A 60,948-nucleotide genomic window follows, 5' to 3' on the forward strand; every position below is an offset into this window, starting at 1 on the left:
GGCTGAAGATCTCTGGAGCTACCCGAGCCGCTGCTAAAGCCAAACTCTGAGGCCAGAGCTGACCCCTCCCAAGGGGCAGGCGTAGGGCTCGGAGGTGGGTGGAAGCCAAGCCACCCAGAAGGGAGCTGCTCCTGCCGGCTCCGATTGCCCTGCAGTGTGCTCTCTCTGAGGGCTGTACCCAAGACTGTCCAGCGACAAAAGCTCGATCTCAGCTCCATCTTCATCTTCTCAAGGGCACCTTGCAGCCATCCAGCTATCAGTGGGAAACTGAGGCAAAGAGAAATGACCACTTGGGACCAGGGTCCTGGCTCCTTAGACTGGGTCACTGCACCCTTCTTGCAGCCTGGGCGGTCCCAGAGCAGGTGAGCGGAACTCTGGCCACCTCCCCCTTCAGCGGGGCCAAGCCTGAACCCTCTCCCCCAGAGGATGTGTGTGTGCGCTGGGAGGAGGGGGAGCGGCTGGGCTCCCCGGGTCATGGCGCGGGGTGCGAGGAGTGGGGTGGGGATGCCCCGGGCTCGGGGAGGGACCGCAGCTCTGTCAGCCGCGGCAGAGCTGCCGGTGAGCTCGGCGCGAGTAGAGCCAGAGCCCCCAGTTCTTTGCTCGCCCGCTTGCTAGCTTTCTCGATCACTCCCTCCCTTCCTCCCTCCCTTCCTCCCGGCGGCCGCGGCGGCGCTGGGGAAGCGGCGAAGAGGAGTGGCCCTGCCCTGTAAGAATGCGGCTCTGCCGAGGGGGCAGAACCCGACGCAGTCTCCCCACGGTTTGAACAGCCCGAGCCCAGGCTACCCAGCCGCGCCGGTGGCGGACTCCGCACCAGAGCAGCTGGAGGTAATCGGGACCGGGAGAGCAGGGAGGGCAGGGACTCGCACACGGGGACGAGAGGGGCACAGTGGCAGTCAGACAGACAGACACGCATCCGCCCACGGGGGCACAGAGATGCGGAGAGAGCCAGAGATAAAGACACAGCAAATAAAAGAGTGGCCCCAGATTTGGAGGGCAATGAACGAGAGCAAAGGGGTGGGGACTGAGACTGGGGACCTGGCGGGGACCAGAGGGGCGGTGCTAGGAGGAGGGGAACATGCAGTTAGGAAAGGTGGCAGATGAGGAAGAGGTCTCAGCTTGCGCCACGGTCCCTTTCAGGAGGGAACCAAGGTCCCCTCCCTGACTTTGCCGCACCTGGAGCCTCCCCCCCCCCCCCCGCTCCCTACTGGGGCTGAAGGGGGCAGAGTGGGATGGGAAGCCCATTTCTCCACCCTTTTCAGAGAAGCTGCTGGCCTTAGACGGCACCTGGAGGCGACACTCCCCCACCCCCGCCCTGCCAGCTGGGGGTGGTGGGGAACCCCCTCCCAATCCTGCCCAGCAGCCCAGGGAGAGGGTGAAGCTGTGTTGGGCAGGGGAAGCCAGTCTTGGGGCCCTTGAAAAGGGAGTGGTGGGCAAGGTAGTGGAGAGCTGTTTGTGAGTCTATACATCTGTTTGCACGTGAGTGTGTCTGTGTGCCAGGCATTGTGTCTGGCTAGATCGGCTCCAGAGCACTAGCATAAGTCCCAGCTTCTAGGCGGGGACTCTTCCTCCAGGGCCCAGGTACTCTGTGAATCAAGGCGTGATCTTTATTGTTTTGTTTGAGGGGGGTGAGAACAGTCGGTGGGGTGGCACTGGTGAGTTAGGAGCCCGAAGTTGGGCATCCTTTGGTTGCCTAGGCGAGCCACCCTATTCCGGAGCCATCCTTAAGTCTCCCTGTCCCGCAGGCCCTGATCGATCTGCCCACCGGGGCCTTCGGGCCCGGGATTCGACATGCGGGAGGAGCCGCGGCCGCGGCCTCCGCCCTCGGGCCTCGCGGGTCTCCTGTTCCTGGTTTTGTGCAGTCGGTGAGCAGTTCCCCTGTCACCCAGCCCACGAGAGAAAGCCCTGGGCTAGAGGCGGGGCGGGAGGAGTCAGAGGGGGCGCGAGGCCTGGACCACAGACCCTCAAATGCCTTCTCGGTTCCCAGGGCCCTAAGCAATGAGATTCTGGGTCTGAAGCTGCCCGGCGAGCCGCCGCTGACCGCCAACACCGTATGCTTGACGCTGTCGGGCCTGAGCAAGCGGCAGTTAGGCCTGTGCCTGCGCAGCCCCGACGTGACGGCGTCCGCGCTTCAGGGCCTGCACATCGCGGTCCACGAGTGTCAGCACCAGCTGCGTGACCAGCGCTGGAACTGCTCGGCGCTCGAGGGCGGCGGCCGCCTGCCGCACCACAGCGCCATCCTCAAGCGCGGTGAGCCTGGCGGGGCGGGTCTGCGCCGCCGCCGGGGCTGGGGGGCGGGGGGCAGGCCGAGGCGAGCGGAGGCGGGAAGGGACGAGTTCACGACTCCGGGAGGGGCCTCTCCGGGAATTCCCCCTGGAGCCGCGCGCGGAGTAGGGTCTGGCCACCCGTCTGGGGCCCCGTGCTTCTGACTTCCACCTGCGCACTGCCGGCAAGGCAGCTGGGTCCCTGCTCCCCTACCCTGGGCGCCCCCCTTTCCTACCTCCGCCCAGCTGATGTGGGCTGCACCTGTGAGCAGGAGATGCCCCCAGCCCTGGAAACTTCAAATGCCCCCCTTCTTCCCCTCCCCCAGTTTTCTGTCCCTCCCTCTCCATGGGACAAGCCCAAGCTGGTGTCCCCAGAGCCTCAGCGGGGGTGGGGTGACGCCCCCAACCGTTTAAGGGTTAAACCTACTCCCCTAATTACTGGGGTTCCCAGGAGCAGAAGGTGGGAACAAAGACCTTGATGGCTTTGAAGCCGGGGAGCATCCCCCTTCTCTGTGCTGTGAGGGCCCCAGGTGGCTCTCACCTGAGCAGGTGAGGAGCGGCTGGAGGGGCGGAGAACAGGTCACTGCGGGGCCTGGTCTGGGGGCCCTGGTCTGAGAGGCAGCCCTGTCTCTTGCCAGGCCATGCCCGAGTTTACTCCCTAGAGGAGTAAACATCCGTCTCAGGCTCAGCCCAAGGGTGGGGGCAATACTTTGGGGACCACAGGGTTAATAGGCAGCTGCCATCTTCAGGGGAATTCCCAAGACTTGTGCAAACAGCTTCTCCCCTGGAGGGCTGGGGTTGGAGGATCAGGAGGCTGGGCCAGGAGCCCTGCGTCCTGGGGTGGGAGAGACCTGGCCCCTAGAGAGGTACTGTCTCTCATCCGCTCAGGGCTCCAGAGAGCCCCTGCCTAGAAGGAAGTGAGGGACCCCCTCCATTTCCACAGGGCCTGGTGTAGGCGAAGGCTTTGATGCCTAAATGAGAAGCATGTCTATCTAAGCCTGGGAAAGGCTTGTCATTCTGAGCCTCTGTGACCCCCAAAACATAACAAAGAAGCCAACATTTTAAGAGGGCCTTAGGGAGAATCACCCACACCTCTCTCCCTCTCCCAGTGTTTTATAGAGTAATAGCAGGTTAGGATAAACATAAAGACCAGTCTTAATGGGCAAATATAAAACTAGAAGCTGGAAAGAGGAAGGACAGCTCCACAGCTCCCGTACTTTGGGGATGTTGGGAGTGGTGGAGGGTAGGTTGGTTAAAAGACTGGTTAAAATAACCTTGAATTACACACACACACACACACACACACACACACACACACCCCCAAAGGACTCTGCTTCCACCCCACCTGCAGCGCTGGGGAATTTCTAAGGCTTTCAGATGTAGAACTAAGTGAACACATCTTCAAAGACCTCAGGGACTCTCTCTTAGTCATCTCTCAACCCCAGGGGTCTTTCCCTTTAGGCTAGCTCTTTCATCCATACCTGAAAATCCCAGACTTACAGAGCAAGAATGGGCCTCAGGGATGATCTCAAACCATCCTCTCCCATTAAAGATGAGGAAACTGAGGCTCTGTGCTTTCGGTTCCCTTACTTCCCGTGTGACTTGCTCCCAAATTACTCAGCTGATAAATGGCAGGATGAGGAGTCAGGAGTTTCTGGAATTGGAGTGTGGCTGTTTATTTCCTTTGGCCTCCTTACTCTCAGCTGCCTGTCAGACTTACCCCTACCATCATAACCTTTTCATCCCCAGGTTTCCGAGAGAGCGCTTTTTCCTTCTCCATGCTGGCTGCTGGGGTCATGCATGCGGTAGCCACGGCCTGCAGCCTGGGCAAGCTGGTGAGCTGCAGCTGCGGCTGGAAGGGCAGTGGCGAGCAGGATCGGCTGAGGGCCAAACTGCTGCAGCTGCAGGCACTGTCCCGGGGCAAGAGTTTTCCCCACTCCCTGCCCAGCCCGGGCCCTAGCTCAGGCCCCAGCCCTGGCCCCCAGGACACATGGGAATGGGGTGGCTGTAACCATGACATGGACTTTGGAGAGAAGTTCTCTCGGGATTTCTTGGATTCCAGGGAAGCTCCCCGGGACATCCAGGCACGAATGCGAATCCACAACAACAGGGTGGGGCGTCAGGTATGTGTGTGCAACTTGCCCTCCGTCTCCCTAGCTTTCGAGGCCTGGCTAGATCTTGGGAGGCACAGCATAGTAAGAGGATGTGGTGGCTGATTGTCACTCACCAGCTGGGTGGCCTGGAGCAGAGCAAGTCACTTAACCTCAGTTTTGCATCGGTAAAAAGAGTCTAATGATGCCTACCTTACAGTGTCATTAAGAGTGAGCTAGCAAATAGAGCACCCAGAATAGTGCCTAGTCCTTGGCAGGTGCTCATTACATGGTAGCTATTATTGTAGCTGTCTTCCCTACAGAATTTAGGGGTGCTAGACTCCCTGGTTTAGCAGTGCTCACTCTGGAAAGAGCATTGGACTGGGAGTCAGGACAACTGGAGCTGAGTCCTGTTGCCAGCTAGTTATTGAAGATGGGCAAATTACACTCTGCTTCGGCTTCAGTTCTGCAACCATAAAATGAGGGAGTTGGGCTATTAGCCAGCCTCGAAGTGCCCTTTCTCTTCTGATATTTCCTTGTCATTCTTGCCTCTATTTGTCCCTCTGTGCCCTCTGTTCCCTCCCCTCTCCTGTGCCTCTGTGCTCTGTCCATTTGCTGCCCTCCCCTTTCACCTCTTCCCTGCTGATGCTCTAGGTGGTAATTGAAAACCTGAAGCGGAAATGCAAGTGCCATGGCACATCAGGCAGCTGCCAGTTCAAGACGTGCTGGAGGTCAGCCCCAGAGTTCCGGGTGGTAGGGGCGGCCTTGAGGGAGCGGCTGGGCCGGGCCATCTTCATTGATACTCACAACCGCAACTCTGGAGCCTTCCAACCCCGCCTTCGTCCCCGTCGCCTCTCAGGAGAACTGGTCTACTTTGAGAAGTCTCCTGACTTCTGTGAGCGAGACCCCACCATGGGCTCCCCAGGCACGCGGGGCCGGGCCTGCAACAAGACCAGCCGCCTGCTGGATGGCTGTGGCAGCCTGTGCTGTGGCCGCGGCCACAACGTGCTCCGGCAGACACGAGTTGAGCGCTGTCATTGCCGCTTCCACTGGTGCTGCTACGTGCTATGTGATGAGTGCAAGGTCACAGAATGGGTCAACGTATGTAAGTGAGGGTCAGCCTCACTGAGGGGCTGGGGAAGGGGAGGGGCACCTTTGCAGCCTTTTGCTCTGATTTCTGTCCAGGGTCAATCTTGGCCCCTGGAAGCTCAAAGTATCTACCTAGAAACAGCTTCGGGGATGGTAGGGGTCAGGTGGAGTCTGTGATGTGTGGCCTTCTCCCCCACAGTAGGAGGGCCTTGAGGGGGGGGCTGTCACCCTCTTCTGCTCCTTGAACATCTGAATGGACTAAGATGAAATGAACTGTATGGCCCCCCTCTACCCAACCTGGGGTCCCTTTTACTCTCATTCACACTCCTTTTGGCTGGGGAGTCCCTATAGTTTGACCACTCTTTTCTTTTGAGGGACAGCCCTAGGTATTGTGTGGAGCCATAAGACCTATATCCAGAAGGAGACCACTCACTCCTATTTGCTGTTCCCAGGCTCCTTTACTGCAGCCTGGGCCCCCTCTTAGCGAGTAATGGGAGATGGTTGTAGAGAGGTTTTTCTTAGGGAAGGGACGGAGCACAGGGCACTCAAAAACCCTGAAAGTTGTCTGTCTAGGCCCTTAGGGAAGCTGTCCCCCCAATTCAGATGTTAAAGGGAACCCTCCAAAGGAAGAATTTTACCTAAGATTCTCTGAACCTCTTTTTCTTTCTTCAGCGGGGGGTGGGGTGGGGGTGGGAATGGATAATTTATTGTACCGAGACTTGTTCTTGGTTCTTGTTTGTAACAAAAATAAATTAAGTTACTGGACCGGTGAATACAGATGGTGATATTTCTACCCACACTTGGGATCCCAGTCCTGGATTCTTTGCCGGGTGATTTCTCCTACCCTCCCACACTCAATGACTTTTTGTATATCATGCCTGGTTCCACAAAGGATTTCAGATGGTCTTCAGGTGACCTGGCGACTTTTAGTGTGGTGTGAGGGACTAGAGATGTAAACATAAGCCCTATTTACATTCTCTGTGCCTCAACTCCAAATTTTGCCTTGGTCACTGCCCTAAAACAGGGGTTGGCTTTTCTTTTCCCCCCTGTAAAGGGCTTGATGGTAGATACATTAGGCTTTCGAACTTTGTCGAAACTACTCAACTCTGCCATAATTACTCAAAAGCAGCCATAGACCATACATAAACAAATGGGCATGGCTAGGTCCAATAAAACTTAATTCACAGAAATGGTCTGCGGGACCAGATTTGGTCCTCTGGCTGTGGTTTGTTTTGACACCTACCCTACACACCATGAGGTCACCTCCTTTCTGGGGTTTTTAAGTCCTGCAGATGTCCCAACATTGAACCTGGACCCAAAAGGGCAGGTTCTTTTCTCTCTGGCTCCAAATCAGAGAACTTGGAGATAGATGCAAGACTAATGGGAAACATATATAAAGGATTCCTACGCTCAAAATTGGAGTTTTTTACTTTGGAAACCAGAAAAACCAGCATGCTCTCCCACTGAATTATTTGCCTATGTAGTTTGTCTTTCCTTATTCAGAGCTCCTCTGCATTTAATCTTAATAAAACAATGCCTTTATCTTTTAGGAGATAACCATAACTAGAGAAAACAGAATTTCTTTTATTTCATTTCCGATTTCTTTCTATTCCTAGCCCAGTATCATTGAAAATAAACAATTAGGGCTTCCCTGGTGGCGCAGTGGCCGACAATCCGCCTGCCAATGCAGGGGACACGGGTTCAATCCCTGGCCTGGGAAGATCCCACATGCTGCGGAGTAACTAAGCCCGTGCACCACAGCTACTGAGTCTGTGCTATAGAGCCCGCGAGCCACAACTACTGAGCCTGCGTGCCACAACTACTGAAGCCTGCACACCTAGAGCCTGTGCTCCGCTCCGCAACAAGAGAAGCCACCACAATGAGAAGCCCGCACATCACAACGAAGAGTAACCCCCGCTCACCGCAACTAGAGAAAGCCCGTGCACAGCAATGAAGACCCAACGCAGCCAAAAATTTTTTTAAAATACAATAAATAAATTTATTTAAAAAAAGAAAAGAAACAATTATTTTCAATTCGGAAAGGGAATCTGCACCACAAATTTAGAACTTTACAAATAACTGAATATTTATGGAGTTGCAGGATGCTGACTCTATCAGGTCATCTCCTTGGCTAGGGGATGTAGAAATAGTCCTTTTCACTCCTCTAGGCAATAGCTATATCTGCTACCCAAATTATCCTCAAAATCAGGTGAAATGACGGTAGCATCAGGGTAGCAAGAACCGCAAGGGGTGTTGGTTTAGGGCAGTAGTTTATGGCAAAACTTTATGTCCTGAATTTCTGCTTGTGCACTGAGAATTCTTGATTTGGAAATTTGATAGAGGTAGGCTTTAGGCACTGACTGAGCCTAACGTATATATGGGATAGTTGGGGAGAGAGGGATGCAGCTAGAATACACAAAGGATATGAGAGAGAATAATGATAAGGAAAATCCAGAATGGGAATTTCTCACACTCAGGAAGAGGGAGGAGAATGTCCAATGAAATCACAGCAGGAATATTTCAGTTTTTCCCCTATTTCCTTCCTCTATGCTCTCTTTGGCTCCCTTTCTCCTTCTAGCGTTCTCTCTTCTTTCGTCAGACACACTCTGTGGCAAACTTAAGCCCCAAACCACAACCTTGAAAAATTCCAAATGGATTTTGTCAGCAAGGCCAACACCCCCCTCCCCACCCCTGCTCCCGGCACACGCTCTGGGCTCAGGCCCAGGCCTGGGGTCAGTGACGGGAGTGGGAGTGTGCAACCCACAGAGCGGGTGGCTAAAATTTCAGCTTTAGTTAGCGCCAATGGCAGCCAGAGGGAGGGAGAAAGACTGATGAACTGTAAGTCAGGCCTCTTGGCCTCCTTCAGCTCTGGACAGAGTTCTTCTTCCCTTAGCTTTTCAAGTGGCTGGGGAGCTGGGGAGTGGCACTGGCTGGCTTATTGCCAGCTGAGCAGCACCCCTCCTGTCTGTGTTCCTCTTCACTCCATGGGAAGTGCCCAGTAATGCTGCAACAGACACTTTCCTCTCCAGACTCCAGATGGTGAAGGATAGAAGGGCTGGGAGATTCTCCAGTTCCATTCAACAGTTCTGACTCAAATATCATGGTACTTGCTGCTAACCATACTAGACTGTCACCATTTCCATCCTTCTGTCACACCTAGACCCAACCTTGAGAGGATCTGAAGACTTCGGCAGGAACATTGACAGGTGTCACCTCCTGTCAGAGTCCCACAAGGCATGTTGGTATGGTTGAGGCACTAGCAAGGGCAGTTGCAAAGCATAATTTTGGTGATCAGTGTGTGGGCATAACCTGGCGGGGTGTGCCTAGAAAATTCTAGGAAAAGAAATGAAAAGAGTAATCATGTGGAGGTATCACAGGGCCCACTCTAGGAGTCTGTAATAACACTAGAGGAGTCTTCTGCCATTTAAAACAGAGAGCTTAGGAGGGCAAAGGCCCTTAATGGCAATAGCCCAGGATGGATACAACTCTCTTTGTTATAAACATGATCCTTGTTATCCATCTCACCCTTCACCATCTTTTCTTTTCTTTTCTTGGAGTATAGTTGACTTACACTGTTGTGTTAGTTTCAAGTGTACAGCAAAGTGATTCAGTTATATGTATACATATATTCATTCTTTTTCATATTCTTTTCTCATATCACAGAATATTGAGTAGAGTTCCCTGTGCTATACATTAGGTCCTTGTTGGTTACCTATCTTACATATAGTAGTGTGGGGACTTCCCTGGTGGTGCAGTTGTTAAGAATCTGCCTGCCAAGGCAGGGGACACAGGTTCGATCCCTGGTCCAGGAAGATCCCACATGCCGCAGAGCAGCTAAGCCTGTGTGCCACAACTACTGAGCCTGTGCTCGAGAGCCTGCGAGCCACAACTAGGGAGCCCATGTACCACAACTACTGAAGCCCGTGCACCTAGAGCTTGTGCTCTGCAACAAGAGAAGCCACCACAATGAGAAGCATGCTCACCGCAACGAAGAGTAGCCGCCGCTCGCCACAACTAGAGACAGCCCGCTTGCAGCAACGAAGACCCAACGCAGCCAAAAATAAATAAATTTATTTAAAAAAATATATAGCAGTGTCTGTATGTTAATCCCAAGCTCCTGATTTATCCCTCCTTCCCCTCCGCCCCAGACATTTCCCCTTTGGTAACCATAAGTTTGTTTTCAATCATCCTTCACCATCCTTTTTCTGTTTTTAATAATATCTTAATTTTATTGGAGTATAGTTGATTTACAATGTTGTATCAGTTTCAGGTGTACAGCAAAGTGATTCAGTTATACATATACATATATGCATTCTTTTTTGGATTCTTTTCTCATGTAGGTTATCACTCATCCTTCACCATCTTAAATTAAGGGCCTCTTGACTTCACATTCCAGGGTTGTGTTATTCTTCAGGTTAAAATAAGAGAGAAAACAAACTGGGGGGACTTCCCTGGCAGTCCAGTGGTTAAGACTTTGTCTTCGTGTGGGTTCCATCCCTGGTTGGGGAGCTAAGATCCCACATGCCTCCAGCCAAAAAACCAAAACATAAAACAATGTCGTAACAAAGCAATATTGTAACAGAGTCAATACAAGACAATATTGTAACAAAGTCAAGAAAGCAATATTGTAACAAAGTCAATAAAGACTTTAAAACAAAAAAAACCCCAAACCGGAATAAGAGGAAGGGACTGGTGAATTCATACACCAGTGATTGATGGGGATAAGGGGTAGACAGAGTGTAGCTATCTACCAGTCTAGCTCTTCTTGGAAGGAGACAAAAAACAAGGTAAAAACAAAAACAAAAACAAATTTAAAAAGCAACAATTTTGGCTCAAGCTTTAGGGAAGAGCCATGTGTTCCCTTGTACAGATGGTCCCAACTTACAATGGTTTGACTTACGATTTTTTTACTTTATGATGGTGCAAAAGTGATATGCCTCGAGTAGAAACTGTAAATTAATTTTGAATTTTGATCTTTTCCCAGGCTATTTGGTATGATGTTCTGTTGTGATGCTAGGCAGTGGCAGTGAGTTGTAGCTCCCAGTCAGCCATGCCATCACAAGGGTAAACAACTGATACACTTACAACCATTCTGTGCCCATACAAGCATTCTGTTGTCCACTTTAAGTATAGTATAGTATTCAGTAGATTACATAAGATATTCAACACTTTATTATAAAATAGGCTTTGTGTTAAGATTATTTTGCCCAACTGTAGGCTAATGTAAGTGTTCTGAACATGTTTAAGGCAGGCTAGGCTAAGCTATTATGTTCGGTAGGTTAGGTGCAAATGCATTTTTGACTTAAGATGTTTTAACTTACGATGGGTTTATTGGGATGTAACCCCACTGTAAGCTGAGGAGGATCTGTACTGCTGTAAATGAGGAGAAAGGGCACTTCAAGAACCTTTTTCCATTCTTAGCATTACTAGCGCCCTTCTTGTATCACAGCTGTGACTGTTCCAAGGCAGCTTTGCATGTCTAGACCAGCTGCAGAAATGAGTGTGAGGAAAGTGGAGGTTGGCAGGAATAGAGAAACACGGGTGCAAAATCCCTCACTTTCTTTGTAATCCTAAAATTCATACTCATCTAGGTATACTTCCTCAAACCATACCTCTGAATACTGGTCTTCAACCGTTTGTCTTTCAAGTTCCAACTTCCTAACTGGCCCAGTGTCCAGCTGTTTCCTTCAGTCTCTTAAATGCATCACTCTCCCTCTTCCCTATGGAAAAGATCTCTTGATTCTCACCCCCGAGCAACCTAGTCTTAGTAGTGAGTAGAAACACTGGTGCAGTGAGGGCTCTCAGGGGGGTGCACGTAGCCCTGATTAAGAAATGAAGCTGAGGATTTCCCTGGTGGTGCAATGGTTAAGAATCCGCCTGCCAATGCAGGGGACACGGGTTCAAGCCCTGGCGCGGGAAGATCCCACATGCCGCGGAGCAACTAAGCCCGTGCGCTACAACTACTGAGCCTGCGCTCTAGGGCCCGCGAGCCACAACTACTGAAGCCCGCGCGCCTAGAGCCCGTGCTCCACAACAAGAGAAGCCACCGCAATGAGAAGACTGTGCACCGCAACGACGAACAGTAGCTCCCGTTTGCCGCAACTAGAGAAAGCCCGCGCACAGCAACGAAGACCCAACGCAGCCAAAAATAAATAAATAAATGTATATAGGAAAAAAAGGTTTAAAAAAATGAAGATGAGAGCTAAGGGGTGAGGTCCAAAGCAAGGGCTGTTCACTCATACTCTGCTCCTTCCTGACTTTGCCCAAGGAGTCCCAGTCTCCAGTGTGCCCACTTTGCGGCCCAGTCCTTAAATAACAGACATGGCTCTGAGGCTTGGGATTCTCACCTCTGTCCCCACTGTCTCACCCCCATTTCCTAGCTCCCGCCTCCGCCGCCCGCAGTTTCCAGCCCCGACTTCGGCCCCCGCCAGGTCGTCCACTCAGGCGCCCGCTGCTTCTGCTGCAGCAGCTGCCATGGTGATGGATCTCGCGAGAACTGCCGCTCGCCGCCACGCAGTTCTCGCGAGATCGGGGAGGTGGGAAGTATCCTGGTCTGGGGGTGAGGGTACGCCGCACAGCTCCTGTAGCCGTCGCGGTTTCCGGTGCTAGGTGGAGGGAAGGAAGGAGGGAGCCGGGAGCGGGGCCAGGGGAGCAGCCGCGCTGAAATCGGCGGAGGGAGTCGGAGAGAGTGGAGCGAGAGCCGAGCGGAACCTGCGGGGGCGGAGGCGGCGGCCGCAGCGGCGGAGCTGGGAGCAGGAACAGGTGAGGGGCTGGGGAGGAGGGAAGGCGGGTCCCGGTAGAGGAGAGACTCGGGTGGGAGCTGAGAAGATAGACCCCCACCCCCACCCCAGCTCGCTCGCTCGCCCGCCCGGCACTGCTTGGCATGAGCCGGTGTGGTCCTTCCCACCAGAGAGCTCGGAGAGGGGGCGTCGGGCCAGCCACACGCCTGCCCCCGCATTTGAAGGACACGGAGCTGGGGTGGGGGTGGAGGGCGCACATGGATTTGTCCTCCGCCTCGCACAAGGGGGCGACCCGGGCTGCAGTTAGGTTCCCCTCGCCTGCAGGAGGTGGGCTTTTGAAGGGTTGGGGTTGAGGGGGAGGAAAGCAGTCTAAGGTGAGGTGACGCGGGGGCGGTGATGGCTGTTTTGTATCCTTTTCCTATTAAAGGGCTAGGGAATGTCGCTTTTTCCTACCCCTCATCCCCCTCCACCTTAGTAATAGACCAGAGAGAAGCCTTGCTATAGTGACACCCCCTCCCCACATCGTGGCGCAGGGGTGCTTAGGGGGTTTAGGGATTAACCGGGAACACAGGCTAGTGGGGCACCTCAGGGGCACTATTCTGGTGGAGGCTGAGCTTTCGGGTCTTGGGGACCGCACGTCGGGAAGAGGGCAGCAGGTGGGGAGCAAGAGGAGAGGAGGCAGGAGGGGGAGGGGGATCTGATCTTGCTTGGAGAAGAGAGGTGGTGCCTTCCTCCCCCAGGCGAAGCGGGGGCGGTCTCACAGGAGGAGGGAGCATCTTGTCACTGGCTCTGAGTTTCTGTCTTCCAATCCGCTTTCTTTCTTTAGGAAGTACCAGGATTCCCGGAACAGAAAATGGTTATACCAACGTCTGCGGGAAGGGGGCGGGGGTGTGTGGAATTCCCTGTTGAAAACGGGCCACTTGATTAGCAAAGTGGTAGCTCCTCTTTTGGGGGAGTTGCCTTCTTTCTGGGTTGTATTACTGCTGGTCTCTCTCTGGCCAGGCCAGGAGGAGTGTGGTATGTGGTCAGGAGTGAGAAGAGATAGTGAGGTCATTGGGTGAGGGAGAAATGTAACTTAAAACCTGTCTCTGCCGCGGTTGGATTGGGTCACCCCTGGTCTATGGCATGAAAGTTTTATTTGGTAGGAGATCTGCTGCAGGAGTCTGATTGCTTGGGTCAGTGCAACAGGGCAGAATCTAGTCTCTGCATACTTCCTTTCGTGTCCCTAATCAGGTGTTGACAGTCTTTGCTGCCATTTTGTCTTGAGCTTGTTGGGGGGTCTCCACTTGCTGTTAGTGGAATGGGTCAGTGAATTGGTCATTGTACCTTAGACCCGAGTTTGAATAACACGTCTAGAAAAGCTCATTCTAAGAAAGAAGCTGATCCACCTTTTCACAGAATGGATCATCGACCGTGGATTCAGCTGGGAAGGGTCCTCCTGTATCCCATATACACATGCCTCCTGCCTCCCAGCATAGAGTTATTACCTTGCGTAGTCAAATTTTTTTATGTGTATGTCTTGCTTTTCCAAAGAGAAGAAGCTTTTTGAGTTAAGGAATTGGATCTCATCTTGTATCTCCCACACTATCTGTGCACACAGTAGGCACTCATGATGAATACAGGATGTGAATGAACAGAACTCAGGTTTTCTGACCACAGTTTAAGGAAAGAGGAGGAGAGGGCTTGGCTGTCAGGGAGAGTGCCTGAAGATAGCTGAGTGAGGGTGTAAAGGTCCTTAGCCTTTGTAATTAAGAAGTCTTGGTCTCTCCACCTTCCTAAGAGGCAAAAAACAGTCATGGATAATGAAAGTAAGACCCCAAAAGAAAAATACTAGAACACAGAGTCATTATTTATCAGAAATCCCAGATCTCCTGCTTCCCCATTGTGGGCAAAGGGGTCTCTCCATTAGACCTAAGTCCTTCAGAGTGTTGTCTGCAGATTGGGATCCTGGTAATTACAGAGAAGGGAGCCGGTGTATGTATGTGGTGCCTGGCATAGAATTGGTGCCAGTGAATGGTAGCTGCTATGATTAAACTGAATGCAAGTGTAAAGGAGAGCAGACAGCAGGCTAGAAAGAGTGGAAGTGAAGTCTTAAGTGCACAGAGGGTCATAAAGTGTGTTTACCTCTGCTGGTCTCTTCCACTGGAGTCATAATAGAGAAAATGGACTCAGAGGACAGTGGGTGGGATTTGTTGGTCAGAAGGAGGAAGTTCTTTAAAACCAGGTTTGTTAAAGTTGAATCAATAACTGAGGGAAATTGTGGAATCTGCTTCCTCATATACCTTTAGAAATGGATGTCAAGGGCTTCCCTGGTGGCGCAGTGGTTGAGAGTCCGCCTGCCGATGCAGGGGACACGGGTTTGTTCCCCGGTCCTGGAAGATCCCACATGCCGCGGAGTGGCTGGGCCCGTGAGCCATGGCCGCTGAGCCTGCGCGTCCGGAGCCTGTGCTCCGCAACGAGAGAGGCCACGGCGGTGGGAGGCCCGCGTACTGCAAAAAAAAAAAAAAAAAGAAAAAGAAATGGATGTCAAGAGGCTTGAGACTCAAAACATGTCACTGTATTTGGCTCTCCTCACCATTTTTTTTTAAATTGAGGTATGGTTGATTTACAGTATTGTTTTAGTTTCAGGTGTACGCATAGTTCCCTTCACCATTTTTTTTTTTTTTTTTGCGGTACGCGGGCCTCTCACTGTTGTGGCCTCTCCCGGCCTCTCCCGTTGCGGAGCACAAGCTCCGGACGCGCAGGCTCAGTGGCCGTGGCTCACGGGCCCAGCCGCTCCGCCGCATGTGGGATCCTCCCGGACCAGGGCACGAACCCGTGTCCCCTGCATCGGCAGGCAGACTCTCAACCACCGCACCACCAGGGAAGCCCCCCTTCACCATTTTTGTTGCAAGTGAATTTAGAGGCAAAATGGTATGGTAATTAAGAGTGTGGACCTTGGAATCAGACAAAATTGAGTTCAAATCCTGCCTCTGCTAATTACTAGTTGTGTGATTTTGGTGAAATTATTTGTCCTCTTTTAGCTTCATTTTTCTCATCTGTAAAGAGTATGATAATGATATACCTATTCATAGTGTTGGCATGAGAATTAAATGAGATAATACATGTAAAGCACTTAGTATTATACAAAGTACACGTAGTAAGCCTCAAGTAAATGTTAGCTGCTGTTAATAATCACCATCATCATAGAAATAATAACATGAGCACTCAGGGCTGCCTTAAAGAGGAGGTTTACAAAAGAACAACTTGCCGCCTGAAGCGCCTGTGTAGAGGGATGATTGTTACCGTGACTTTTTGTGCTGGTCGTAGGCTTACGAGCAGTGAAATCTTTTTTTCAGCATCAGCCTCACAGAGGCAGCTCCTGTTGCCTGAGTGGGAGGTGAAGCTGGAGCAAGGCAGGGGCCCTGAGCTATCAACTTGGATGTAGGGTGAGGATATGGGGGCTCACAAATAGTGTTCAGTGTGACTCTGAGGTAATGGTTGACTCTTCCATAAAAGAGCACCCTGATTGTCCTAGGTTGGGCATTTAGTTTGCTGGCTCCCATTATTTTAGATTTCAGTTAGTATTTCAGCATCCTCCATTTCCTGGGCCACTCTTTTCACTTAGTCATATCTCCTTTAAATGTCTGCCTTTGTTTCAGAATGTACTGTATTAAGATCCAGAGTTGCGATATCTGTAATTCTGTGTACTGTACCTTTTCCAACATCTATTGCAAATATAGGTAGAATGCTAATAAAACTGTTTGATAATGAAAGGACATGGGGAGCATTTGGAGAAAGTTCTACAAATGTTTGAAGGCTTTGTATTGTAGTCTAGGAAAGAACTGACTGAGGTAGGGAGTCTATGAAGGTGTTAGAGATTTGTCATGGACTTCTGCAAGGGATCTGCTGCACCATATGGACCAGAAGGGAAATGGCTCAAGATTTCAGGGATCCACCATTAGCACTATATTCCTGAAGAAAGGTGAAATGCCTGGGTGTGGCAGATCTTAGTTCCCCGACAACCAGGGATTGAACCCAGGCCCTCGGCAGTGAAAGCGCGGAGTCCTAACCACTGGACCTCCAGGGAATTCCCGTAACCTGTCCTTTATGAGCTTAAACACAAGAGTGTCAAGCATAAATGTTTAAATTTCAACATGATTTAGGATGCAGAAGAACATTTGCTCTCTTTTGGAGTGGTTTTGTCCCCTATCCTCCACTTAAAAAAAAAAAAACAATTGAACTTTACCTTCTATAAAATCTTATTTGAAGTCTGATACGTAAAATGCACAACAGTGCTGCTGCTGTGGTAGTGGTGGAGAGTGGCAGAACATAATTAGAGCCTCTCATAGAGTTCTCCCTTTCCCCCAGGCAGGCTCTGAATCCCATCCAGGGAACCCTAGGGCTCTGAGAACGTGGAAGCCACTTCTCCAGTTTGTCAGATACAGGAAAAGGATTGGAGATCACCTAAAGAGTACTGTCTTCCTCAACCTCACAGACGTTTGCCATCATCAGTAGAACCGTGTTCAGCAACAAGCATATCAGTCACTAGCTACAGATCAGTCATGGAGCTGGGTGCTGGGAACATGAAACATGAATAAGGCATGGTCCCTGCTGGCAAGGGACTGAGAGTCTAGTGAAATACTTCCCAAACTTTTTCCCACCATGGCATACAGAGAAAATGGTAATAGTGAAACAGGCATAGCTGCTTGCAACCTGAGATGACTGGCCCATGGGCTCTAGCCACCCTAAGCCCTGCCTAGCTGTCCAGTATTGATGGGACCAGTATCTCCAGCTGACCTGTATTGCATTAAAGGCACATTATTTGGGAAGTTCCAGCTCTGGGAAGCAAAACACACAAAGGTGAATAAAACATTCTGTGGTAAGTCCTAGAGTAGAAGTGTGTTTGAGGTGCTAGGGGATCACAGATGGCTCTTATCGCTCAAGGCAGGTGATTCTCTGTCTTCTGTATCCTTAGGCTGCTCTGTGATGGGTGGCTTTGTCCAAATCATGGCCTCCTGTTTCATCTGTTCACTGGCAATTCCATCTTTTTTTTTATTTTTTAATTTAATTTAATTTATTTTTTTATACAGCAGGTTCTTATTAGTCATCCATTTTATACCCATCAGTGTATACATGTCAATCCCAATCTTCCAATTCATCACATCACCACCACCCCTGCCCCCCCCCCCGCCACTTTCCCCCCTTGGTGTCCATACATTTGTTCTCTACATCTGTGTCTCAGTTTCTGCCCTGCAAACTGGTTTATCTGTACCATTTTTCTAGGTTCCACATATATGCGTTAACATACGATATTTGTTTTTCTCTTTCTGACTTACTTCACTCTGTATGACAGTCTCTAGATCCATCCACGTCTCAACAAATGACCCAATTTCAGTCCTTTTTATGGCTGAGTAATATTCCATTGTATATATGTACCACATCTTCTTTATCCATTCGTCTGTCGATGGGCATTTAGGTTGCTTCCATGACCTGGCTATTGTAAATAGGGCTGCAGTGAACATTGGGGTGCATGTGTCTTTTTAAATTATGGTTTTCTGTGGGTATATGCCCAGTAGTGGGCTTGCTGGGTCATATGGTAATTCCAGTTTTAGTTTTTTTTGTTGTTGTTGTTTTCCAGTTTTAGTTTTTTAAGGAACCTCCATACTGTTCTTCATAGTGGCTGTATCAATTTACATTCCCACCAACAGTGCAAGAGGGTTCCCTTTTCTCCACACCCACTCCAGCATTTGTTGTTCGTAGATTTTCTGATGACGCCCATTCTAACTGGTGTGAGGTGATACCTCATTGTAGTTTTGATTTGCATTTCTCTAATAATTAGTGATGTTGAGTAGCTTTTCATATGCCTCTTGGTCATCTGTATGTCTTCTTTGGAGAAATGTCTATTTAGGTCTTCTGCCCATTTTTTTTTTTTTTTTTTTTTTTTTTTTTGGTATGCGGGCCTCTCACTTTTGTGGCCTCTCCCGCTGTGGAGCACAGGCTCCGGACGCACAGGCTCAGTGGCCGTGGCTCACGGGCCTAGCCTCTCCGCAGCATGTGGGATCTTCCTGGACCGGGGCACGAACCCGTGTCCCCTGCATCTGCAGGCGGACTCTCAACCACTGCGCCACCAGGGAAGCCCTTCTGCCCATTTTTGGATTGGGTTATTTGTTTTTTTAATATTGAGCTGCATGAGCTGTTTATATATTTGGGAGATTAATCCTTTGTTGATTGGTTTGCAAATATTTTCTCCCATTCTGAGGGTTGTCTTTTCATCTTGTTTATGGTTTCCTTTGCTGTGCAAAAGCTTTGAAGTTTCATTAGGTCCCATTTGTTTATTTTTGTTTTTTATTTCCATTACTCTAGGAGGTGGATCAAAAAAGATCTTGCTGTGATTTATGTCAAAGAATGTTTTTCCTATCTTTTTCTCTAAGAGTTTTATAGTGTCCGGTCTTACATTTAGGTCTCTAATCCATTTTGAGTTTATTTTTGTGTATGGTGTTAAGGAGTGTTCTAATTTTATTCTTTTACATGTAGCTGTCCAGTTTTCCCAGCACCACTTATTGAAGAGACTGCCTTTTCTCCTTTGTATATCCTTGCCTCCTTTGTCATAGATTAGCTGACCATAGGTGCGTGGGTTTATCTCTGGGCTTTCTATCTTGTTCTATTGATCTATATTTCTGTTTTTGTGCCAGTATCATATTGTCTTGATTACTGTAGCTTTGTAGTATAGTCTGAAGTCAGGGAGTCCGATTCCTCCAGCTCCATTTTTTTCCCTCAAGACTGCTTTGGCTATTCGGGGTCTTTTGTGTCTCCATACAAATTTTAAGATTGGCAATTCCATCTTGACCTGCATAGTGGGATCAGATTGGGACAAAGATTTACTAGGGCTTTAGGCTGATTACTCATGGAATTTAAGTGATTTTGTAATTAGGAAAGTACAGTGTTCCGGATATCCAAGGCTATTGATGTGGGCATTGGAGCAGCCATCGAATATCAGGAGATGGTGCAGTTGTAAACTGGTCAGATTCTAAGAATAAGGCAAGCTGAAAGCTTTGGTGAGAGGGTGGTGCCACAGAATGTTCCACGGAAACAAATGAGTCTAGTTTTTATCCGGTCACTGTTTTATCTAGCGAAGTCATGTATTCTGAAACAGACTTAATGCTCTGTTCTGACTCACTTGCTGAGGGTTGTCCGTAGGAAAAGCCATACCCTTTCTCGGTGTTTGGGTCTTTATCAGGGCAATTTAGAATCCTACTTCACTTGGTGTTGTGGCCTCCTTCAGGTCATCCTGTACTGGAGTCTTCCTCTCAGACTAGAAGGGAAACTGGCGTAGGATTCTGGCTTGAGCCTAAATGCTGCTAGTTGAGTTAAATGGAGGCTAATTTTAGTTAGATATGTTCTAATTTATAACAAGGTCATCACTGATTGCCTAGTAGTTAAGTTCAGTAGGTGTTTTTTAGGCCTTATCTTAATATGACCTTTCTACAGCCTTTGACTCTCTTTTTTTTTTTTAATGTTCTTTCCTCATTGGTGTCTCTGATGTCTCACTCTCTTGATTTCCTTTCTACCCTTTTGGTTGCTTCCTACTCTCTTTCCTGGGCTTCTTTTTTACCCACTGCTTTAAATGTTGATGTGCCCTAGGTTTCTGCCTTTGGCCTTTTCTCCTGTCTCACTGTACATGCTCTCCCTAGATATATCAATTAAGGTGTATCAGTTACAAAAGATAGGAAACACACCTGTGGCTCAAACAATCAAAGGATTTATTAAACATATAGCAAGAAGTCTAGGTGACATAAGCCAGACACAAAAGGACAAATATTGTTTGATTCCACATTTATGAGATACCTAGAATAGTCAAATTCAGAAACAGAAAGTAGAGTGGTTGTTTCCAGGGGCTGGGGAGAGGGGGATTATTGTCTAATAGGTGCAGAGTTTCAGTTTGGGAAGATGAAAAAGTTCTGGAGATGCATGGTGGTGATGGTCGCACAGTAGTGTGAGTGTACTTAATGCCAGTGAACTGTACACTTAAAAATGGTTAAAATGGTAAATTTTTTGTTTGTTTGTGGTACGCGGACCTCTCACTGTTGTGGCCTCTCCCATTGCGGAGCACAGGCTCCGTACGCGCAGGCTCAGCGGCCATGGCTCACGGGCCCAGCCGCTCCGCAGCATGTGGGATCTTCCCAGACCGGGGCACGAACCCGTGTCCCCTGCATCGGCAGGCGGACTCTCAACCACTGCACCACCAGGGAAGCTCTAAAATGCTAAATTTTATGTTATGTATATTCTACCACACACAGAAGTAGTCCAGGGGTAGAACACTTTTTTTTAAAACTTTTTATTTTATATCGGAGTGTAGCCGATTAACAGTGTTAATCATTTCAGGTTAATTGTTAACTTCAGTGTTAATCGTTGCTGTGTTTCAGGTGCACAACAAAGTGACTCAGCCATACATATACATGTATCCATTCTCCTCCAAACTCCCCTCCCTTCCAGGCTGCCACATAACTTTTTATTTATTTTTTTAATCCAGCAACTTGACAGTGTTATTAAGGACCCAAGTTTTCTCAGTTTTTCTGCTCTGATATCCTAGTGTCCTTACGTCTATCCCTTCATGTACCCAAGATACTCCAGCATCTCACCCTTCTACATTAACATCCAAAGGCTGGACAAGAGAGCATTGACACATGTTCTTTTTTAAGATTGAGGAAAGCTTTCCCAGATACTCCCAGCAGACTTTCCTTACATCTTTATTGCCCAGAATTAGTGCCTAACCATTCGTGACTCAGTCACCGGCAAGAGAAATGGAATGCCCACATCCCTTCAGCTGATCAGTTTTCATACCCTAGGGCTGGTGAGGGGTAGTTCATACCCACTCCCTGCCAACATCTGAACAAAGTAGGGGTTCTGTTAGAAGAAAGAAGGGGAAGGTGGCTGTTGGTAGGCAGCCAGTAACTGCTGCCATACTGGATCATCTTGGTTCCTCTAGGGGCTTGAGTTACTATCTATGCAGATGATTTCATATATCCGGGCCAGACTTTTCTCCTGAGCTTCGTACCTTAGCACCTCAAAATTCACGTTAATCTAAAAACAAACATCTTCACTCTCAGATCTGTTCCTCTTATGTTTCCTGCCTAAAGAATTGCCACTGAATCACACAGGCCAGAAACCTGGGAATCATCTTTGACTCTTCTCCTTTTCCTTCCTACGTTTAATTAGTCATTAAATCCTGTGGATTTTACTATTTTGTTGTTTCAAATCTGTCCTGTCCTCTATTGCCACCTCTGTTTCAGAACTTTTCTTATCTGTATTACTGTACCTCCCAAGTGGTCTCTGTGCTTCCAGTCTTTCCCCCTTTTATTTATTTATTTATTTTTATTTTTTGTGTGGTACGCGGGCCTCTCACTGTTGTGGCCTCTCCCCCGTTGCGGAGCACAGGCTCCGGACGCGCAGGCTCAGCGGCCATGGCTCACGGGCCCAGCCGCTCCGCGGCATGTGGGATCTTCCCGGACCGGGGCACGAACCCGTGTCCCCTGCATCGGCAGGCGGACTGTCAACCACTGCGCCACCAGGGAAGCCCTCCCCCTTTTAAATTATTCCCTAAACTGCCGTCAGAATGGTCTTTCTTTCTTTCTTTCTTTTTATTTATTTATTTATTTATTTATTTATTTATTTATTTATTTATGGCTGAGTTGGGTCTTTGTTGCTGCGTGTGGGCTTTCTCTAGTTGCGGCGAGCGGGAGCAACTCTTCGTTACAGTGTGCTGGCTTCTCATTACAGTGGCTTCTCTTGTTGCGGAGCACGGGCTCTAGGCATGTGGGCTTCAGTAGTTGTGGCTCACAGGCTCTAGAACTCAGGCTCAGTAGTTGTGGCGCACGGGCTTAGTTGCTCCATGGCATGTGGGATCTTCCCGGACCAGGACTCGTGTCCCCTGCATTGGCAGGCGGATTCTTAACCACTGCGCCACCAGGGAAGCCCCAGAATGATCTTTATTTATTTATTTATTTATTATTTAAAAATTTTGGCTGCGTTGGGTCTTCGTTGCTGTGCGTGGGCTTTCTCTGGTTGTGGTGAGTGGAGGCTACTCTTCATTGTGGTGTGTGGTCTTCTCATTGCAGTGGCTTCTCTTGTTGCGGAGCACGGGCTCTAGGTGCACAGGCTTCAGTAGTTGTGGCTTGCAGGCTCTAGAGCACAGGCTCAGTAGTTGTGGCGCACGGGCTTAGTTGCTCCACAGCATGTGGGATCTTCCTGGGCCATGGCTTGAACCCGTGCCCCCCACATTGGCAGGCAGATTCTTAACCACTGCACCACCAGGGAAGCCCAGGATGGTCTCTAAAGCACGTATCTGATCATGTTACTCAGTATGACCTTTAAGGCCCTTCATGATTAGCTCCTGCTTCTCTCTCCAGCCTCATCCCTTCCTTTTACTCACCATGCTGCAACCACTGCGCCACTAGGGAAGCCCCATCCTCCAGGCTTGATTAACTGCTCCAGCTTTCTGTCCCCATAAAACTATGTGCTTATCCCACTCTTATCTTCACACAGTAATCCTCTGTTTCCTAGTCTTCCTCTCCCATTGACTGAGTTTCATGAAGGCAGAAACTGTCTTCCTCTGTATCCCTGGTTCATTATACTCAATAAAGGTTTAATGAATGGATGGAAGCTGGCATCAGAAGCTGTTTCTTGGCTTTGGGAAATCTTTGAGTCTAATAGAATTCATTGAGATACTAATCTAGGAGTTCTTGTGTGCTGATTACAGTGCTCTTGAGGCAAAAATTTGGAAAGTTTACAGAGGTCACAAGCCACCTGCACTAAGGAAACTAAATACAGGCAGACCCTGCTTTGGTTTTCTTAAATTTTTTGGTCTGCTCCATTGGCTGTGCTAAAAATAGCATCTAATAGAGATTCTATTAGTGATATCTCAATTTGAAGATTGTTTGGGAATAAAGCTGCACCCTGCAGTTTAGTGCACCCTGCCTGGGCAGCACAGGATTTGGGAGGCTCTGGTCGTCCTTTCTCTGGGCCCATGCAGCCTGAAGAGGAGGTGCTGGATCAGGAGTCCCCTCGGGGTGTCTCAGGACACATGCCTGCATCAGGAGTGGGCAGTGTGTGTGGCAGACTGAGCTGTGGCTCTCAGAATCCCCTGGAGGGTGAGGCAGGCATGCCTCAAGTCCAGATAACTGAACAGTCAGTGACAGCAATGGCCTGCCCCTCCTGGAGGGTGGGAGAGAGGGACTGGGGGCAGTAAGTGATTTGTCAGTGAGGACGTCCTCAGGTGAGGCTTAAATCAGCCAATGTGCTTGGTTGAACTCCTGCAGTGTCGCACACGGAGGAGATAAAGTTTGTAACTGTAAAGTAGAATGTTGAGACATACTCTTTGTTAATAGAGATATTACTATATTCCATTTTTCATCTTGAGCCACTCACCTTTAGTTTTAACTGCTTCCTGTTTCTACCAGCTCATAGAACCCTGGTATTTTGCCCTGTTGACACAGCAGTGCCATCTGTGGCAAAAGAGAATGACTATAGGCAGTACAGCACATAGGGATACAGTCCAGGGTTTGTTTGTTTGTTTGCCATCTGCTTCCCAGAGCTTTCTCTAGGAATGCATTATGGTGAAAGTGAGAATTGGCTGTATAGCCATAGATTTGTATTCGTGGCACAAAGCTGAAAGTTGCCACCATCCTGATGGTAGGGGCAGTATGCTATCTGGAAACAGGCAGGGACAGGGAAAGCCAAGACAAGAAAGCCAACACCCCCTTTGGAATGTTCATCTGAGTCAAGCTCCTGATTGTATTAAAGAAGAGTTGTAATGTCCATTAATTTCAAGGCTTTGGGCTGCCATGGGGGACACATGGTAACTATTTGAATATTTCGTTAGTTATCTATCAGCCCCACTGAATATTAAACGGCAAGAGAAAATTTTACCAATTTTAGTCTTCTAATCCTTTCATGACTTTCCCAAACCAGTCTTGGGGTCAGTATATGTGGAAAGTGGCCAAGAATTGACAGGAAAGCTAAGCAACCATCTGTGCATTACACAGAGATAACTGCTAGGACAGAAGAAATGATATAAGGACATCCTTAGATGAGGCTAAAATTAGCCAGTGTGCTTGATTGAACTCCTACAGTGGGCTTGGCACTGGGAGCAAGGAAAGATCCAAAATAAATAAAAGGCATAGTCCTTGCCCATGGTGAGTAGTACACAGTTAACTTGGGGAGATGGTAAATATACAGACTTATAAAAGAAGAAAAAACTCCATAACATAGTGCCACTTGAGTGGTTCAGATAATTCAGGGTGCTTTATGTAGCATGCCAGAAAATAGAAATAAGTGTAACACTGGGATCAGATTTTGAACCAAGACTTTAGCATGATAGCTTAGCAAAGGAGCCAACCAAAGGACAGTGTATGCATGTTCTGGGGCAAGGGATATCTTTCAGCCACTGCTCGACTCACAGTTGGTAAATCATTTAGCCAGCAACAGTTCCAGTCATGAAGGAAAGCAAGATAAATGTATGGTATAAATTCAATTCAGAATCTGGGCCAAAGCCTGTTACTTAATACTTAAGCTTTAAAGCAAAGTATCATCTGGAGCTGAAGGAAATGACACCTGAACTGGAGACAAGATAAGAACTAGGAAGACTTGGGGAAGGTCTAAATTTCTGGAAGTGATGGCAGCAGAACCAGAAGTCTGTCTACCACAAATTACCAGGGTTAGTGGGATCTGATCTTATTAGCTGGGCAGGTGTACCCTCCTGCCTCAGGAATCCTCAAGAATCTGTCTGCCTGGGTGGTTGAGACAGGGTGAGCAGGGAGGATGGCTATTGGGTGACTTGACTGAAGTTGAGGCCAAAGTTGAGCCAGGCCCTCCCCCTGGGGTGTGAGTGGTCTGGGTCAGGGGCAGGGCTCATCTGCGGAACCTACCCGGAGCACCACGCCTGGCTCATTAGTGGATGTCTGGGGAGGTCTTTGAAGATGAAACACTCCATAAGCACTCATTGTTTCTGTTTTTTGGACAAACTAGTACTTTGGTCTCCAGGAGCTGTTGATCTGGCTCCTTTGTACTAGTCTGGAATTCACTGCAAACTGAGGAGAGTAGGAAACTAACAAAAAAACCTGAAATCATTTCTGAAAAAACAACTGAACTCCCACCAAACCCCGCCATGCTTTAGCTTGTAAATAGGATTCCTCCCCATCCACCCTTCACATTCTTGGGTTTGGGTGCACTCTGTCTTGACCTCTTCTTTCGCCTGCTGGGTTTGGGGTGTGCGTGTGTTTTTCTCTAGTTCCTAGACTCTGTAGAGAATGCCAGCAGCTGGCATATGGTGATTGCTGAATAAGCTGCCCGCTGATGCATGTCTCCCGCAGGCTCAGAGAACTGGCTGGCACGGGTGATTCTGAACCCCCGTTTCATTGTTGTTTCAAAGATTCATTTCTGTGGCTGTCCTGAGCCATAGAGAAGGGAGGGAAGAAGAGAGGGAATGAATGACTCTGATTCTGTCTGTCGGGGGCAGTGGATGGGGTGGGCAGATAGGCATTTTGTAGTTTTGTAGTGTTCTAACTGCTCCCTTCATTTTTCCCTATTATGTAGCAGGCAGAAATGTCTAACCTGAGTGAACTGCTAGTCAGGTCAGTAGAGACCTGGGAGTTAGTTCAGTTATTCAACTACTGTGTGCCAGGTACTAGTGAAGGTAGGGAACACAGCAGGGAACAAAATAGTTAAGGAGCTGACATTACAGTAGGAGGAGAAAAACAGTACAGCAGGAAACAAATATGTAACGTGTCAGATGGTGATAAATGCTATGAAGAAAAATAAAGTGGGATAAATGGTGTAGAGAGTGGTGTGTGTGTGTTATAGGTGGTTATGGAAGGCCTCTTTGGTAAAGTGACGGTCGAACAGATGCCTGAAGGAAGTGAGGGAGTGCTCCCTGACGGTTGTCTGGGAGAGGAGCATTCCAGGCAGAGTGAATGGCAAGGACAAAAGCTTTGAGGCAGGAAAGTATTGGGGAACTGAAGTGGAGTATGCACAGGGGAGAGTAGGAGATCTGATGAGAGAAACGGGAATGCAGATTGTGCCGGACTTTATAGGCCATGGTATGGCTTTGGGTTTTACTGAAAAGGAGCTATGAAGCCCAGAGAGGGTTTTGAATAGAGGAGCAACATGACCTGGTTTTGGCTTTAAAATCAGTCTGGCTGCTCTGTGAAGAATAGACTGAAGGGGGTTAGAGCAGAAGCAGAGGATGAGCTGACTGCCTCATTGCAGGTGGCCACGTGGAGCAGCTGTCCTGGGACGGGCCACGGCGAGCCTAGGACCTACGTGGCTGAGGAATGAGGGGCAGCCTCTCGCTACCCCATCTCCCAGCTCTCAGTGCACTGTTGTATGAACAGGGTACGGCGTTAGCAGCTGGCATTTCACAGAGTGGAAAAGATCAGCCTCTTTTAGGAGTGCTGCTTTCTTATTTCTTCCTCATTAATTTTGGTGTGTAGAAGGAAGGTGTAGAAATATAGGAAGGGAAGAAGCAGTGTCTTGATCAGAGCTGAGAGCATAAACCTTGGGAACCTGGCAAGCCTGAACCTTGTTAGGAGTCACGAAGAGCCACTCCTCATTCCACTCCGTCCTCTCCCACCCTTTCCAGAAGTCTCAGGGTAAGGTTGGGGGAGGGAGAGGCATTAATGGTCTCCCAATGCCTTGGGGTATAGAGTAGAATGTCAGGACTGAAGAGACTTTAGAAATCATCTAGTTCAACCCCCTCCATTTACAGGTGCAGATAAGGACAGGTGAAATAACTCATCCAAAGTCACATGGGTAGATTACTGGCAGAAACAGGGGTCCTGAATGTTCACTGCTTTATCTCTGCTCCCAAAGGCTCAGGATGTGTCTGAGTGGGCCTTGATCTTCTTAGTATCCTCAGGCTCTCAGTTTGTCATGAAAGAACTCCAGCCATGACTTTAGCCAGTGCCATTAATGTGAAATCCTGACAAGCAGATGGTGGTAATAAGTTTGCATTTCTTTGCCTAGGATCAAGTCCTCCATACCAGGGACCAAGCCAAAACCAGACTGCCACTGCCCTCACTACGCCCTGCTGTCCTCAGAAAGCGGCTGCTGTGATCATGGGTAATATCTTTGGAAACCTTCTCAAGAGTCTGATTGGGAAGAAGGAGATGCGCATCCTGATGGTGGGCCTGGATGCCGCAGGAAAGACCACCATCCTGTACAAGCTAAAACTGGGCGAGATCGTCACCACCATCCCCACCATTGGTAAGGGCACAGCTTGGATGTAGGCTTTCATGCCAACCGCTGAGCCAGACAGGGGGCCTATTCCTAGATCCCCCATCTGGCCACCAGGCAAGTCCTTGCAGTTTGTGGGGTTCAGGGAAGAATGGTTATTTAGCTTACTAGCAGGTGCTGGGGCTGCTGTTTGCCTATCTACCCTGACCCTCTCTAATGCGGGAACTTCAGCCTGGCACCCGACAGTGGCCCTCAGGCACTGAGCTGGTTTGTTCTCTGTTGTTTGAAAAGCAGGTGAAGGGCTTTGATGTTCCTGCCAGAGGCCTGGAATTGCTTCAGTTTAGATCCTTGGTGGCCCTGATCCCGGTTAAGACCTGTCTGCGGGAGAGAGAACATTTGCCTTGTAAAGGTGGCTCCAGATCATCCTCAGCAGCTGGTTCTGTATTTGGGGCTCCAGGACTATAGCTCACTTCTTGTTCTTCACTCTGCCTCACAGGCCCCACTTCTTAGCTGAGGCAGACTCTGGTGGCCAAGGTACAGGAGTGGGGCTGAGTCATTTCTTTTGCAGGAGGGAGAGTCAAAAACTGAGAGAATGAATGGGGAAGGTTGTCTCACCCAGGTGATTGTGAACTTCCTGACTGGCCCTCTTCGTCCTCTTCCACTTCTCTTAGGTTTTCTTTCTGGCCTTTACACTACTAAGTCAAGGAACACCAGGTCTGAGGAAGCCTTAGCTTTCTTTCCCTTGCTAGGACATGGCCATGGCTGGGGGAAACAAACAACCCACTGGGGCATCGTTTGCAGGCCTGGTGTTTGAGGCCAAGTGACCATTGTCTGTTTTTGCCAAAGGGTTCAACGTGGAGACAGTGGAGTACAAGAACATCAGCTTCACAGTTTGGGATGTGGGTGGCCAGGACAAGATTCGGCCTCTCTGGAGACACTACTTCCAGAACACCCAAGGTAAGGCATGTGAATTGCCCGTGGACTGGCATGGGTTGGTTAGGTGTGAGCAGAGAGTATAGCTATTGTTCTTGGTTATCGGTAACCAACTTTTGCCCTGCTTCAGTTCCTAGGGACGGGAGACAAGGAGAAAAGGGAGCAGATATTTGGAGGGTATAAGGAGGGTGTTTTCTTTTGATGGTGGGGGAGGGGAGTTGATCTGTCGTCTCTGTGCAGCCCATGTTCTGCCTCCCCAGGGTTGATATTTGTGGTCGACAGCAATGATCGGGAGCGAGTAAATGAGGCCCGGGAGGAGCTGATGAGGATGCTGGCAGAGGATGAGCTCCGGGATGCTGTGCTCCTTGTCTTTGCAAACAAACAGGTGTGACATCTCCCTACCCCTGGGTTTGAGAGAGGGCAGCCTGGCCGTGGAAATAATGGGGTCTTGGGGCCCATTGTGTGGGAAGCCCCATGACTATGCTCTCAAGTTTGAAAGTGTGGGAAATATGATTAGTTGGCTTCTTTATGCTCTTCTTGTCCCCACCCCATCCCAGCTTTAATTAGCAACATTTCTGTCCAGAGGGACTGGTGTGGTAGATCCTTCACCTCCTGTCCCTCTTTTATCTTACCTATTGTCTACTTTAGTGGAACTGCCCTCACTCTTATGGTCAGACAGACCTGATTGTGCGCCCACTCTGAATCACTTCTCCACTTCCCTGCCTACCCATATTTGGTTTCCAGCTCCTCAGTGGAATGACCTTTAGTGCCTTGGATCCGGAGTTCTAGGATGATTAAATCCAAAGTAGTTCTTTAGGATCTTGCTCTGGGTTCCTACACTGAAGGAGGAGGAGAGGGTGCTAGTCTACAAGTCTTTGGTAGATGGTTGCTCTAGAAGCCTTCGAAAGATCCTGAAGCTCCTTTTTGTGTGTCTCCCTTGTGCTCCAGGATTTGCCTAATGCTATGAACGCTGCTGAGATCACAGACAAGTTGGGCCTGCATTCCCTGCGTCACCGCAACTGGTACATTCAGGCCACCTGTGCCACCAGCGGGGACGGGCTGTACGAAGGCCTGGACTGGCTGGCCAATCAGCTCAAAAACAAGAAGTGAGAGCCAGACAGCCCTATCCGACCGCCCCCCCTACCCGCACTGTCTCCCTGCCCCAGCCCTGCCCTTTCCTTCCTGTTGCCAGTGTGGCCAGGCCCTGGGTACCATGTCCGCATGCCCAACAAGAGCCTTGCCTCCCCTTCCCTCCCCTCCCCCATCCATGACCAGTCCCCAGTTGCTGTCCTAATGATGAATCATTCCAATTTACCGGATTTAAAACAAAAACAAGGTTGTTATGGTTTCATGGGGTGCCCCCCCCGCCCAAGCTCTGGGGTTGGGAGGTGAGATGGGGTATTCTCTCCAGTTTGCTTCGTTTGGCTCCGGTTGGTGTGCTCTTGGCATCTCTCTCCCCATAGGCCCCTCTCCTGCTCCCCGTCTTCCTTTCCTTTGCCGCTCTCCCCCTGTTCTACATGGAAATTGCACGGGCCTCTCTTCGTGTGCGTGCATGTGTGCGCGTGTATATACCTGTATAGAGAGATATATATGGGGGCCAAGGAGCGGGTGGAGGGTGGAGTGCAGCTCAGGGCTTGGAGCCAGGACACTGCCCACTCTCGCCTATCATCTTCCCCTCCCATGTTGGTGAGATAAAGGGAAGGAGGGGGAGGGAAGGCTGCCCCAGTCCTGCACTGGTTCCTCTCCTCTGCAGGTAGGTGTTTTCCTGGATGATAGGACAGATGATGGACTTTCTGCCACCATCTTCCTTTATCCCTCTCTCCACCCCACTTAGGGCAGGAGGGTGGCATTTATCTCTAGATGACTGTTCCCAAGGAGATGCCATTCTGCCCTGCCTTTTAGTGGGAAGGAGAGAGGAACCCACTCACTCTTACCAGCTCAGAGTGTTCAACTGATCCTCCCCCTCATCCTTAAATCTGTTCCTCAGGAGCTTTAGGTGGGAGGTGGGGATAGGTAGCAAGACCATGGGGTGTATTTGGGACCCAGGGCACTGGGGAGAGGGGCTCAGGTTTTCCATCTTCATCCTCTTTTGTTATTAGGAGAAGGTGATACACAGATCAATCCTATTCCTGCCTTCCTATCCCCCCATCTTCTGATCTTGGGGCTGGGTGGTTCACCTGTCCTTTGTCAGAAGCTTCCTCACCCTGGTAGTTCTGCTGGTCTGACCAGAGCTGGCTGGCTGGTTTAATGAGGAGTGGGGAGTGGGGGTGACATAGCAGACCTCAGTATCAATCCCCCTGTTCTCCAGTTCTCTCTAGCCCAGGATGTGCTGAAGGGTGAAAATTTTGTTTCCAGACCCTCAGACCATCCTGCGGTCCCCCCTCTCCATCCCAACAGCTTTTCCCTGCCCTCTTCACCCACTTCCCATAAATGGGTCTGGGCGTTGGAATGGAGGGAATAGGACTCTGAAGTGGTTGTTGGTGCTGGTGGGATGCGGCGGTCTTCAGAGTCCTCCCTTCATTATTATGTAGTTGTTCAGAAGCTGCTGCTACTATGTCTCTGTCTACAGGAGGCGCTTGTCCCCGAGATCCTGGCCTGGGTCCTGACTTCTGCGGTTTCTGTGAAGCCGTGGCTTTTCTGTGGGCTCCTGTGTGTGCTGGCTGCGCCCTGAGCTCCAAGACAGCCGCCCGTAACCTTTCTGCTAACATCAGGGCCCAGGGCCTCCACAGCGTGGCTGGGGGACCCCTTCCCAGAAGGGCTGTCCCAAGCCCCACCCCATGGGACTAGGCTTCCTGTCACCTTTGTCTACAGCAGGAGGATCAATACCCCCCACCCCACCCCAGACTGAACTGTGAAAGAGAGGTGCCAGGGGTGTCTTCCTCAGTGCCAGCTCCTTCGCGATGTGTTACTTACCCAAGGTGCAGCGGGTGTATGCAGGTCTCTTGCTCTCTAGGCCTTTGTGTGTATGTGTGTATGCGAGTGTATGTGTGTTTGGTGGGGGGAGGGGGGTGCTGGAGCTTCTGTCTCCTTTTAACATGCGCTCATTCCCCTGACCCCACAGATGCTTCCCTCCACACTTTTTCTTTGCCTCTGTCTCTATTTTGTCAGATTTTTTTGCTCCTGCTCCTGTTGCCTCTCCCTCCCTGAACCCTTTCCTTTGCCTTCTCAACTTAGTCACTGCTGTTGCCTATTTGTCTCCCCTTTCCTTGGTTCTTTCCTACTCTGGATTCTTCACTCTGTCCCTTTGTGGTTGGTGAGGACTTTGCCTCTTCTCCTGCCTCACGCCCTCTCTGACCCTGCCTAGGTAGATGCCAGTCCCAAATGGGTTTTTCTCATTTTAGACCCACCCCCACCTTGGTTTGGGGTCCTTCCGGGCCTAGTGGGGCTGAGGGTGTTAGGAAGCAGCGTTAGAGGTTACGTAAGTGCTGCTTGAGGATCTGTCCAGCAGGGGGCAGTAAGTGATCTTGGTAGTATCCCAGGCTGCTAGGCCTTTCTTTGGCAGGGGTGGCCCTTTCTACATTCCCATTCACCTAAAAGCCCTCTTGGGATTGGGTGTTTCATTCCATTTCTGCCCACTCCCTCCCCCACTCTCCTCCAGTAGGTTTAATTTTTTGCTTTCCTTTGTTCCAGCCTTTCTTCTCCCTGGGGATTTCCCCTAAATTTCTGCCCTAAAAGTTTGTGGTGTTACAGTGGTAACTGCAGTTCTGAACTGGTTTTTCTCTTCTTTTTTCCTCCTCTGGAATGTAGACTGTATATGTTTAATAACTCACCTTCTCTCTCCTTGCTCAAAATGTGGGATACGCGATGACTGTGACCCTGGTTGGAAATTAAACTTGTTTTATGCAGCTCTGGAGCAGACCTTCATCCTTGATGTGCAGCAGCCATGGGACAGTGTTTAATGGTGAGGGTAGTTCTGCTTCTGGTCCTGCTCTCCAGACTGCTCTTTCTCTCAGCAGCGGGATAAAGTGTACCCTTGACTGGGGAGAGTGAGGTTATAGAGGAACTTAGGTTCATCTCCACACTGCTTACTATTTCCCATCATACCCCAAAAGGGAGCTTAAATGAGTTGGGCCCCAGAGTGTGAGGGCTTCGTGACTTTGCCTTTCTAGTTGTAAAGGGTTTAACCCTGAACTTAGCCATATTTATCACCTTTTAGTAGACATTAGGGACTTCATTAGCTAGAGGGCCCTGAATTCGGAGTGCCTCACACTGCCTCCACTCTCAGATCTCCTCAGGCCTGCACATCAGGTGCTTCTAGTTGGAACAGGGTCCCCTCATCCGTAGATTGGAGTCTGCTCACCCGTCTAGTTCTGGATTTTGGCAGTGAGTAAGCGTGAAGGGTAGAGGTCTGGGTAGTGTAATGAACTTGATCCTCCTTACAGCCGATGGCCCTGCGTCACCTCTGCTTTAGGTGTGTGGTTCCCCATTGTCAGGAAGCCAAGCCTCATCCAGAGATAATGTTTTGAGGCAAAAGACAAGCCTCTATCCTCCCATCCCACTCCCACCACTACTGTGTTCCTCTCCTGCTATTACTCAGGCAAAGAAAGGGGTGGTGCTACCCTTTCTTGGGGTGGGGGGTTGAGGTCTGGATGAGCCCGGCAGGCCTTCCCGACTCTTACCACTTTCTTAAGCTTTGAGGACAGGGGTCTTCCCAACCTGATGATACGGGAAAGGAATGGGAGTTAGGCATATAATAGGTCTGAGAGCCCCAAGCACCAGTGTGAAGTACATCATTTGTATTCCGTTACCTCCCTGCTGCCTCCCCTGGTAGTTCTCCTGTTCAGCCCCTCTCTTGCTACTAAAATAAGTCATCACCCTCAAGGACCAGTGCTTCTTCCCTCATGAAACCCTTCAACTGCTCCAACCAGACATCACTTTATTAACCTCTTAAGCTTTGAACACTACCCACTTACCGCTCAAAATCAGATGATGCTTTCCTGCTTCTAGGCTCCTCAAAAGTCCGGCTTGGTGACTGAGGTGACTGATAAGTTAGGAGCACTTTCCCAAGCATGTTATTTGTATACTAATAAATAGATAACTTCTAGAGCTACAACCTCGCATAAGATAATGATAATGGAGATGACTAGCTGGATGGCAGGCCAGTGGGGGTCTTTTGACCCCTGACAACTTGGGGAAGAGGATGACCTAGTCCCTTGTCCCTCAGTAGGCGGTCTAGGATGCCAGGAAGGAGGTGGAGGGAGCTCTCTTGTGGCTTTTGCTTAAACCTTCCATCTTTTGGGGTTGGGGGGGACATGGGGAGATGAAAGGGAGACTTAACCTGGAAGGTAAATGTTTAGCATCCAGCTCTTAGGACAAACAGCGACCTTGTCTTCCCAGAAAACGAATAGCTCTTCATTCATGGCTTGGCAGAGGATCTGGGCCTAGGATCCACTTCAGGATACTCTGGGCAAGGGGGCTTCTAAAATGAGCCTGGAGAAAGCCATTGGAAGTACTTGGATTGGTCCAGGTGGGATGGAGGCAGTGACAGGGAGAATGAGTGTGAGTATGTATGACTTCTTCAGACTAGAGGTATAAGGTCTGAAGGTTTTGGGGAGTCACCACATCATTTCCAGTTTCAAGTACCTAGACTGGTCAAAGCAGAAAACTGACAGGTATTTATTTTGTACCTTCTGTGTTTCCAGACATGTGCTAGGGATGGAGTCAAACCACAGTACTGAGGGAGAGACCAGGGAATCTATTTCTGAGATACTCTGGAATCCTTGGGATAAGCGTAGAGTACCACATGGGTAGTGAGAGTCGGGGAGTAAGTGTGTAGGGGGGATATCCCCTTGCTGCTTGCAGCAGGGAGTGGTGTCTTTGTGCAGGCAGTTATACTACCGAGAATAGTCTCTTTCCCAGTTCAGGAGGGTGTGGAGGTACAAGGGTCAAAGTCCAGTTTTCTACTTTCTAGCCTGGTAACTGGAGGTTAGAGTATCAGGCTGGTCACTGGGGAGTCATAGGATCCAGGTGCCTTTTTTCCTCTGCAGGTTTTCCATTCAAATTAGGTTTCCTGGCCCTGATTACTGATTACTGGGATGGGTAAGGATGACCCTGAGTTCCTGAGCAAAGGGAAGAAAGGGTTAGGCCTGAGGAAATCTGAGCCTTGACTGTGGTAAAGGGCGCAATGCTGCTGAAGGCAGTGGTTGGAGGTCTGGAAGTGAGGAACCTGGGCCAGGACTGTTCACCATCAAGCCTTGAAGGTAAGTGTCTCCTTGTTTGTGTCACTATGGCCATGAGCTGCAGAAGAGAGTATCTGGGGTCTCTCTAGCTTAGGAGCAAAGCTGGCTTCTGAGCTGAATGTGGTGGAGTAGAGAGGGTGCCTCGCAAGCCAGAACTCTGGCTCTCTGTTCCCAGAGCTGACCAGTTCTGCCCATGCACCCTTCCTGCCCCGACCCTTCCTCCAAACCAGGTGCATTGAGAGCTGTCTCTGAGGAGGTCTGGACAGTGAGTCTGGGCCAGGCAGGAGGTTTGAGAATGAACTTGGCCACCTGGCACTCCCGCCCATGCCTTGTTGAGAGCTGTCCTAAGACAGACTCGAGTACAAGGCCTTTTAAGGGTTGGAGGGCTTAGCTTGGGGCAGTGAATCACAGGGATTTGGATGCTAGCTTTTTTCTGAGTTCTGAATATAGGAATACTGCCTTTAGGTAATAAACAGGAGATGGAGAATCTGTTCTTGCCTATGCCAGATCTTGCATCGATGGGATGAGACATCCCTGGCTAGAACAGCCAAAGGGCAGGGTGGGCGAGGGAGGTAATGCTTCACTCCTGGTTATGAGTGCATAACCATACCTAAAAAGAAAAGATCTGGTCAGCCAGGGTATGTGCATGCTCCTGAAAATATGCCGTTCGATTTTGAACCCAGATTTGTATATGCTGACTCACAAGCTTTTTATTTATTAACAATCTGTCAAACATATTAAAACCATTTAAAAAGCAGTGCCTTGCTTACTATCTGGCACATGATAGTCACTCAACCTTGATGAATGAATAAACGTCATTGCCCTTGACCAAGCTGGACATGATGGGTGCCCCATGAGTCTTGGAAGCCAGGGGTCTGTGGTAGTTTCTCCTACTTGCTGACAGATACCTTTGAAGGTGGAAACCTCTCCAGGAATGGCCCTTTGATTAACTTGTGCCTTGAGTCAGGGTTGGGCCCGCTCCCCTGCCTTTCCCAGGACCATCTCACTTTTCTCTGTCCTTCAGGTTCCTTCTAACTTGATCCAAGGAGAAAGCTCCTTCCTCCATGGTCCCTTCCGGGTCCAAGAGGGCTTTGCTGCCCTCTGTGGGTGACGTTGTCTTAGTTTTGCCCTTTTCTGCTACCATCCTCTCTCACCCCTTCCCATTCAGATTACCTACCAAACAAAGCCTCAGAGCTGGACAAGACAGTAGCCGTCCACCTCAGTGGCACCATTCCAGTCAGCCGATGCCTCAGTGCAGTGTGTGTGGTCACCCCTTTGCTCAGAAACTTTCAGTGGGTTCCCACTGCCATTCAAGGCTCTCCACAACCAGCTCTCTCTTCTCTCTCCAGTTACCTCTGTCTGGTCTTCTGGCTAAATCCCTTACTTTAGCCAAACTGGTCGGTTCATTTTCCCCAAATATCTGGCCCTCTGCCGTTACAGCCTTTCTCCCTTGTTTAGAAACACTACTTTCCTTTAAGGTATGCAAAGCTGCCACGGCCTCTCTAGTCACAAGGACGTTTTTCTCCTGGCCTGGCTCCTTTAGCTCTGCTAGCACAACTCCCTCAACACCTCCCACACATTGCCTTGGGTTGCTGTGTATCATGTTCATTCATGCAATATCTTAATTTCAGAATTTATCTTTGTAACCAAAATAATTTTTATTGCAAAAGATCCAAACAATACAGAAGTGTTCAGAGCAGCATGTAGGACTTGTTCCCCTCTGCTCACTCTTGTCCTCAAAGGTTACCACCCTCAACCATTTGGTGTGCATCCTCTAGTTCCTTTTCTAAATATATGTATCTACACACATTTGGGGAGGGGTTAAAATATAAAGGGGCTCATCACATCTATTATTCTACCTTTTTTTTTAAACTTAAAGGTATATATGTTTGTCTTAGAGGTTTTCTATATTAGTGTAGTTAGGTTTTCCTTTTTAATGGTTTCTCAGTACTGCATAGTATATAATATTTACTCAAAATGAAACATATTTGTCTGGAATCTGTTATATGGAGGGTATTGTGCAGCTAGCACCTAAGGGACTCCAGATACCTTGTCCTTGCCATCAGTGAGCTCGCTCTTTAGAGGAGAGGGGGAGGGAGGAGTGGGAATACACAAATAACCACAACACGAGGGAAAACACATTAAAGTCCCCAAGTGTGCCTGAAGTTCAGAAATAAGAGAAGTCATTTCTAGCTAAGGGGATCAGGACTTAACAGCGGAGGTGATCTTCAAACTTGGCCTGGAAGGAGCTTGACAGGTGAAGGAAGAGCATGAACTGCACACAGAGGTGAAAACACACAACGCAGGTTCATCTGATGCCCTGAGCATGAAGGGGATTTGATTCAATTTATAAACATTTATCAAGCATCAAATGTGTCAGACATCATACTAGGCAATGAGAGTATAGAAATGAGAAATGTGAGGTTCCTGTCTTTAAATGGCTTTCATTTTCACGGAATCAAAGCCAGGTTTGGAAAGGCAGGTTAAGACCAGATGATGCAAGCTTTCAATTGGCATATCAGGTAGTCTGAATTTAATTCACTGGGCAATGTGGAGCCATGCAGGCTTTTTAGTGGGTAGGTAGGTAACATGACTGAAGCTGAACAGATAGCAACAGTGAACAGAATGGGCTAGAGTAGGGGGAGGCTGAGGCTGAGGGGCTTATTACTCTTTTGTTGTTTCTTGTTTTAACAAGATAGAAGTTCATTTCTTTTTAATTTTCTGGCCACACCGTGCAGCCTGTGGAATCTTAGTTCCCCAACCAGGGGTCGAACCCATGCCCCCTGCAGTGGAAGCACGGAGTCTTAACCACTAGACTGCCAGGGAAGTCCCTAGAAGTTCATTTCTACCTCAGTTAAAAGGTGTCTGGTGGTAGGCAATCAGGACTGGTATGGTGGCTCTACAGTTATCAGTCTCTGATGACTTCTTTTTGTTCACTATCCTACTTACATCTTCATGGTCGCCTCATGGTCTAATATGGCTGCTAGAGTGTAATTCATCTCATCTATATTCCAGGCAGCAGAAAGAAGGAAGGGAAGGAGACTTGCGGGGGGAGGAGGTGGAGCACTGCGACACACTGCTTAGTTAAATTAACTTCCTTTAAGCAGCCTCCCTGGAAGTCCAGGACAATATTTCAAACACTTTGGTTTATGTCTTATAGGCCAGAACTTAGTCACGTGGCCTTATCCAACTTTAAGGGAGACGTGGAAATACAGTTCTGTTTGTGTCTGATTTTTTTCCTTTTAAAAAAATTTGAGGAATAATTTGCATAAAGTGCCATGCACAGATCTTATACAGTTTGATAAGTTCTGACAGGCATACACCCATGTAACCCACATCCCTATCAAGATATAGAGCATTCCATCACCCCCAGAAATTTCCTCCTGCTGAGGGGGCTTTTTTAAAAAAAAAGAAAACCCAAAGGAGAAATAATGAAGGTTTAATTAGGGTGGTAGCTGTGGGAATAGAAAGAAAGAGCCGGAGAAGCTGTGGAGGGAAAATCCAAAGCAGACTGGTTGGATGTGGGGGTGAGAGGAGAATCAAAGAGAGTGCTGATAGCAGAACCAGGAACAGAAACAGGAGGTTGGGAGTGAAGTCTAGATTGTTGCAGGTGGGATGGAAGGAGAAAGAGGAATGAGTATGGTATTGTGTGTGTTGATTTGAGGTGCTGGTCAAACATCCAGGTGGAGATCCCCAGTACACAGTGGTGTCTAGAGCTTGGGAGGGCAGTCAGAGCTCAATGGCATCATGGACCAGAGAGATGCTTAAGAGGACAAGGCCTAAGAAGTGATCCAAAATACGGTGACTGTGAGCTCACTGATGACTTTTGAGGGAGGAAAATCCAGAGATACCCAAGGCCTGAGTGGGCAGTGAGGGCTTAAATCATGCAGAAGGGGATTGGTAGGGTCACCTGAAATAACTTAAAAAGTCTTTTAAAAACTGAAGTCCTGGGACTTCCTTGGTGGCACAGTGGTTAAGAATCCACCTGTCAATGCAGGGGACACGGGTTCGAGCCCTGGCCCGGGAAGATCCCGCATGCTGCGGAGCAACTAAGCCCACGCACCACAACTACTGAGCCTGCGCTCTAGAGCCTGCAAGCCACAGCTACTGAGCCCATGTGCCACAACTACTGAAGCCCACAAGAGAAGCCACCGCAATGAAGAGCAGCCCCTGCTGGGCGCAACTAGAGAAAGTCCGCGCGCAGCAACGAAGACCCAATGCAGCCAAAATAAAAAAAAAAAGAATTTCTAAAAACAAACGGAAGTCCTTGCACAAACATAAAATGGGTGTATGTAGCTGACCTTTTGACAAGTTTGTTGATGAAAGGAGAAAGGAAATGGTAATGTCAGAGGAAAAGATCAGGGATTCACCCCATCCTTACACTGAAATAGCCTGTGCTCTTTTCAGTTACCTTAAGGACAGGGTGATGGGACAACACCCTTCCTCCTTTTGGGTATATGACCTCCAGAAAATCAAGCTGAAGGGCTGGGTATGGGAGAGGGATACGACCTTTGGCAGCTGCTGGGTTGTGGTGGGCCAGCCAGACACTGCCAGGATAGGTGTGGAGACACATATATCTTTTTTGTGTGTGTGTGGTACGCGGGCCTCTCCTGTTGCTGAGCACAGTCTCCGGACGCGCAGGCTCAGCGGCCATGGCTCACGGGCCCAGCCGCTCTGCGGCATGTGGGATCTTCCCGGACTGGGGCACGAACCCGTGTCCCCTGCATCGGCAGGCGGACTCTCAACCACTGCGCCACCAGGGAAGCCCGGACACGTGTATCTTTAAGAGGAAAGACCAGAGCGCAAACTGGCTGGACTCAGGTAGTTCTGGGTTTGAATCCTGTCTCTGTCACCACCTAGCTAGATGACCTTGAGCAACTTACTTAACCTGAACACCCAGTTCCTCATCTAAAATGGAAACAATTATGCCTACCTTTCAAGGTGGTTTTGAGGATTACAGACAAGTGTCTGGAACACAGTAGGTAATCGTAAATGGGTGCCATTATGTGCCCAGCCCCTCGCTATGAGACCGAACGGCTAACGGACAGGTCAGAATCTCAAAGGGCAGGGAGAGCTCCCGCGGCCTCCTCCCTCCAGGAGGTGGGGACAAGGTGGAGGAAGGGCTGCGGGAGGAGGAGCTGGCGCGCGTCGCGACCCGCCCCGTCCCGTCCAGTCTGGCCTGGGCGCAGAAGGAACTGCGGTCCTAGCCGCTGCCGCCCAACAGCCTGTCCTGGGTGTCCCGTGCCCTGCCCCCATCCAGTCATGACCCTGCGCCCCTCACTTTTCCCGCTCCGTCTGCTGCTGCTGCTGCTGCTGCTCAGTGGGGCGGTGTGCCGGGCTGAGGCTGGGCTCGAAACCGAAAGTCCCGTCCGGACCCTCCAAGTAGAGACCCTGGTGAGGAGGAGATAGTCCCGGGCGGGCTCTGTGGAGGTCGGGCCTCGTGAGGAGAATGCCGGGGTCTCAAGGAACCTGGGAGCGGGGAGGAGAGGCAGTGCGGGGACTGAATTGGGGGTGCTGAGTCTAAGGGCAAGAACGGGATCTTCGGAGGAGCCTCCGTGACTCCTGTAGCGCGATCATAGGTGGAGCCCCCGGAACCGTGTGCTGAGCCTGCTGCCTTTGGAGACACGCTTCACATACACTACTCGGTGAGGGGCCTGGGGGGCCGGGGCGGGGCCTGGGTGGGCGGCGCCCTGCAGCAACACGTCAGCTTTAGCTCGGACACGTGGCAAGCGGTTCGCGAGTCACTCCGGCTCTGGGGGTCCTCCAGCACGTGGCCGGGGGAGGGGCGCTCCTCTTCCCTACCCTTTTTACCTCCCTGCTTTTCCGCCAGTTCCTCCCGGGCCCTGAGAAGTGAAGGGTGGAGGGATCTCCGAGAAGCGCCAGCCCTTTCTGCCCCGAGGGGAATGCTAGGCAGCAGTCGCAAGGGGGTTGCCGACCGAGGCCCAGGTGTGTGCGCGCCCTGCTAGGAGGCAGAGGTACTAGGTGTGTGCTCTAGAAGCTCTTTCCACACCCTCCCCCCAACCCAGGGCAGCTTGGTAGATGGACGCATCTTTGACACTTCTCTGACCAGAGATCCTCTGGTTATAGAACTTGGCCAAAAGCAGGTGATACCAGGTATGTGAGCCGTACCTCCCATTCCACTTCTTCCCAACCTAAGCCCTTGCTTAGCTTCTTCAACTCCTAAGCTACAGTGGAAATGTCCCCTGGAATAAGACCCCAGGGCTCTACCAGCCACCTCCTGAGGTTCAAGCCCCGCTTCTAGAACTCCTCTTGCCCCATACCACATTGGAAGCCAGAGATTCCAGCAGTGGGGAGCTCAACTGAGGGTCCATGGGGAGCCTTTGAGCCGCCTCTCCTGGGATTTGGGGAATGTAGGTAGTTTCCTATTCAGTTGTGTCTTCTTCCTCAAGGTCTGGAGCAGAGCCTTCTAGACATGTGTGTGGGGTGAGTATCTGGGCAGGTGGGCTTGGGTACCCCCTCTGCATGGCTCTGCTATCCCTGCTCCTAGAGGAGGCAGGAGAATGGGCCTTGGCTTCACACTGGGCAGGTCAAGGTCACTGGGCACTGAGGCTTTGGATGAAGTCTCAGGCTTTCTGGCTGTGGATTTTGTTGGTGGAGTTGAGACATGCGGGGGGATGGACGCCTTGGCTGGTCAACCTGTTTGGTGCTCAGATGGGAAAGTTCACGTTTTGAGTGTGAATATCCAGAGGGTTTTGTTGGTGGGGCTTCAGATGGACTGAGGTGGCTGGTCCACCTCTTCCCACCTCTGGCTATGACTAACATTCCTTCCCTCAGAGAGAAGCGAAGGGTAATCATTCCTTCTCACTTGGCCTATGGAAAACGGGGATTTCCACCATCTATCCCAGGTAATCTGACTAGGCCTCTCTCTGTGGCTATCAAAATACCCAGGCCCGGGGACTTCCCTGGCAGTCCAGTGGTTAAGACTCTATGCTTCCAATGCAGGGGGCGCAGGTTGGATCCATGATTTGGGAACTAAGATCCCACATGCTGCACTGTGCAGCAAAAACAAACAAAAAAACCCAGTCTTTAAGAGCTACATACAAGGAGCTATGCACTTTGTCTGGAGATTGAGAAAGTCTAAACCCAGTTTGCTGAAAGGTACAGGAGTGGCTGAGGCTTCCTTCTGCAGGGCCACCTTCTTCCTCCTCAGATCACCAGCAGGGACTAGGAACGTATAACCTGTTAAAGCCACTGGCTTGTCCTCTGGCAGACAGCAACTTTTTAGGGAGGAGACACCTGCTTGAGCCACATGAGTCTGCTGCCTGTGCCACCTCTCCGAGAACTCTGGACTTCTTTCCTGCCCTTTTCCTACAACTCCAAACTGTTGGTTGTGCAGTTGGCATGGCTTCTCACCACATCTCCACCGTTCTTTTCAGCCTCCACCAGGAAAGAGATAGTAAAAATGATCACAGTCAAGTAATTCAAAACAAAATAAAACAAAAAACAACTTTTAAAACCCAAGCCTGGGACTTCCCTGGTGGTGCAGTGGTTAAGAATCCTCCCTCCGATGCAGGGGGCTCGGGTTTGATCCCTGGTCAGGGAACTAGATCCCACATGCATGCTGCAACTAAGACCTGGTGCAACCAAGATAAATTAAATAAATAAAAATTAAAAATAAATAAGTTTAAAAAAAAGCCAAGCCTACCCCCTAACTTTAAAAGCCCTCACAGGTCACTGCTGATACCTATTTTTGAAGGCCTGAGACTGGACAGATTTCCCAAGATGCATATCTCTTGCTTTTGGTTATAAGAAATGTTCTATTAGCGAAAATGACTTGTACTTCAGAGTATTGGGATAAAAGTTCTTATCTGAGTTCCAGCTTAGACAGAGACCCATAGAGAGGGTCAGGGGACTAAAGAGAAATTCTTTTACCCAAAGTTCTGTTACCTCCTCATTTCCAGTGCTGCTTGTTTGCATTTCTCCCCCAACTCATTCCTGTCCATTCCTCCACTCCTTACTTCTTTTTTTTTTTTTTTGCGGTACGCGGGCCTCTCACTGTTGTGGCCTCTCCCGTTGCGGAGCACAGGCGCTGGACATGCAGGCTCAGCGGCCATGGCTCACGGGCCCAGCCGCTCCGCAGCATGTGGGATCTTGCCAGACCGGGGCACGAACCCGTGTCCCCTGCATCGGCAGGTGGACTCTCAACCACTGCGCCACCAGGGAAGCCCCACTCCTTACTTCTTAAACCACATCCTTCTTCCTCTCTAGCCCTTACGTTGAAACACCTATTTTTTTTTTTTTTAACAATCACATTGAGGTGTGCTTATTGGTTGGTGAAATTTTAAAAAGTCTAGTTTAAATCCAATTAATTTCAGCCCTGCAAAGATATATGGCTGTTTAGAAATGGAATACAGTTAGTACAGAGGTCTCTAACTTACAAATGGACTTTACAAGTACTTTTCACAGAAAGTTTTCCTATCCTGGCAAAGACCTGTCAGTGAATACAAGCCACACTTGTATATTTGAGGTAAACGTGACTATAACTAGATAGCTCATAACCCTCCTCTGCTTCTGCCTTTGTAAGAGAACTCAGCCCCACATTTAAATCTTGCCAGCTTTACAGTTGGTGCTGTGGTTGTGGTCTGCCCTCCCGCCTTTCATTCAGATTTGAGTCCTGGGTAACATGCACAGGGATTCTAACCTTCACCTCCTCTCTGCCTCCAGCGGATGCAGAGCTGCATTTTGACGTGGAGCTCATTGCACTGATCCGAGCCAACTACTGGCAAAAGCTGGTGAAGGGCATTTTGCCTCTGGTAGGCATGGCCATGGTGCCAACCCTCCTGGGCCTCATTGGGTATCACCTATACAAAAAGGCCAGCAGACCTAAAGTCTCCAAAAAGAAGCTCAAGGAAGAGAAACGAAACAAGAACAAAAAGAAATAAACAATTTTTTAAAACCTTTGCATTTTTCACCCGATACTTTCTGCTGCTACCTTTGTAAGTGGGAAAAAGGGAAAGGGCTGGGGAGAAAGGGCATTCTTAGTTGGGTCTTGCCTGGCATGGGAGTGGTTGGAGGCTTTGGATCTCTTCTCCTGGCCCTCCTCTTCCTGTCCTAACTTACCCCAAGGACCATAGGATTTCTGGGTCCCGAAGGTATGCGTTTTGGCTCCCATGGTGTCCTGACTGAGGAGCAATCCATCACTGAGAAGTAAGCCTCTGGGTAGTTGCCTAGCTATTCTCTTTACCCCCTAGGGCCGCTGTATTCCTAGTGTCCTCCAAGTAGACTGTTCTATCCAACATGGCAAAGATACAAGGAGCTCATAAACTCCATGGAGATTTTTAATAGCAAAGTTCTCAGGTCTCTCAAAACATTCTCTGGGGGTTGAAAAGAGATTTTCTCCTTGTATCACAGGATGTGGGAGATCACATGGGCTGCTTCAATGATGTTGTAAGTGGCTGGAGGTTTTTGGTCACCTGGCTGGGCTGTAGGCGTGGATGGGGGCTGGGGTAAGTTGCTGCGATGATTGACGATGAAGCGTGGGCTGAGCTGGCTCAGCACTTCATCACTCACTGAGATGCCATCCAAGTACTGCTTGAGCATCTCCCGCAGCTTCTCATTGATTTCTAACAACTGGGCACGTCTGTGTTGAAGGCTCAGTTGCTCCAGTTTCACTTTGTTGTACCTTTTCCAGAAATTCTCCATCCCTATGTAGTCCATTATCACCTGGGAATTGAATTAAAGGGAGAAGGGGTGTGGTAGCACCCGTTAGCAAGCGCAGCCCCAGCCTTGGGCGGTGGCCTCCAGGCAGTAGGAAGCTTACCTTTCCAAGCTCCTCATTAAACCCCTCTGGGTCAATCTTCTCTATGTCCTCCTGCTCCTCAGGAGTCAATACCGACGAATAAAAAGGCAGCACTTTTTCTTCCTCTGTTTCAAATTTCCTACATATTTCAGCAAGTTTAAGGACCTTTTCACCCTATTGGAAGCAAGAAGAGACCTTTCATTAGGAAAGGGGGTGGGGAGGGGAAATAGTGGATTTGGTTCCCCTGCTTCAATCCAGGGGAGCTACTCATCCAAATGGGAGACAAAAGTAATAAATACATCCAACAGAGAGAGCTATGTGCCAAGCACTATTCCAAGGATTTTATACTCTTCTAAAATTCATTCATCATGAACTAATTTCACTTAAAATGTGAGAGGAGAGGGAACATGGAATACAATAGGCATTCCAAGTGTGCACTCAGGCAGGAAGCAGGGGGAAGCCCTCTATGTCTCCCCAGCCCCTTTCGCTTCACAGGGAGCCGTGTTCCTTGGTTTTGTTCTGGCTGCCCTCTCCCCTTTGTTACCTTGTCGACAATCTTCCTCAGGGCCTTGAGGGTGGCATTACTTTCCAGGGTGAGTTTGACTAAGTTCTCCTGTGATATCCCCCGGGCCTGAGTCCTTTGGGCCTTAAGTTTTCGCAGTTGTACAAGGACCAACTCCTTGTCATCACGAATGTCCTGGTTCTGTTCTTCACTCTCGCGGCCGTGCACCACGATCTTGCCTTTTAAAATAATTATGGAATCCTAGAGGAACAGGGTAAGTCAGAGGAAACACTTGACTAGGTGAGGGTCTTCAGCGAGCAGGTAAAAGGACTGTCTGGGGACTGATACCAGAGCATACCATCTTTCCCCAGCCAGTGATGAGGCCCAGTAGAAACTGGGGAAAGAAGAACAGGGGATAATGGAACAGTTAAAGCAGTAAGTCTTTCAGTTGGGCTGCACTAACCTGTAGTCTCCGTATTTTTTTCATCTGTGCTTCAATCTCTTTGGAGCTCTTCTCGTCCTTTACCTTTAGAGTCTCGAAGGCGATCTTTCGATCCTCTGTGGCATCAGTGTAATTCTTGAGTGCATCCTGGAACCTTCTCCACAGATCTTCTACTATATGCTCATGTTGCAGTCTTAGAAAGTGCTTCTCTTCTAAATTCTGGGAAGTGGCCCCAAAATAGCCAGTGCTTGGAATTACCCTATTAGCACCCTTTCACTTCCACCAGCAACCTCCTCCTCTTGAACTGTTTGTAGCACAGCATGGTGCAGAGGTTGCCAGTGAAAATGCCTACAAACCAGGCAGATGATATAAATAAGCGCTGTGGGCTAGATGGGGCCTGTGGCAAACCAGAGAGGAAATGCTCCATTGATGTGTGTTTGGGGGGGTGGGAGCACAGCTGCTCAGCTTCACATGAATGTCTCCATTTGGAATGTAGCCCAGTGTTACCAGATCTTTACATTTTTCAAGGGAAGCTGAAAATTTTGATTTTTATGTGAAATCTTCCAATTTTTAAATGTAGAAAGCTTATAAAAATTTTTAATGAAGCAAAATAAAAACAAAGCGGGGGCTTCCCTGGTGGTGCAGTGGTTAAGACTCCACCTGCCAATGCAGGGGACACGGGTTCAAGCCCTGGTCCAGGAGGATCCCACATGCCGCGGAGCAGCTACGCCCGTGCGCCACAACTACTGAGCCTGCGCTCTAGAGCCCACAAGCCACAACTACTGAGCCCGCATGCCACAACTACTGAAGCCCGCATGCCTAGAGCCCATGCTCCGCAACCAGAGAAGCCAACGTGATGAGAAGCCCACGCACCACAAGGAAGAGTAGCCCCTGCTCACTGCAACTAGAGGAAGCCTGCGCACAGCAATGAAGACCCAACGCAGCCAAAAAGAAGCAAAGGGCCCCACCCCCCAAATCCAGGTCTGCAGGTTGGCTAAGTCTGCAGCCTCCAGGGTGGTGGAAGCTCTTGGGGCCAAGGGACAGGAGAACTAGACTCTCCCCCTGGCTCTACCACAGACCAGCAGCATGACTTTGGCAGGTCATTTCACTTCTTTGGGCCTTAATTTCTTCATCTACAAATCACAGGGGTGAAGCCAGATGATCTCCTTGGTGTGCGTTAGCTCTAAAATGCACTTCCTTGACATTTCAGAATGGTTCTCCCTCCCCACCAATTTTCACAAAATTACAAAAAGCAGTAGGGGTACCTACAGCGGCAACAGGCATTTTATTGGCTATGTTGGTTAAAGGGATCTCTTCTAGCTCTACTAGCCTTGAGCGATTTTCTCTCACTTTCTCCCAGTTCCTGCCCTTCTGCTCTCCCTCTGTACCTTGTTTTTGAGATCGTCCCACATGCTCTGGAACTCCAGCTTGCTTTCGTACTCAGAATCTATGCAGTTCTGCTCCATGGCCATGAAGACATCTTGTAGGTAGTGAATCTCTTTTTCATGTTGGTCAATAATTGTCTTCCTATAGGAGATAAGATACTGTCTCTGCTCTGCGGCATAAAGCATAGGGATCAATAATGACAATGCAAAGCAGTATATAATAAAACTATATGAATGGTACAAACTCTTAGGTACTGAAGAAGAACAGAGGGAAGGCGGGTTCTATTCTTTTCAGGGTCAGAAAGAATGAATAAAATTATTTTGATTTGTGAATAGGTAATATATTCATATGATACAAAAATCAAAAAGTACAAAAGGTTGCAGTGAAAAGTCTCCTTCCCATCCCTGTCCCCCAGAGAGGTAGATGGGTAGGATTTTGATAGTTGAAAGTGGGTGGCTGCTTACAGCCAGCATCTTGACATAGGCTCTGGATAGTCCCCTAGGCTCAACCCCCCCATATCTCCTCTTAGGTCCCCATACCTTTCTGTCTCAAACTCCTTGGTTAGGGCCTCCAGCTCCACGTTGTAACTTTCCTCTAGGAGGCTGAGCCGGCATCTCTGCAGGGCCAAGAGCCGGTCGATGTTGTGCAAGTGGCTGCGCAGCGCGTGGGCGTACTGCTCCTCAGCTTCTGACAGGTCCTTCACTAACGACTGGGTAGGAAACACAGAGTTACCATTTTGGCTGAGTGGCATCTATGTGAGAAAATAAAAATGTATTCGGCTAGCTAGTTCCTATTTCCCCTAGTCCCTAAATCCACTTCTTTGGCTCTGGGAGCTCTGGCTCTGCCACTTTTGAATGTGAGAAGCCAGTGCTGGTGAAGGGGCCATGTGGAAGCATTCATTCCAGTCGACAGCCCAGCTGAGCTCCCAGCGGATAGTCAGAATCAACTGCCAGTCCTCTTACACATCCAGCTCGGTCAAGCCTTCAGATGACTGCAGCCCCAAATGACATCTGACTGAAAACCGTACGAGAGACGTCAGGCAAGAACCTACCTCCCTGGTAAGCTAAGTCAACCTGCAGAACCACGAGAGAGAGTGAAATAAATTGTTGTCGTAGTCGCTAATTTAGGGTGGTTTGTGATGTAGCAATAAAAAACGAGAACATGTCCACTAGAAAAAAAAGGGACCGTGTGAGCATCAATATGGATAAGAACTGCAATGGATCAAAACATATCAAATATGTTTGATTATGAGTTTATCAGGATGCTTAAAAAAAAATCAGTTACCATTAGAGGATGCCAGACAACCGATTCTTTTTTTTTTTTTAAACTGGTTTATAAAGGGAAGAGAAAGAGCATTTCTTATGTAAACTATAGTGTATATAAGCATTTCTTATATAAAGTATACCTCTGGGTAACTGAATGGTAAATGATAGTATCTCTTTATAGAAGTATTCAAACTAATAAATGAAAAAAGAATACTATTAGAAAATCAGCATTTTGCAAGCCCCAATGAATTAATGGATAATCAACAGCGGCTAACATCACAAATGTGCCTCCTAATAGAAGAACACAACACCTGCAAGCTTCTAGATCGAATTACCAAGACACAGGAAATACCGAGGACAAAGTAACATGTTAAACTACAATACAGTATACTATGCAGTTGTTAAAGAAAAATGAGAAGCTCTTGGCTAATGTTGAATAATCCCCAGGATATATTATTAAGTGAAAAAGGCAAGGGGCAGAACACTATGTAATACTACCATTTGTGTAAAAAAAAAAAAGGTTTACTCATGAAACTAAAATCATTGGGAGGGGCATTGGGTGGCTGAAAGGCACCAGTGGGAGGGAACTTTTCTCTATATAACTTTTTGATCTTTTGAATTTTGAATATTGTGAGTGAACTACCTATTCAAAAAAGTAAAACAAATTAAGTGAATAAAGCAAAAAAGCATTTACCAAATGCCCACATGATCCACTCACTGTAAACTACTACATTGCTAGCTTTTACCTTATATGTTTGGTATGAAAAAGATCTGAAATAGGTGCTGATAATGGAAGACTATTCAGTCACTCAAGAAATGTTTACTAGGGCCTCCCTGGTGGCGCAAGTGGTTAAGAGTCCGCCTGCCGATGCAGGGGATACGGGTTCGTGCCCCGGTCTGGGAGGATCCCATATGCCGCGGAGCGGCTGGGCCCGTGAGCCATGGCCGCTGGGCCTGCGCATCCGGAGCCTGTGCTCCGCAACGGGAGAGGCCACAACAGTGAGAGGCCCACATACCGCAAAAAGAAAAAAAAAAAAAAAAAAAAAGAAATGTTTACTAAACCTGCTATGTACCAGCACCGTGCTGGATGCCGAAGATTCGGAGATGAAAAGACATTCTCACTGCCCCCAAAGGAGCTTGAAGTCTTGCAGTAGGAAAAGTTATATAAGTAGAAAATTACAATAAATTCTGAAAAAACAAAAAACAAACAAAAAAAAACAGGTATAAAGTTCAGATTAAATTCCGATTTCGTAAATTCTGAAAAGAAATTACAGCATGGAAAATGCTATGAGGTTGATGACTTCCCAGTGACAATGGGATATAAAGGACTTAGTGCCTACATCTGACTAAGAGCACTGAGGAGGGCTTCGTAGCAGAGATGTCATTTGTATCACTCTTGAAGGAGGAGTGAGAGTTTGCCAGGAAAACTGGGGAGATAGGGAATGGCATGTGCAAAGGCACAGGAAAGAGGGCTGGCTATGTGAAAGGTACAGGTAGAGGCCAGATCATGAAGGGCTTTGATGTTTGATGTTCCTTCCAAGGAGTTTCGATTTTTTCTGTAGAAGAGGGGAGCCACTAAGGAGATTTACACAGTGGAGTAACAGGATCAGATATTTGCTTTAGAAAGATAATCCTGGTGAGGACTTCCCTGGTGGCGCAGTGGTTAGGAATACACCTGCCAGTGCAGGGGACACGGGTTTGAGCCCTGGTCGGGGAAGATCCCACATGCCGCGGAGCAACTAAGCCTGTGCGCCACACCTACTGAGCCTGCGCTCTAGAGCCTGTGAGCCACAACTACTGAGCCCGTGTGCTACAACTACCAAAGCCCTCGCGCTACAACTACCGAAGCCCTCGTGCCCAGAGTCCGTGCTCCACAACAAGAGAAGCCACCACAGTGAGAAGCCCGCGCACCGCAACAAAGAGTAGCCCCCGCTCGCCACAACTAGAGAAAGCCCACACACAGCAATGAAGACCCAACACAGCCCCAAATAAATAAATAAAATTAAATTTAAAAATAAAAAGACTATTGCAATAGATAGTGCCCGTCTCACCTACAGCAGGACAGTGGGGAAGAAGAGCAGGATGTGACTTTGAAAAATATTTAAGCAGAAGATTTATACAAGACTTAGTAACAGAAGTTAGGAATGGAAGCAAAAGCTGGGATGATTCCCAGATTCCTGGGTTGGGTGATCTGGTGAATGGTACCAGCCACCCAAATAGAGAGTATGAGGAAGATCAGATGGTGGAGGATGGGAAATGGGTCTGGCTAGAGAAGGAGGAGCTCATGAGCTCAGTTTTGAGGACAGTGACACAGCCAGGAACAGATATCGAGGGATCCTGAATAAGGGATTTGGAACTCAAGAGAAAAAATCCCTTAGAAGAAAAGATGGTATATACTCAACTCAAGAACTTCCCAAAAATATAAGGTTGGCTGATTGAATTGCTTAGAGACAGAACTGCTCTTACCGATGGAGATCTTCTCAACCTCATCCAGGGCCACTGAAGTTGAATCAAAGAGGCCAAACAGTTTGGTTGAATAAAGCACTGGAGTGGGGATCAAGAAATCCGTGTGTAGTCACAGCTCTCTCACTGACTAGCTGTGTGACCTTGAGCAAACTGGTTCCTGCCTCTGGAACTGAGTCTTCTTATATTGAAATGAAGGTATAGGACTAAGTTCAAGTCATTGGGTGATGTCTACTGTGCCTTACAACTCTAATATAGTACTGGTTTGAGGCAGTAGATGACCAAGGAGAATGGCTCCTCTAACAGAGGGAGAAGGATGACGGCTCAATATTCTAGTTTTCATTTCTTGTGTCTTGGGAGGGCTTTAAGATTAATTACGTCACTAGGCCCATTCTATTAAGAGATCAAGACAGTCATATTCAAGTGTTTCTTTGGGAAGAGAGCTTGCCTTGATGACACTGTCCTTGCAGTCCACCACTCGTTCAAACGTTTGGCTGAGGATCTCAATGTCCTTATGAAGCTCTCTGGTCTTGACTTCCCGAAGGACCGTCCTCCACTGTGTGTTAATCTTCTTAAGGTTCAGAGCACTGTTGTGCTCCTCCTTGGCCAGCTTGTCCTGTGTGAAGGAATAAATAACCACCCCCTCCCAGAGGTCAGGGTTAAAAGTCCTGATACAGTACAACAAACAAGATCACGCTTTTTCTTTTCTGAGGGACCAAAGCTCCTGATGGCTAACATTCAGGAGTTCCTGTGCTTGTTTTGGGAGGGTCTGAAGTAAGACAGGAGCAGCCCAATGGCATTTTAGGGAGGGCTAGGGTGAATTTCCTTCTGGGTGGAAGCATCAGAGCAGGATATTGTTTGTAATGACCCGCCTCGAGGGAGAATATCACAATTTCAGACAGCTCAGACAGCTGATAGCACCTACTGTCCCAGTTCTGGGGCTCAGGAGTGATTGTCAAGCTCTACACCACCTTCCTCCCTCCATGCTTCACAGAGAACTGCCCCTTCCCCCAGAAAATATTGCTTGAAATCTAAGTATATCTGGGTCTTAAGATTTCCAGAGGAGCGGAGGCTAGCATGAAAATGAGGCTACCACAATGACAGGGTCAAGGCAACAGGACAAGTGCAGGGGGTGTGTGGGGTTGGGCAGAGAGTTAATGCAAAAATCCATCACCTGCAAGAACTGGTTCAGGAGCCTCTCTTTCTTCTTGGCCATCTCCTCCTCTGCCAGCAACTTCTGCTGAAACAGAAGCAGCTGCTCCTCATCGGACAGGGGCATCTTGGCCTTTTTCCCTTTCTTAGACATAGCTGGATCTGGGCGAGGATCCTCCGCCTGCCAGGGCCAGCGCTAGAGGGGGTAGGAGGAAAATGTCCCCAGAAAGGTGACTTCTGGAACTGCCCCTGGAGGGTAGTTGGACCTTAGATCTCAGACCTCAGGCAAGAGATAGCCTGGGATAGCGGTGAGGCAAGGCTCCCAAACCAAAAGACGCATCTCCGTCTCCTAGCAACGGGGATCTCGCTAAGATGGCGCTGTAACGGATAGGAGAAGAGGTCTTGGCTCGGAGCGCCCTCTGCCCGTTGGAGGACCGCAGTCAGTTTTTGAGAGAGGGTCTTTTACTTCTCAAAATCCCTAGCTTCCTCAATGACCAGTTAAAACTCTTTTTTGGATTATTTTTCACATAATGCATATTTTAAATTACAAGTAATAACAAATTTTGGAGATATATGGAGAAACAGGAACCCTCATACACTGGTGGTGGGGATGCAAAATGGTACAGCCACTTTGGAAAACAGTTTGGCAGTTTCTTAAAATGTTAAACATAAATTTACAGTGTGAACCAGCAATTTCACCTTCAGACATCAATCTAAGAGAAATGAGAGTGTATCCACATAAAGACTTGCACAGGAATATTCTTAGCAGCATTATTCATAATAGCCCAATTGGAAACAACCGAAATGCCCCAAAACAAGTGAGTGGTAGACAAAATATGCTCTTTCCACACAGTGGAATACTATTCAACAATAAAAAAGGAACAGACTATGCATGCATGCTACAATGTGGATAAACCGCAGAAACATGCTCAAAGTAGGTGGATGCAAGAGGCCACATATTGTAAGTTTCCATTTATGTGAACTACCCAGAAAAGGCAAAGCTATAAAGATGCAAAGTAAACTACAAATTGCTTGGAGCGGGGGATGGAGATTAACATTAAATGCACATGAGAGATCATATTGGGTTGGTGAAAATGTTCTGAAACTGATTTATTTTGGACAACTTGATGAATTTGGGTTAAAAAAATCATTGCATTATATACTTGAAAAGGGCAAATTATGATATGCAAAATGTGCCTCAATAAAGTTGTTTTATTTTTTTAATTTTTAAAATTTTTTATTTATTTATTTATGGCTGTGTTGGGTCTTCGTTTCTGTGCGAGGGCTTTCTCCAGTTGTGGCAAGTGGGGGCCACTCCTCATCGCGGTGCGCGGGCCTCTCACTATCGCGGCCTCCCTTGTTGCAGAGCACAGGCTCCAGACGCACAGGCTCAGTAATTGTGGCTCACGGGGCCAGCTGCTCCCTGGCATGTGGGATCTTCCCAGACCACGGCTCGAACCCGTGTGTCCTGCATTGGCAGGCGGATTCTCAACCACTGCACCACCAGGGAAGCCCCAATAAAGTTGTTTTAAATGTGAGATATAATGCCTGTATCAGAGTCCTCCAGAGAAACAGAACCAACATTTTAAATATATAATATTTAAAATATAAATATCAAATATAAATAGTTACAACATAAAAATATATATTTCCATCCATCTGATGTTTCAGTCTGAGTCCAAAGGCCAGAAACGACCAATGTCCCAACTCAAGCAGTCAGGCAGGAGGAGTTCCATCTTACTCAGCCCTTTTATTCTGTTCAGGCCTTCAGCTGATTGGATAAGACCCACCCACATAAGGGAGAGCAATCTGCTTTACTCAGTCTACTGATTAAAATGCTAATCTCATCAAGAAATACCCTCACAGACATACCCAGAATAATGTTTGACCAAATATCTGGACATGCTGTGGCTCAGTCAAGCTGGCACATAAAATTTACCATCACAAGTCCACCGCTCATCAATACACGTCTTCTTAAACCATACCTAATCTCCAAATAAAGACAATAACCAGGTCATAGTACTTAAATATTATAAAATAAAGTCAATACATTTTATGTTACATGATAAGGAATAAAGAGGGGAAAAACAAAGATATTTTATTTTTATACACACACAAACATACTCATAACAAGACAAGAAGGAAATATAACTATTACAGTCCTGTAATAACAGAAATTACATTTCTGTAACTGGTCATCTTGCTGTACTGGAAATTTATAACTACCTTCTTCTACTATTCATTCTGCATTCTTTTTGCCTTCAGCAAGCACCTCAGCTGGTCATGGTTCTTTACCTGGTGGGGTGACCCAAACTCTCATTCCTGAAAGGTCTGGGCCATTAGTAGTCCTGCCTGGATTGCCACTATTGCTGGTACTGTAACCAAGTCTTCAAAAGGCCATTCCACCATTCTATCAAACCAGCTGCTTCAGGATGGCAGAAAACATGGTAAGACCAGTGAATTCCATGAGCCTGGGCCCATTGCCACACTTCATTTGCTGAGAACTAATTTCCATGATCAGAAGCCATGCTCTGTGGAATACCACGATAGTGGATAAGGCATTCGTAAATCCACAGATGGTAATTTGGGCAGAAGACTTGCATTCAGAGAAGACAAATGTGTATCCAGAGTAAATATCTATTCCATTAAGAACAAGACACTGCCCTTTCCAGGATGGAAGTGGTCCAGTATAATCAACTTGTTCACCCAGGGGGATGGTACCATGCAGGGGGCCCAGTGTCAGTCTCTGCTGCTGCCAGATTGAGCCCTCAGTGATTGCCTTAGCCAGGTTGGCCTTGGTGAGTGAACGCTCATGTAGCTGAGTCCATGTATAACCTCTGTCCTGGCCAAAATGGCTGCTTTGTTCATGGGCCCATTGTGCAATGACAAGGGTGGCTGGGAAAAAAGATTGACGGTATTCACATAACAGGTCATCCTATCCACTTGATTATTAAGATCCTCCTCTGCTGAGGTCACTCTTTGTGAGTTTTTTCTCGGAACACAAATATCTTCACATTTTTTGCCCATTCAGAGAGTTTTATCATATACCTCTTCCCCAAATTTCCGTGTCACAAATTTTCCAATCATGTTCCTTCCAAATCCCTGACAATTCAGCCAAGCCATTGGCCACAGCCCAGGAGCTAATATATCAATATAATCACATGTCTGGTCATTTCTTCTTTCAAACAAAGTGAACAACCAGGTGCACTGCTCGATGTTCTGCCCCCTGGGACCATTCCCCTTCACAATGTCCTTCAGGATGTCCCCAGAAGGGTCAGTAGTATTGCAGCTGTTCTCTTGTGGGTGGTGCCTGTGTATTGTGCAGAACCAACTGCAAACCAGGCCTGAGTCTTCTCTTCTTCCATTACCTGATCATAGGGAACTTCCCCTGAGGCCATGGCTGCAGGCTGGAAGAGAAGTTTGTGGGAGGCCATGAGAATTTGAACCATTTCTTCATGTAACTTACTTGTGCCTTCAGGGACTAGTCAGGCCTGATCTCTTATATACCACTTTAATTTGATGATGGAGTGCAGCTTTGCACACCCAACTTTATGGCTTGACGGGCAGCTCAGGTCACATAGTAATTTGGTGGTCCATTCGGAGCATTCAGTCTCTGCTAAGACCCAGTAGCAGGCCAAGAGTTGTTTCTCAAAAGAGTAGTAGTTATCTGTGGAGGACTGCAGGACTTTGCTCCAAAGCCCTTAGGGCCTGTGCAGCGATTCATCTATTGGCGTTCCCAAAGGCTCCAAACAGCATCCCTGTATGCCACTGCCACTTCAAGCACCATTGGATCTACTGGATTGTGTGGCCCCCGCGGCAGAGCAGCTTGCACAGCAGCTTGACCTGTTGCAGAGCCTTCTTTTGTTCTGGCCCCGCTCAAAGTTGGCAGCTTTTCAGGTCATTTGGTGAATGGGCCAGAGTAACACACCCAAATGAGGAATATGTTGCCTCCAAAATCCAAAGAGGCCCGATAAGGTGTTGTGCCTCTCTTTTGGTTGTGGAAGGGGCCAGATGCCACAACTGATCCTTCACTATAGAAGGGATATCTTGATGTGCCCCACACCATTGGACCCTTGAAATTTCCCTGAGCTGGGAAGGCCTCGAACTTTAGCCAGATTTATTTCCCATCCTCTGACACACATATGTTTCACCAATAAAAACCAATGTCTGCAGTAGTTGCTATTACTTGCTCACTAGGTCCAATCTACATAATGTCACCAATGTAATGGGCAAGTTTGACATCTTGTGGATCAGAAAGGTGTCAAGCAGAACATCATATGTTGATGACCAGTGTCAGGGGAGGACTCCAACTACATGGAGGAAGAGCTAAGGTCATCAGAGTGCTGTCTGGCCACCAGGAATAGAAGTCTAAACACTTCTGCCCACTGCAGCTTGGTATCAGAGTTGCCAAGGAAAACAATGTAGTCAAGCACTGGATGGAAGAGTGCTTTACTCACATAGAGAAGAGACAGAGCGAGATCAACTTCAATAGTGGGTGTTGGTCCCTGAAGGCCAGTGGGTCCCTTCTGGAAGCAGATGCTGGGCGATTGGCCTACATGCACCCCCTCTGGTGCCAACTAAAAGGATCCCTCCCCCTCCCCCATAGAATATGAAATAGCTGGGGGCATGCCTGAGGACCACTGATGCATTTGCTCTATGCAATGTTCTATGCATTGCATAGAACAAAGGAGTACACATTGAGCGTGAAAGAGAGAGAGAGATTCCCACACAATGGACACAGGCTGTGTAGGCACTTTACCTCTTGGTGAGAAAGTGTTCCAACCCCAAGGTCCATTCTTATGTTGCTGAGTGGGGGATGAAATATTGTGAGCATGAGACTGGCTTTTTCAACAAAAGGTGATCGAGATCCCTGTGAACTAAATGATGACATAGGGCTGCAGAGGTGATATACCCCTGAGGTACAACCGTGAAGGTGCATTGCTGGCCTTGCCAGCTAAAAGCAAACTGCTTCTGGTGGTCCTTATTGGCAAGGATGGAGAAAAAGGCACTTCCCAGATCAATCGCTGCATATCAGGTACCAAGGGGTGTGTTAATTTGGTCAAGCAATGAAACCACATCTGGCAATTGGAGTCACCACCTGGTTAAGCTTACGATAATCCACTCTCATCCTCCAAGATCCATCTGTCTTCTGCACAGGCCAGATAGGTGAGTTGAATTGTGATGTGGTGGAAATCACCACTGCTGCATCTTTCAGGAACTTAAGGATGGTAGTAATCTGTGTAATCCCTTCAGGAATGTGACATTGCTTTTGCTTTACTATCTTCCTAGGTAGAGGCAGTCCTAGTGGCTTCCACTTGGCCTTTCTCACCATAATAGCCCTCATTCCACAAGTCAGGGAACTAATGTCGGTATTCTGGCAGCTGCAGAGTATATTTCAATAATGCATTGCAGAACTGGGAAAATACCCCTCGGGTGGGTTCAGGGACTCACTAGCCCACTGTGAGATAGACCTGATTGATCATCTTATGATCTCCGGAAGCCCCTACTCTGATTGGTGGACCAGAGTGACATTTTGGGTCTCCTGGAATTAGTGTCAGTTCAGAGACAGTGTTCCTGAAAAGTCTGATTATTTCCTTTTCCCCAATGCACAGTAACCCTGGTAAAAGACCTTTTGGGGAAGGCTAGGATAAAGATTAACAGTGTCCTGGCAGTGTCCTGGGGTCCTTCCTCAAGAAGACCCAATCTCTTCTTCATTCAAAGGGCTCTGGGTATGTAAAGTGACTCAAGTCTGGGAATTGACTGAGGGGTTAGGACTCTGTTTTTATGATTCTGGTTAGAATTTTGTTCCCTTGACCTAGAACTTTTCTGCTTATACGGATCAAGTAAGAATTTAGTAGGCTTCCTGTTTAGGTCACTTCTAGGAACGCCATGACCAACGTCAATCACTGTTATAGGTCTTTGCGAGTCAGATGTTCTGATTTCTTGGTTTATTTTGTTTTATTTTATTTATTCATTTATTTATTTATGGCTGCATTGGGTCTTCGTTGCTATGCGTGGGCTTTCTCTCCTTGAGGCAAGTGGGGACAACTCTTCATTGTGGTGCGCAGGCTTCTCATTGTGGTGGCTTCTCTTGTTGTGGAGCGTGGGCTCTAGGCGCACAGGCTTCAGTAGTTGTGGCATGTGGGCTCAGTAGTTGTGGCGCACAGGCTTAGTTGCTCCGCGGCCTATGGGATCTTCCCGGACCAGGGCTCGAACCCGTGTCCCCTGCATTGGCAGGTGGATTCCTAACCACTGTGCCACCAGAGAAGTCCCGATATTCTGATTTCTGCTTTGAATCTGCTCTCCACTGAGGTAGCCACTCTCACCTGGCCTTTGGTGGTTGAGTGCTGCTACTTGGCCCTTGCAACCCTGGGATCTTATCACTCCCTTGCATTCATACCTTCCAGTTCAGTGGTTTACCTTTCCACTTTCTTTACTTTTTAAAAAAATTTAATTTATATACCATAATATTTTTCCTTTTTCTTTTCATCTCTTTAATTTTTGCTTGTTTTTAACCAACACAATATTTTAAAAATTTAACATAGTCAGGGGCTTCCCTGGTGGCACAGTGGTTAGGAATCCACCTGCCAATGCAGGGGACACTGGTTCGAGCCCTGGTCCGGGACGATCCTACATGCCGCGGAGCAACTAAGCCCGCACGCCACAACTACTGAGCCTGTGCTCTAGAGCCCACGAGCCACAACTACTGAAGCCCTCACGCCTAGAGCCCACGCTCTGCAACAAGAGAAGCCACCGCAGTAAGAAGCCCGTGCATCGCGACGAAGAGTAGCCCCTGCTCGCTGCAACTAGAGAAAGCCCGCATGCAGCAGTGAAGACCCAACACAGCCAAAAATAAATAAATTAAAATAAATAAAGAAAAAAATTTTAGAACACTTTCAAAACTCCAAAAAGAAGCCCCAAACCATTAGCAGTCACTCCCCTTTTGTGGCAATGTTTTTAATTATAGATTCAATTAAGAGTTTTATGCTTCCTTCATGGTCAAACCCAAGGCCCACACTTCAGGACTAGCTTTTCCTGGAGACTCCTGCTCCAGGATCAGTGTCAGCAAACAATGAGGCACTGACCATCTGTGTCACTGTGCTGGGATGCAGAAAGGATATGAGTGAACAGGGCAACGAACTCAGGCTCTATAGAACCCTGAGTTTTAGCACCAGGTTAGAGCTGAGCTTTTGAACAAGCTTAAATTCTGAATCTGCATGTTTGCCTACCAAGTGGGGAGAGTAATCTCTCTATTTTTCAGGATTGGGGTAGGACAAATGAGAGAAATGTGTGCAAAAGCACTTTAAAAATTGTGAATTATTCAAGTATTATTGAAGGGCTGGCAATTTAGCTAAGGAGACACAAATAATAACTATAGAGGGATTTCCCTGGTGGCTCAGTGGGTAGGACTCCATGCTCCCAATGCAAGGGGCCCCGGTTCGATCCCTGGTCAGGGAACTAGATCCCACATGCATGCTGCAACTAAGAGTTCACGTGCCACAACTAAGGAGCCCATGTACCACAACTAAGACCCGGTGCAACCAAATAATAAATAAATAAGTTATTTATTTATTTATTTATTTTTTGCGGTACGCGGGCCTCTCACCGTCGCGGCCCCTCCCGTTGGGGAGCACAGGCTCCGGACGCGCAGGCTCAGCGGCCATGGCTCACGGGCCCCGCCTCTCCGCGGCATGTGGGATCCTCCCAGACGGGGGCACGAACCCGTGTCCCCTGGATCGGCAGGCGGACTCTCAACCACTGCGCCACCAGGGAAGCCCAGTAAGTAAATATTTTTAGAAATATAGAATAGGGAGGGTGGGAGGGACACGCAAGAGGGAGGGGATATATGTATATGTATAATTGATTCACTTTGTTATAAAGCAGAAACTAACACACCATTGTCAAGCAGTTATACTCCAATAAAGATGTTAAAAAATATATAAATATATAGAAACATAAGCATGTGCAACAATACATTTTTGAGCACTCACTGTGTGCTAAGCACTATATTAAGTGCTGTGTATGCATTACCTCATTGGATTCTTACAATAACCCTGTGAAGTAAGCACTGCTATTATTTTTATTTTACAGATGAGAAAAGTGATGTTTAGAGGGTTTAAGGAGCTCACTCAAGATTATACAGCTACAAAGGACAGCCCGTGGAGGGGTTGGTTAGTTTGAGCTGACCAGTAGCCCATGAGAGGACTGCCTTTATGGTCTGTCAAGGAAGCTGCTTCTCTTCACAGGGTACAAGTTATTCCAGTAACCCTTATAAAGCAGTCCCTCCACCACCCTGATGTCTCTCTCCCTCTCCCCACAATTTCTGTGAACGTTTTCTCTTTGCCCTTCCTATGCACCCCACCCTGAAATTCAGATTCTTCTCTTAGCTTCACAAATCAGTTCTGGGATGGATGCAGAGGCTCCTGTTTCCATGGTGATGTGGGGAGGCTGGTACACCACACGCCAAGTGTAGGCGATGCAGAGAATTGGCTCCAGAGCCCAAGGTGTCGGCAGTAGCCAGGCTCCAGGAAAAGAGATCGATGAGAAAGCCAAGTCTGAGTGACTGGACCTCCCTTTGAGCTCCAGAAGGACTTCCACCCCCACGGCAGCCCCTGCCCTCCCCAAGCTCCTAATTTGGGAGTAGACTGTAGGAGCCCTGAGAGGGGAAGTGGTGGGCGTTTCAAAGCAGAAGCTACCACCCCTGACTTGTTTGAAGACAGAGCCTAATCTTGATGGGAGAGACTGCCCGGTTGGGGGGCCGCCCCCTCCCCTGGCCCCTCTGCCTCACCTCGCTCCCCTCTTCCCTGCTCTGACCTCATTCTTTGGAGCCCTTGGCCGGGCGGCTGAAGGGGAGCAGGGCAGCCAGCAGGGGGCAGAGTCTCCCTCCGTCGAACCTTCTGTAGGACTCTGCTCCTGCCACCCCTGTTCTCACCAGGATTATTTTCAGCTGACAGGCTGCAAAGGCGCAGTAGGTGGATTTCAGGACAGGAGATGAGTTCTGGCAGGGGCTGTGAGCCTCTGAAGCTTTAGTCTTAGGCTGTGCGCCCGGGTAGGGAGAGGGGGTATTTAGGGCCACCGAGTCAGGGGCTGAAGCAAGGGCACTTGAACTTTTACTGGCAAAGGTTTCTTCTGAGGTTTTTCTTGATCCGTTGAAAACATTAAAAGCACCCTAACCCTGAAGAGGAGGCTTAATCATCCATTCAATAACTGTTTATTGAGTATCAATGATTATATTCACAGATGAATGCATCCAATCAAAAACAAGCCTTTACGGAATGCCTACACAGTGGTTCTTAACCTTTTGGGGGGTGAGGGGATGGCGTTATATATCCTTTGAGGTTATGATAAAAAATACAGACTCTCTCCCAGAAAGAATCCACTACAAATCTACAAAAACTGTTATATGATTTTGGGAGCCTCATGAACTCCTGGGAGCTCATCCATGGGCCCCAGGGCTTGAACTCCTGGCTTATTAT

General features: G+C 48.5%; 4 protein-coding genes across 7 annotated transcripts; 3 read left to right on the forward strand and 1 right to left on the reverse strand.

Moving 5' to 3' along the window:
* The first annotated feature begins 632 nt into the window (after positions 1–632).
* WNT10B (Wnt family member 10B) lies at positions 633–7,083 on the forward strand. 2 transcript variants are annotated; one of them, XM_060113024.1, is made up of 6 exons: positions 633–825; positions 1,743–1,862; positions 1,985–2,247; positions 4,011–4,384; positions 5,006–5,456; positions 7,057–7,083. In XM_060113024.1, exons 2-6 carry the CDS (start codon positions 1,789–1,791, stop codon positions 7,068–7,070), a joined length of 1,176 nt encoding a protein of 391 aa, XP_059969007.1. In that variant the 5' UTR covers positions 633–825; positions 1,743–1,788; the 3' UTR covers positions 7,071–7,083. The 2 variants fall into 2 exon arrangements, with proteins under 2 accessions (XP_059969007.1, XP_059969008.1); XM_060113025.1 differs by lacking the exon at positions 7,057–7,083 and having other exon boundaries at positions 5,006–5,464.
* A 4,903-nt stretch (positions 7,084–11,986) lies between these two features.
* ARF3 (ADP ribosylation factor 3) lies at positions 11,987–32,168 on the forward strand. The gene is made up of 5 exons (XM_060112998.1): positions 11,987–12,202; positions 27,181–27,420; positions 28,237–28,347; positions 28,584–28,708; positions 29,272–32,168. The coding sequence occupies exons 2-5, from the start codon at positions 27,273–27,275 to the stop codon at positions 29,431–29,433; spliced, it is 546 nt and encodes a 181-aa protein (XP_059968981.1). The 5' UTR covers positions 11,987–12,202; positions 27,181–27,272; the 3' UTR covers positions 29,434–32,168.
* A 7,491-nt stretch (positions 32,169–39,659) lies between these two features.
* Positions 39,660–43,423, forward strand: FKBP11 (FKBP prolyl isomerase 11). Of its 2 annotated transcripts, XM_060112609.1 has the most exons (6): positions 39,660–39,896; positions 40,082–40,147; positions 40,529–40,616; positions 40,913–40,946; positions 41,298–41,368; positions 43,188–43,423. In XM_060112609.1, the coding sequence occupies exons 1-6, from the start codon at positions 39,765–39,767 to the stop codon at positions 43,403–43,405; spliced, it is 609 nt and encodes a 202-aa protein (XP_059968592.1). In that variant the 5' UTR covers positions 39,660–39,764; the 3' UTR covers positions 43,406–43,423. The 2 variants fall into 2 exon arrangements, with proteins under 2 accessions (XP_059968592.1, XP_059968594.1); XM_060112611.1 differs by lacking the exons at positions 39,660–39,896; positions 40,529–40,616.
* A 374-nt stretch (positions 43,424–43,797) lies between these two features.
* CCDC65 (coiled-coil domain containing 65) lies at positions 43,798–51,789 on the reverse strand. Of its 2 annotated transcripts, none has more exons than XM_060113127.1 (8): positions 51,495–51,789; positions 50,769–50,936; positions 47,132–47,301; positions 46,595–46,733; positions 45,291–45,425; positions 44,807–45,025; positions 44,284–44,436; positions 43,798–44,186 (listed from the first exon to the last, which is right to left on the reverse strand). In XM_060113127.1, the coding sequence occupies exons 1-8, from the start codon at positions 51,624–51,626 to the stop codon at positions 43,869–43,871; spliced, it is 1,434 nt and encodes a 477-aa protein (XP_059969110.1). In that variant the 5' UTR covers positions 51,627–51,789; the 3' UTR covers positions 43,798–43,868. The 2 variants fall into 2 exon arrangements, with proteins under 2 accessions (XP_059969110.1, XP_059969108.1); XM_060113125.1 differs by having other exon boundaries at positions 45,228–45,425.
* Positions 51,790–60,948: the final 9,159 nt, after the last annotated feature.

The sequence above is a fragment of the Mesoplodon densirostris genome, chromosome 11 (assembly GCF_025265405.1).
Source record: "Mesoplodon densirostris isolate mMesDen1 chromosome 11, mMesDen1 primary haplotype, whole genome shotgun sequence".
Classification (NCBI taxonomy): Eukaryota; Metazoa; Chordata; class Mammalia; order Artiodactyla; family Ziphiidae; genus Mesoplodon; species Mesoplodon densirostris.

Excerpts from the sequence above, each read along its gene's own strand:
- WNT10B (XM_060113024.1), top strand. The coding sequence starts at position 1,789 with ATGCGGGAGGAGCCGCGGCCGCGGCCTCCGCCCTCGGGCCTCGCGGGT. Across the intron at positions 1,863-1,984 it reads TTCCTGGTTTTGTGCAGTCG|GGCCCTAAGCAATGAGATTC; the intron begins GTGAGCAGTTCC and ends CTCGGTTCCCAG. Across the intron at positions 2,248-4,010 it reads CAGCGCCATCCTCAAGCGCG|GTTTCCGAGAGAGCGCTTTT; the intron begins GTGAGCCTGGCG and ends TTTCATCCCCAG.
- ARF3 (XM_060112998.1), top strand. The coding sequence starts at position 27,273 with ATGGGTAATATCTTTGGAAACCTTCTCAAGAGTCTGATTGGGAAGAAG. Across the intron at positions 28,348-28,583 it reads CTACTTCCAGAACACCCAAG|GGTTGATATTTGTGGTCGAC; the intron begins GTAAGGCATGTG and ends CTGCCTCCCCAG. Across the intron at positions 28,709-29,271 it reads TTGTCTTTGCAAACAAACAG|GATTTGCCTAATGCTATGAA; the intron begins GTGTGACATCTC and ends CTTGTGCTCCAG.
- FKBP11 (XM_060112609.1), top strand. The coding sequence starts at position 39,765 with ATGACCCTGCGCCCCTCACTTTTCCCGCTCCGTCTGCTGCTGCTGCTG. Across the intron at positions 40,148-40,528 it reads CGCTTCACATACACTACTCG|GGCAGCTTGGTAGATGGACG; the intron begins GTGAGGGGCCTG and ends CCCCCAACCCAG. Across the intron at positions 40,947-41,297 it reads CTTCTAGACATGTGTGTGGG|AGAGAAGCGAAGGGTAATCA; the intron begins GTGAGTATCTGG and ends TCCTTCCCTCAG.
- CCDC65 (XM_060113125.1), bottom strand. The coding sequence starts at position 51,626 with ATGTCTAAGAAAGGGAAAAAGGCCAAGATGCCCCTGTCCGATGAGGAG. Across the intron at positions 50,937-51,494 it reads TCCTGAACCAGTTCTTGCAG|GACAAGCTGGCCAAGGAGGA; the intron begins GTGATGGATTTT and ends TCCTTCACACAG. Across the intron at positions 47,302-50,768 it reads GCAAGGACAGTGTCATCAAG|TCGTTAGTGAAGGACCTGTC; the intron begins GCAAGCTCTCTT and ends TTTCCTACCCAG.